Source organism: Euphorbia lathyris, chromosome 2 (assembly GCF_963576675.1).
Source record: "Euphorbia lathyris chromosome 2, ddEupLath1.1, whole genome shotgun sequence".
Classification (NCBI taxonomy): Eukaryota; Viridiplantae; Streptophyta; class Magnoliopsida; order Malpighiales; family Euphorbiaceae; genus Euphorbia; species Euphorbia lathyris.
In genome coordinates this window covers 8,573,629-8,645,717 of record NC_088911.1, presented here as the reverse complement: position 1 = coordinate 8,645,717, position 72,089 = coordinate 8,573,629, and the positions used below count along the sequence as shown (strand labels likewise).

Sequence of the window (72,089 nt, the reverse complement as noted above, 5' to 3'; positions counted from 1 at the left end):
AACAAACAAGATCTTAGTTAAATATTTCACATTGTCTAGCTATAAACATGATGAGCTATTTATAAATATGAAAGAATTCTTCTCTTTTCAAAGCTTTTTGAATAAGTTAAATTCAAGTTTAAGGGTCCGTTTGTTTTACCTACTGTTTGCTAATACTGTTTACTGTTCGTTGTTTGTTGTTTGCTGTTAGAAAATGCTGCTTTTTCACAAAGCAAGATTTCTTGCTTTTGTAAAATGCTATTTTTTAGATATAAAATGTAAACATGAACTCCTTAACCAAACACATAAAACTCTTCCTTTTAAAGTGAAAAGAAACATGAAAAGTGGTGATCAAACATCCCCTAAGTTTAAGTTGATATTAGATCTTCGTAATTCAGTAAAATTATATTATTTTTATATGTTAGAGATAAAAAAAAAAGTTACTTCTAAAAAAATGAAAACCTTATTTTATTTTATTTTTTTGATAAATGAAAACCTTATTTCAAAAATAAAAGAATTGTGATGGGGGTGTAAAAATTAAGTTGACCTACCGTTGTGGACATTGCAGAAGAAATGATTGGACATGATTAGGGGCCCAACTAGCCAATGGGTTAAATTAAAGAATATGGCCCACTACACTCTAAAAGTTATGTTTTTAGGCTAATGACTATGATGTTATGTTGGGGCTTTTAACTAATCAACCTTTTCAATAATCTCTAAACATGTTTGCTCATTAACAAAACCCTTTTTTTTAAGAATTAACAAAAAGTTTGATAGCTAGATCTCAAGTAACGCAGAGAGTTTTAATTGGGAGATGATTCATTTTAAGAGTGCCCGTCAAACTTCCAAATTGAGAAATTCGATATATTATAAGAAAAAAAAACTTAATACATCTTTAGTCCTTTGTATTTATATATATAAAAAGTTAATTATGTCCTTGTACTTTGGAAAAAATTTATTTATCCTCTGAATTATTTTAAATCAATTGTCTGTGAAAAAGTATATATTAGTTTTCTAAACTTTCTTAAAGTGGTTTATTAGCTCCTTAAACTTGCTTAAAGTGTTCATATTTCAACTTTTTCAAAAAAAATTTGTTACTTCACCACATGGATTTTAGGGAGTTAATAGGTTATTTTAAATATATTAAGAGATAAATTGAATATGTTAAAAGTATAATAAGATAATTGACGTTTTTTAGACAAATACAGAAAGCTAGGATAGAGATGTATTACGTCTTAACAAATAAAGAAAATAACACTAGTTTGTCTCTCCCTCCATCCAACTTGAACTTTTTCCACAACTATTAGAACTTTTCAAATGGTTAAAATATAAAAATATTGATAAATAATATAATTAAAATTTTAATATAAATAAATTGAATTAATTTTAAACATCATTAATGGAGCTCTTTTTTTAATTATGAATTCCATTATTTTCACTTTCTATGTGTTTTATGTTACTTTTTTCTAACTAATTCATTGGTATCTACATCTTCGAGACTTCTAAAATATTCATTTTATTCATTCTTATCATAAGGGCAGTAAAGTTGGTGATAAATTGGTGAATTTACGAAATCTTATTTGGGTTACCATGAGTTCGGTATGCTTCTTACAGGTCTTTAAGATATTTTTTTAGAAAACTGTTGTCAATTTGTTCACAATATGTTAATTTGTGTGTAATTATTTCTTCCTATTACGTCAATAACATGTCTATTTCACTGAGCTTCTCTCCGATATAGAGTCCAGATCATTACGTCTTTCATACGGGTCGGAACTTATCCCTCTATGTAAATAACCTAATATCGATTCATAATTAGTAACATTCTCACCATCTACAGTAATAACGTGTCGAAAAACACCACATTCTTTGAGCACTTAGCCTTCCTTTTGAAAAAAAAAAACATATGCACGTACTTTACATTGTGTGAAGTCTCATGTTATCTAAAGTCTTACCATGTTTTTTTTACGTATTTTGGACAAACAAACTAATAAGAATAAACAAAATATTTTATCGAACTTAATTTTAAAGAGATTTTGTTTTTAAATGTATTTTAAAATTACAGAACACAAACTTACTTTCTAAACCAGCTAATATATAAATGATGAGAACACGTTAATAAAATATATGTATTATTTTTAATGATGTATAAAATTAATCAAGTTTACCAATATTAAATCATCAATTATATCATTCCTACAATATTAAGGGCATCCTTATTCTAAATTTTTATTTGTGACATATTTTTTTTTTTTTTTTTTGATAAAATAGTATGTATCATTTCATTAGATAAGGAAGTTCAGAGATACAGATACATAAAAAAAAAGGAGGAATAAAACCTCATACCCATACAGGCTAGTGCCAGTACAAGATCCATTACAGGAAGAAAAAAGACTACAATGAGCAATAAAAACCATTAAATGTAGAAACAATACAAAGAAACTAGAAACCATATACTCCTTGAAAGTCAAATCTCGTTGAAATACTACTGCAATCCGTTCTTCATCCTTCAAACTCCTCCGGACATTCGGATCCGAGTCCGTTTCTATTGTGCAACCACGCAGATCTATAGATCTACGGATAAGATAAATCTTTTCCGCTTGTGCTAAAACCGAAACAAGGATAAAAGATAGAAGTATGGCTAGCAGATGTAGATCTGACGAAAAGAACTTCAAAAAAGTAATAGATTTCAAACCAACTAAAATTACGAAACTAAGAAAATGCAAATTTGTGCACCTATATGTGGTATATAAACATGTTTAAAGAGAGACATCAATTTTTTAATACAATATTATTTATCACATATAATTTTTTTATTAATTATATGAAATACGAAGATATATAACATAATAATGTAAATATATTAAAATTATATAACATAATAATCCGAATTGACACTTTTTTAATGGTACACTTATAGATAATAGTCTAAAATAAAAATATTTTGGAAGCATTTTTTTTTATGAAAATTAGAAAAAAGTATTGCAACTTTTTTGTCTGAATTCTATTTTTTAAAACCGAATTGAATATTTTAGTTTGTTTTGTGTTTTTAAAATAATAATTTTTTTAATAGTTAAAATAAAATAATAATTTTTAGGTGTAGCAATATATTTCAAGTATTAAAATGTAAATATATTAAAATTTAAATATAAAAATTACAAAAGCAAATAAGTAATTTAAATTATTTAAGAGATTAGAATAAAAGTTAAAAAATTACAATAAATTTAAATTACAATATATTCTAATCTCTTAAATAAATTTTTTTTTTTTACCAAAAAAAAAATTATTTAAGAGATTAGAATAAAAGTTAAAAAATTATAATGTATTTTTTTTATAGTTTTGTGATTTTTCAGATTTTTTAGATGGATTCTCTTCCAATTAAAGTTTTTTTTACGTATGTTAAGATTCTAACTTGAAATCTAAATTAAACGACTTGAAGATCTTAACTACTCAAACTAATTTTAATTGATTATATATTAATGAAAATATAAAAAGGGTTAAGGTGCAAAAATACCCCTAACATTTTGGGTCATGAGCAATTTTACCCCTACGTTTAAAATGGTGCAATTTTGCCCCTAACATTGGAAGCTAAGAGCAATTTTACCCCTAACGCTGATAAATTGGATCAATTGGAGAAATAATTTATCAGACTGTCTTTTCAGTCATGAATCTTGTCATTTACACTTCACACGTACATCATTTTATCAGTAACAAATCACAAACATATGTTAGGATGTGAAAAAAATAAAAAAAAATAAAAATACTGTCTTTTGTACGAATTGGACAAAAAAATTCACCGAATTTATAAATATTAATCTACATTTCTATTATTAAATTATAAAAAACATGAAATCCTTTTTTAGAACGAATTGATATGCAATTGGTGTATAATACGGAACACAAAATATTTGTGTTTTATAATAGGGGTAAAATTGATCCAAATTATCAACGTTAGGGATAAAATTGCTCTTGACTACCAACGTTAAGAATAAAATTGCACCATTTTAGACGTTATGGGTAAAATTGCTCCTGACCCAAAACATTAGGGGTATTTTTGCACCTTAACCCATATAAAAACTAGACATTAAATAATAGTAATATAATAACTAATAAATTATTTACTCTAAAATTAAAGGGTTAAGGTGCAAAAATACCCCTAACGTTTTGGGTCAGGAGCAATTTTACCCCTAACGTCTAAAATGGTGCAATTTTGCCCCTAACGTTTGTAGCCAAGAGCAATTTTACCCCTAACGTTGGTAATTTGGGTCAGTTTCAGACACTATTATAAAACACAGATATTTTTGTTCATTAGTTTACACCAATTGTATATCAATTCATTCTAAAAAAAAGGATTTCATATCTTTTGTAATTTAATAATAGAATTGGAGATTAATATTTATAAATTCGGTGAATTTTTTGAATTTTTTATCTAATTCGTACAAAAGACAGTATATTTTTTTTATTTTTTTTCACATCTCAACATATGTTTATGATTTGTTACTGATAAAATGACGCACATGTGACGTGTAGATGATAAGATTCATGACCAAGAAGACAGTTTGATGAATTATTTTTGAAATTGATCCAATTTATCAACGTTAGCGGTAAAATTGCTCTTGGCTACAAACGTTAGGGGTAAAATTGCACCATTTTAGACGTTAGAGGTAAAATTGCTCCTTACCCAAAACGTTAGGGGTAAAATTGCACCATTTTAGACGTTAGAGGTAAAATTGCTCCTTACCCAAAACGTTAGGGGTATTTTTGCACCTTAACCCAAAATTAAATATTCAGGTGGCATACATGGAATATAACCAGACATGGGACTTTGATTTTATTATAGTCTACTATTATTTTATTAAGTAGAAATATTATTTAATAAGTGAGAGGCAGACCTAATTTTGACTAAATCTATACTAAATCACGAGCTTGCTTCGAATAATGTTCCAAATGTTGTTGGTTAATACGAACCGTTTTATTTAATTTTATTATAATTTCAGATACCAATATCCCATTATCTTAAAATTAGATATTTACCAAACCCAACAACTTCGGCAGATGCTTTTAGAAGCTTGTATTTTAATCAAAATGATAACGAGAGATCCAATTCTTTGCCCTTTGTAAGGCAACAGCTAGTAGAGTAGAGGCCAACCAAATTTACCAATAATTATTAACCGAAATAAACTCGAATCGATTATTTATTTAGTTTGATTCGATTCGGTTTGAAAATGGAATGATTTGATAATCAATTATTCAAAAAAAAAGTTCGGTATGATAAAAAATCGCACCAAATTATATATATTATATAAAAATAAGGGGAAAGTACAAAAATAAACCTTGTGGTTACACCCATTTTCGAACAACACCTATGTGGTTTAAAAGTTTGCAAATTGGTACCATGTACTTCATTCCGTTAGCAAACCCATACCAAATTGACTAACGGTGTTAAAAGTCAAAGGAAAAAGAGTTAATTTGGTCCTTATATTTATTTATTTTTATAAATTGACTCCCTTATTATCTAATTATCACAAACAACCCCCAAAATAAAAAATAAAAATCAAATATACCATCTTCTCTATCTCTCTTTAATTTCTTATTTTTTTTCTTCTTTCTCTCTCATCTCTTTTAATTTCTCTCTCTAAAATTCAATATATTGATCAATAATTTATGATTTTCTGATTAAAAGAAAAACAAATAGTTTTCAAATCCGATTAGGTTATTTAACACTTCTAATAAAAACAAATAACAAAGCAAAGCAAATTATCTAATAAAAGTGGAGAAAATCGAAGGTGTGAAAATGGATGCAGAGAAAAAGAGATTTTGGGTTGAGATTAAATGGATTTATAATATTTATTTATTTAATTTAACTATGGTGTTTTCTTTGTTATTTGAATGAGGAATTGGAATGAGAAGACATCGTAATGAAAGCGACGAAGATTTCAGAATCCGAACATTCGCGAAAGGATTGGAAGAACTTCCCGATAATTCTGAATACGAACGAGAATTCTTCGAGAATAGAATTTTTCCTTCTCTGATCGACGATTTCAAAGAAACGTCTGCGGATACACAAGAAATCCTTATGAAAAAACTTTCCGAGCTCACTGATGGGCTTTCGATTAAGAGAAAATCTAAAGAAAGTAAGCACGATTTCAACATCCGATTTTATTCCCGGCTTTTGCCTACACTTTCGCCTGATTCCAAGTACAAAATGGTGGAGTTTGCGTGGGAGATCGACGACTCATCAGATTCCGATGGCGAGTCAGACGAATACAACTCGGATGATGAGTCAAACTCAGCTCGTATTAACTGTGGAGCGTTAATTAGAGTATATGATGAAATTGCTGAGAATCCGGGAGGATTATCTTATCCAATGGAATCACTAAAGATTGCTGAAGGAGAAGCTGGGTTTAATCCGGCGCTTATCACAACTCTACGCGGTCGTCCTCCTCCATCTCCGCGGCTGTCTTCATCTAATCCTCCACCACCACCGAAAAGGAAGAACAAAAAATAAAGAATCCTCTATCAGTGTTTTATTGTATTTTTATTTCAATTTCAGACTTAGCTTTGTGTGTCAATTATCTCAAAGAATCATTTTGAAATAATGTACTTGTGTGGATTTTAATTCACTGGATTAAGTTTATCAAATATCTCAAAGAAAACACCATCTTCTTCTTTGTTATTTGTTTCTATTAGAACAGAATGAGATTTGGGAACTATGATATTTTCTTTTAATTAGAAAATCATAGATTATTGATCAATAGAAATTAAAAGAGAGGAGAGAGAAAAAAAAAATAAAAAATTGAAGAGAGATGGAGAAAATGGTATATTTGATTTTTATTGTTTATTTTGAGATTTGTTTGTGATAATTAGATAATAAGGAGGTCAATTTATAAAAATAAATAAATATAAGGACCAAATTAACTCTTTTCCCTTTGACTTTTAACACCGTTAGTCAATTTGGTATGTGTTTGCTAACGGAATGAAGTACATGGTACCACTTTGCAAACTTTTAAACCACATGAGTGTTGTTCGAAAATGGATGTAACCACAAGGTTTATTTTTATACTTTTCCCTAAAAATAATTGAATTAATTATAAATAACCACTTTATGGTTCGGCGATTTGGAGATCGATACTTGTGATATTTTTTTTGTAAACATAATTTTTTGGTTTGTAAAATTTTACAAACGTAATTCTATGGTTTGTAAAATTTTACAATTGAGTTCACTTTATCAGAATTTGGTCGATAACGACCTCGAAATGAAAATTTTCAAGAGTTAAATGATATTTTAAGTAATTTTAATTCTTTAACTTTTTACATTTGATGCCATTTAGTTGTTGTTGTTTTTTATGAGAAAGAAAGATAATGTTTAGAGAGAGACAACTCCAAAAATGATGATTTTAAAAAATAAAAAATACGGTTTCATAGTAAATATGATACTAAACAACTTTAGGTCTTGAAAATTTTCATTTTGAGATCGTTATCGGCTAAATTTGGCAAAGTAAAAAAAAATATGTAAAATTTTGCAATCACATGGTTGTGTTTGCAAAAAAAAAAATATCACAGGTACCGTTCTGCAAATCAGCCAAACCACATGATAGTTATTTGTAATTAACTCAAAATAATTTTGTAAGCATGATTACGGATCAAAACCAGGGATGATAACGGATAGGGTATCCCAAAAAATATTTATTTTGGGATCTACTATGGCGACAATAAAATTTGATATCGAGAAATATGATTGTACTATCAGCTTTGTCTTATGGCAAATCAAGATGAAAGCTTGACACGGAACAAATTGCATAATGTGCTAGTAGACAAGTTACATGCCATGATAACTAAGGAGAAGAAACACGAATTGGAGGAGAAAGTTGTAGCTGCAATTCATTATGCTTGTTGAACGAGATCATACGTGAAATCATCCATGGAAAGACTCTTAAAAACTTATGGGAGAAAGTTGAGTCTATTTACATGTCTAAATACCTCACCAAGAAACATATAACCCTTTTAATATATAAGTACTTTCATTCAAAAAAACACAAAACATTATAATTATTAGCATTATAAAATAAAAAGTGGTTATTTTTTTCATTTTCTAATATTATATGTTAAATTTTGCGTTTTTTCATGAATCTTTCGGTGGAACCATATTTTTTTAAATAGGAAAAAGATAAACTTTTCATTTTTGCCGTTAGATATTTGGATGGAAAAATGGAAAGTTATACTTCTTTTAGAAGAATGAAAAGTAAAACAAATATTCCATTAAAAAAAAAAAAGCTAAACAAATATTAAATGATTGTGATTATGACCTTAATACGAAAAACACGTGTAATAAAAAGGAAAAAATCAATGAAACTTTTATAAACGAATTTTAGGAAATACTGTAATATAATCCGGCAGTAATTTAGATGGATCATATATAGGGTCCGTTTGTTTCACCTATTTATATTTACTAATTGTTTGCTATTACTGATAAATAAGTAGATATTAGTTGATTTTTCTATAAAAAGCAGTTGTTTCGATTTTTTACCAAACACTTTTTATTTCTTATTTAGACTTAAAAGATAAAAAGCAATTCCGAAAATTAAAACATAATCTAAGTAATTAGAGTTTGTCCTAATACAAACTATAAATAAATAGCTATACAATGGTGATTTCAGAAATTTTTGAGAGGGGGCAATATCTTATAAAGCGTTAATCCTTCGATTTGCTTAAACTAATATAATTAATCTGCTAAATCCATATGGAAGAACAAATAAAATTTAGACAAAATTAAAAAAACTATACCATTTTAAGGATAATAGATTACTATAAGTAAGTTTAGAGAGTCAGTATGTCACTTTAAACAAACTCAAGTAACTAATATATATCATTTTAAGTAAGTTTGGAGCCTAACAAAACATCCGGCAAGGAGGAAAAATGATCTTTTAAAAGCGGTCGAACTAGGAGACAGGACGACAAGGGGTAGGTAGCTATCGCTCTTCTGCCTTCCTTCTAGTACTGTAGCTACACCCAGGAGCGGCTCCACAGGAGGTCTCATAGGTGGCCGCCTAGGGCCTCCCGTTTAGGAGGGCTTCCGATCCAAAGGAAGTTTTATTTTATTTTTATACAATTCAAAACTAATTTCAATTATAATACAATAGTTATTGAGATTTCAATTGTTGAAAAATTATCTCCGTAAATAGTTATTATATAATGTCTGAATTTAATAGTAATCATATATTGAAAAACAAGAATACACTTCACTAAATGGAATCGAAAATCGACAATAATAACACAAATTGTCTTATTTTTTTTGTTAGTCATCGTTTTTTAATAACAATAGCACAACAATGGACTTCAAAATTTATTTCACAACTTTTCACTTGACAATATATGGATGAGTTACAAATTTAACCATATGGTTTTTGGAGGGAAAACAAATTTACCATCTACATATAAAATAGTACAATTTTAAACCTAAGATTCACCAGACGATATTATTTCAACGTCATTAACGGATGATGAGTTTTTTTCGGTAACAGAAAAACTTTATTGGATGGTCAGAATGTTAGAGGTTGAAGGATATCCATAACATAAAACTGCATATGAAACAAAAAAACTCATGTTTCATAAAGGTTAAATCAATTTTCACCCAATAACCATAAGAATAAATTTGTACATAATCTAACAATAATAAAACAATTAAATGTTTCGTTCTCGATGAATACCAAAAAATTTCAAATATATTAAATTTAAATTCGTAAAAGATGGAATATGTGAACTGTCTAAGACCTTTAAAATGCTGGAGTAGCCACTGACTACACCACTATAATCCTAACTCTAATAAAATACGGAAAAGTTGTCTTCCTTTCTATCACTCTCTAGCGCTCCCTCTCTCTTAGGGTTTGCATTTAGTTCGTGGAATCACTTTATCTCCTTCCAAATAACTATAGGGTATGAGTTGTGTGAGCAATTAAGAGATAAACATTTGATTCTTCCGCTGCAACATCCAACAATAATCTATGCTATAAAAATTAACTCGATAACCATGATTTACATTCAAATTCAAGAGTTTAAGAATACAATTTTATAGTTTTGGTGAATTATATTACTTATGAACATTAATTTTTACTTATTTCAATGATAATTTTGTTGAAATATTGTTGTTTCCACATTTAAAAAAATATATATTAAAAATATACGTATTTTTTTATATTAAATTATTACATTATTATTTTTAGATATTATAATATATATTTTAATTAATTTTTAATGAATAATAAAATATATAAAAAATGTACATGCAATTAATTTTGATTAATCACCGATTAATCTTGAAGGATCTTATCCATTCAAATAGCGTTTAGTTATTTTATAACTTGCTCGCAACTAAATATGGAGTTTTTGTAAAAGAATTAGCATAACTCATTTGACTTTTCAAATTAAAGCTTCAAAGTCAATAGTTTAATCAGAAACTCTGACTATTTAGTATGAACTGTAATGATCTTTGCGTTGGTTCAAAATGGGTTTGAGAAAGATGGTCTGAAACTGTTCAACTAATAATTTTCAACGAGACCTCAATTGATGATTTTTGCTTAATTTAGGATATGATTAATTGATGCTTTTAATAGTTTAAGGTCCTAATTGATTTTGAATCCTTAGTTTGGGGAGCCAAATGAATATTATGCCAAAGAATTATGATTAGAGGAAGTTAATTTAAAGGCTTAATTTCAAATAAATGTCATATGGTTTTATGTTTTTGCAGATCGGTATCTGTGGTTTTTTTTGTTACAAACCGAACCTTCTGGTTCGCAAAATTTTCATTTTTTTGTTGACTTTGCCAAATTTGATCAATAACAACCTCAAAATGAAAATTTTCAAAAAAAAAAAAAATGATATTTCAAGCAATTTTAATTTTTCAACTTTTTAGATTTGAGGTTATTTAGGTGTTGTTTTTCATGAGAGAAAAAGTTAATCTTTAGCAAAAAAAAAAAGCTCAATAGGCACCCAACCCCTAAACTTGTAACTTTTTTTCACCTGACCCCCTCAACTTAGGGGACAACCTCTCAACACCCTCAACTCTCCAAAAACATCACATACAGCCATTTACACCCATATGTTCGGTCAAAATATTGACCCGTGTAAAAACGCGCTTGATTGTTGACCACCCCAATGCCACGTGTCATTTTTTATTAAATTTTTCCATTGAGACCTCTGCTCGGCGAGCAAGTCCATTTGTGCTCGGCGAGCAACTACCAGATATGGATTTCGATCAGAATTCTTATGTCAGAATGGAAAATTTTAATAAAAAAGTTACACGTGACATTGGTATGGTCAACAGACAAACGTGTTTTCTACACGGGTCAATATTTTGACCGAACATATAGGGGTGTAAGGGGTTGTATGTGATGTTTTTGGAGAGTTGAGGGGGTTGAGAGGTTGTCCCCTAAGTTGACGGGTCAGGTGAAAAAAGTTACAAGTTTAGGGGGCTGGGTGCCTATTAAGCCAAAAAAATGATGATTTTGAAAAATAAGAAACGTGGTTCTATAGTAATTATGATACTAAACAACTTTAACTTTTTGAGATCGTTATCGAGTAAATTTGATAAAATCAATAAAAAAAAGAAAATTGTGCGAATCACGGGATTCGGTTTATAATGAAAAACTATAGATACCGATCTGTAAAAACGTAAACTACAACGTATTTATTTGAAATTAATCATAATATAAATAATTAATAATTAGATAAAAGAATTTACGCCGAATAAAAAGTTGACAAATGGATGAAGCTTGAGTGGAAAGGAAAGGGAAAGAGTGAGAGAGAGACGTTTCATGTGTGGGACCATGATTCTAATATGGAGGTTTTATTCAGGAGTGAGCAAGTACACATGATGTTGCTGTGGGGTGGGATCCCCATCTCACTTCTACTCCATCTATCATGCTTTTGGCTCCACCTCTACTAACATCCCATGTGATCCCTTTTTCAGTTTCTATATGTTTTGTTTTTATGCCTTTTTTTTCTTTCTACTTTCTTTTAGTCAATTTTTATCTAGGAAAAGTTTATAAAAAGCTTACAGCTAGGGATGACAACGAGTACTATAACTGCGGGTACTCGACACTAATCGATTCTAATGGGATTGTATATAGCATGTATAAAATGGTATGTGATGAGTATGGACTCAAAAGAATTACATGTGACAGGTATGAAAATACCATCGGGTAAAGGTGGCAAAATTACACACGATCCGATTAGACGGCACGAAATCGACACGTATTTTTAGTGTTTGGGTTCACTTTAGTAGGTAATGTGTCATTTTATGGTTGGCACGAAACTGACACGTAATTTTTTGGATTGGGTTAGAGTTTATATGTTAACCCGAAAACGACATGAATACTTAAAATCATTGTTATATTGTTTTGTGTTTTTATATGTGAATTTATTAATAAGGATAATAAAATTATAATTATTACTTGCAAATATGATTCAGACCTTCTAAATTGATATTAACAGACTTTGTTAACATACTAATCTAAAAATAACATAAATTATTTAAAAATAGTATCATATTTTCTTATATTTTTAAAAGTTATCATTAATATATGCATAACAAAATTACATGTAATCCGAAAACACGATACGCAATCGACACTGACATGAATAGGTTAAGACCATTGTGACACAGAAGTTTTTGGGTTGAGTTTGAGTTTACTCTTTTTAACATGAACTCGAAATTGACACAGACACGATAATTGGCAGGTCTACCCTCGGGTACCCGCTGTCTGGTACCGCCATATATTTGATTTTCAACCATTGACTTTAACCAATAAGCCAATTTATTTTTATCGATTATGGTTGATTTAGAATTTCAGAACTTAGAATATTTGTTAAATTTGTAGATGAATTATTTTATGAATGGTTTTTTAAATTTATCGTTTATTAAATTTGTAATATTTTTTGTTTTATGTATTGATTATTTAAATGGAACGAGTATGAAATTCATGAAGTATACTCGTTAGGGTAATGAGACGGGTACGAGTAATGAAAAGATAAACGGATAAAGGTTTGAGATTAGCACTATCTACGGGAACCCTACCCGTTGTCATCCCTAGTTACAATCATTTTGATATTATTGCGGCTAACAGAACTTGTTGTGGAAAAAAAACTGATAAATGTTTAAAAAACAAGGAATAAAAAAAATATTAGATTATATTTAAAGTTATGAATATTTTTATCCGAAAAAAATTAATATTAGCTTTCTTGATAAGTTGTGATGATTACTTTTCAAAAAGCTGCAAACTGTAACTTTTTTAAAGCAGTTTTTTTAACTATTAAGAAAAACAGTTTTGCATTTACTAAATATTGTTTTTAGCTGGAAAAATTGGAAAATGAACTTTTAGAGTGTGGAAAAAGCAATGTCGAATGCACTCTTAAATTAAGAGCCATTATACTTGATTCAAAAAGTTGCTTGGTCTTTTAAACTTATAAAGTATATTGTTAGTGTTCAGAACTTACTTAAACGGATATAATTAACTTTCTATGTTTAGGAAATAAAACAAAATTGGATATGAAAAAATTAAAATATATATCATTTTAAACAAATTCAATGGATAAAAAAATCATTGTAAGAAAGTTCATGTGACAATAGATCACTTTAAATAAATTAAAGTAATAAATTGTTTATTTTAAGTAAGTTCATTCGGAAAGTCAATCAAGAAAAAAAATATTCTAAACAAAAGAGGAACTATTAAACCTACTGCAATAGTTGATTGATCTTAAGTTAAAATCTATTTCTAATAAAGAAAAAACCAAAACAAAGTAAAGTTAAAAAAAAAAAGAAGCTTATATTCCACTTTAAAACTCCAAACTTTTCTTGACGGTTAGGGTTTTGATCTTAAGTTGAAATCTATTTCTATTAAACTTTCCATTCGAAATAATGCAATTTCAAAATTAACATTTATCGGTTGTTGCAGTTTCAAAACTAATCGATGAAAAATGAGTTTTTATTAGCAAAGAATGTACAGTAATGGTTTGAATGCTGAAAGTCCGAGAGTAGCCAAAATGAGTTAATACATATATATGCTCTTCTATTTATTTGTATGGTCACATATGTTCCTATATCGAATAAAAAGTCAAATATATCCTCATATTGTTCAAATGACACTAAAAATACATACATGTCACCTCCACATCACCTACCACTCCATCTATATCAAATAAACAGTTAAATATATCATTGTAATTATTAACGATAAATAACTATACCCTTAATGGGTGATAACTTGACTAGTAAAAGTATGCCAAATAAGATTACCGTTCAAATATGGATATATTTATCTGTTGTTAATAATTACGGTAACATATTTGTTGGCCCAAAATAAAATAAATTTTATTTTTATGTATATAGAAAGCTTATGTTTAATTTAGGGTATAGTTTCTATTTTTGTCTAGAAAATAATGAAAAATACACTTGTAAACTAACCGCCAACCGATGAGAAAGTCCGGCACTACGCAGGGCGTGTCTTCCAATACACGGGGCGTAGATCAAGCAACCAGAGAAGGTCTGCTTCATAAGCTCCAATACGCAGGACGTAACCTCAGGGACGCCACGCGTAAAACTTGGCAACAAGGCGTTTCGAGATCAGAAGCTCCAACACGCGGGGCGTCCATTCCCATACGCAGGACATACTTCCTTACGCGAGACGTAATGCCAAGTACGCCACGCGTATGCACCATCAACAAAACGCGCCAACTCTAGAAGCAACATTACGCGAGGCGTAACCAAGAATACGCGGGGCGTATCGTCTTTTCCGGCAGCAGTTGGAAGGAGTCAACAGCAGTTTGTGGAAGTTGAGGTAGTGGGATGATGTGGCATGGAGGTGGTTGAGTTAGTTGGTGAATAATTACCAAAATACCACTCAACAATTACCAAAATGCCACTCCAAAATACTATAAATAGACCCCCTCCCCTTAATTAAAAATCACACTCAACACACAACAAAACCCCTCTCTCAAGCTCCAATGCTTAATCCTTAGTTTTGCTCTTTAGTTCTTAAGTTCTTTCGTTCTTAGTTCTTCAAGTTCTTCCTTTCGTTCTTCATTTTTCGTAGCTTCAGTCCCTCCTTTAGCTTCCTTTAGCTTCAATTCAAGTTTCAAAAGCCTCTTTTCAACTTTCTCGACTCAAATTAGTGTTTCTAAGTCGTTACTCTGCTCAAGTTTTCAATTAGATTTTCCTTTCTAAAGTAATTTTCCAGATTCGTCCATCCTTTTTCAAAGCCCAATTCTGTCCATTTAACGTTATTTTTTGCTTTCGATCCCTTCGACAAAGTTGTTCCTAACGTCCTGAATTTCGATTTAGCCTTTTGATTCACTCAATTCCGTATCCAGAAACTCCGTTTACAAGCTGATCTTTGTACCCCAAATTCTTTTAGCTATTCTGCCCAGAATTTCCCAGATTCGACTAGTTGTTTTCAAAGCCAGATTCCATCCATTTAGAATCCGTTTTAGCCTTCGATCCCTTATAGAAAGTTGTCCCTAACTTCCCGAAGTTAAATTTAGCCTATTTACTCGTCCAATTCCGTATTCTTAAGCATCCAAACGAGCCTCCTGAAGTTGAGGGTTAAATCTGCCCCATTTGCCTACCAACGTTTAGTCATTGCACAAAGCACATACCGTACGGGCCCGACCGGTTGCAGCTCTCCGAGGACCTCGCACCTACACCAAAATTCAACTTCAATCCGAGATAGCTATTGTGGCTCCGAGTTTGTTGTTGAATTTCAATTTATTTTATCGCATTTCAATTCTTTGTATTGATTTGTTTGTTCCAATTCAATTGATTACCTATATGTTTAATATAGAAATTTCTCAATTGTAATTCATTTCCAATTTCATGTTTCAAACACTTATTCATCAATAAAATACCAATTTTCACTAAATCTTGTGTCAATTTCGCATCTTTCAATTTCTTTATTTTTCACGTCTTCAATTTATTCGCATTAGCTTAAATAAAACAATTTATCTAGCAAAGTTTCTATAACGGCGCTAGAGACCCAAGAGGGACTTTTTCAATCCTTGCGTCCCTCGCCAATCGCTTCGTTTAGAATTCAAGTTTTGGCACGCAAATCCATAAACTTAACCCACTTTAATAATTGAGAAATAATTTCTCTGGCACGCCCGCACCCTAACCACACGTGACAAGGTTGAAATTAGCATATTTCGAAAATATCGCTAACAATTTTTGGAACGCCCAGTGGGACTTTTTTGTTTTTTTTAGGCTACCAAAAATTGCATATAGGATCTAAAACTTTTTGTTTACACAATTTATTATTTTTCGGACCTCGTATTGCACTTTTCTCGCCCCACTTTACCATACCAAAATTTATTAGCTAACGCTAACAATTTTTGGCACGCCCAGTGGGACCTTTTGTTTTTTTAGCTTAGCCAAAAATTCTAAAACTCGTTTCTTTTTCAGTCAGTTTTTAAACCACTTGTTTTTCATGCTATGTTATTATTCCATTAATAAGTATTCATTTATTTTCTTATCCTTTCTTGTTTAAACTCGATCATTAACTTTTTTTTGTCATTTTCACCCATAAATACTCACGGAGAATGCCTCCAAGGAAGAACACCGGGAAGGATCCAATTCCATCCGATCCAGAAGAAAGTCAGAATCAGACCCGAGATCAGAACAATGAGCCCGGCATGCCTGAAGGCTTTGTAGCCGAGACCGTGAGCAATAGCGGAAGTGCAAACCAACAACCACCTCAAGGCCCACCCATATTCGACATGACACCACTATTAGCGAGTATGGAGAAGCAAATCAGCCAATTCCTACATGGATTTTCACAAACCATGAAAGAGAATCATGAGGTTATATGCAACGCAATGCAAGCTATCAATGAGACCCTGTTCAAAACTAGCAATGAGGCGGTAAACAATTCCAATAAGGTTCCGGCTCTCGAGGAGAGGATTGTCGATTTAACCGGAGAAATCGACAAAATCCCAAAAAAATGTGCCGATCTGTTCCCACAAAAGTCAACATCTCAAGGACCAGCGGACAATGGAAAGGGAACACCGATCTCAGGTGCCGGCGAAAGGTACATCCCGCCACCAGTCCGAGAAGAGAGTCTCAGGTTCAATGAGCGCGGCGATAGGATCAGCCCAGAACCCGTTCAGGTCCCACCACCTCAACAGCATTTTAGGTCTCATATCGGGCCTAGTAACCATGCCGAATACTATGAGGAAAACCATACTCATAATATGGGGGGCAATGGGAGAGGAACCAGCTTTCACCCACAACGGACGATGCACACACGCATGGAGCCCGCCAACAACTTAGGAGAGGCCCAACGCATAAGAAACATCGTCCAAGAGATTTATGGGCCAGCCGTAAGGGAGGTGTACCGACCCGAGTTCCAGAAACCATATCCATGGCAGTACGATCAACTATATCCCTTACCTCACAACTTTAGAGTCCCTGATTTCACCTTGTTTTCAGGAGAGGAAGGGCAATCCACCATAGAGCATGTGGCACGCTTCACCTTTCAATGCAGTGGTTTGAGCATGGCTATGAACTTCGACATGTTGCGCTTACGCTTATTCCCAGGATCATTAACATGACCAGCATTCTCTTGGTACACCACTTTGCCATCCGGGTCCATTCATGGATGGGAACAAATGGAAAGGCTTTTCCATAACCAATTCTATCGAACGGAGCCCGAGGTCTGTGTGGCAGAACTTTCCCATGTAGTGCAGCGACATGGGGAACCGGTCGAAAATTTCATTAATAGATTTAAGAAGATGCGACATCGATGTCGAATCAACATTCCCGAAGTCGAATTTGTAAAAATTGCTCAACGAGGCTTAGAATTCAAAAACCGAAAGAAATTCCAAGGGATCGACTTCCATGATTATTATGAGTTGGTAGCTAAAGTATCTGAGTACGAAGAGTTGATGAAGGAGGATCATTGGCGGAAAAAGAGCACTATGGGGAGCTATCAAGAAAATATGCAAACACATGAGGTAGCTATTGCCGATTTAGCAAACACCGGATCTCGGATATGCCCCAGTTTGTTAAAGAACCCTAAGACACCAGACGTAGTCAAAAGGAGTCCAACCGCTCAGTACACTTTTGACGTCTCAAGGACGGAAGAAATCTTCGATTATTTGTTGAAGGAAAAGTTCATCACACTACCACCTAGACATGTGATTCCAGCTAAAGAAGAAATACGTGGACGAGACTATTGCAAGTATCACGACAACTGGAGCCATAATACTCAAACTTGTTTTAGTTTTAGAAATGCCGTGCATGATAGGATAAACCGCGGGATACTCCAATTCCCGGAAAAGAAGGAAAGCATGTTGATCGATGATGATCCATTCCCGGTGGCCAACATGATCAATGCCACTTCACTAGTGTGGGGGCAAGGGAAAAGAGTGTTCCAATCCAAGGACCCGGCGAGTTTGGGTACCAAAGGCGATATCATCAACATCTAAGTCGAAGGAGAGTTCGAAGGGCTCAAAGAAGAACGATACGCAACAACAACGACCACGTTTTGTGAAGCCTCCAAAGACATCACCCATCGACCAATGGCAGGTAATCAACCATAAAAAGTTCCCAAGACATCTCTCAAAAAATGCGAAAAGAAAATTAAGAAAAAGAGAGGCAGACAAAAGAAATAGTCAAAGGGAATCATCCAGCATTAGCCCTAGTGACGCAAAAGAAAAAAGCAAAAACCAAGAAAAGAGCATCCAAATCCGTGTGGGGGATTTCATCATCCAGACAAATTGTGCAACCACCTCTTTGACCTTACCTTCAAATTTTAGAGGTGAAGGCACTAAGAAGGAAGCCCCTAAGCTCGAGCACAAAGAGCGAGAAGATCCAACACCGAAGGCGTCCATCGAAGACGCCATGAGGAGGGTTTACTTTGACAAGCCCACTCCAAGGATGACTCGCCACAATAAACCTTTATACGTTAAGGCTCATATAGATGCCAAGACAATATCCAGAGTGCTCATCGACAATGGATCAGCTGTTAACATCATGCCAATGAAGACGGTCTTGGCCCTAGGCAAATCGGAGGAAGACATAATCTCATCAGAGGCATCAGTTTCAGCCTTCACGGGAGAAATCACGAAGACATACGGTGTCCTACCTTTGGAGCTCACCATTAGCTCTCACACCACCACGGTTGCTTTCTTCGTAGTAAATTCAACTCCAAGCTATCAAGCGCTTTTAGGAAGGGATTGGATTCACTCCAACTCATGCATCCCATCATCTTTGCACCAACTCCTTCTATTTTGGAAAGGAGAGGACGTGGAAGTTGTCCGGGCAAACGAGAAACCATTCAAAACCTACTCGAACGGAGTCGAAGCCTCCAGGAGATTGATGCAATTGGTATAACAAAAATAAAACAGATTTTTCACCAAAAAAAAAATGGTTCGAAAAATCCTAAATACGTTCTTTAGTGTACAAATTTTCAATTCTAGTCAATTTATACACAAAAGAGGGGGGCAATTGTTGGCCCAAAATAAAATAAATTTTATTTTTATGTATATAGAAAGCTTATGTTTAATTTAGGGTATAGTTTCTATTTTTGTCTAGAAAATAATGAAAAATACACTTGTAAACTAACCGCCAACCGATGAGAAATTCCGGCACTACGCAGGGCGTGTCTTCCAATACGCGGGGCGTAGATCAAGCAACCAGAGAAGGTCTGCTTCAGAAGCTCCAATACACAGGACGTAACCTCAGGGACGCCACGCGTAAAACTTGGCAACAAGGCGTTTCGAGATCAGAAGCTCCAACACGCGGGGCATCCATTCCCATACGCAGGACATACTTCCTTACGCGAGACGTAATGCCAAGTACGCCACGCGTATGCACCATCAACAAAACGCGCCAACTCTAGAAACAACATTACGCGAGGCGTAACCAAGAATACGCGGGGCGTATCGTCTCTTCCGGCAGCAGTTGGAAGGAGTCAACAGCAGTTTGTGGAAGTTGAGGTAGTGGGATGATGTGGCATGGAGGTGGTTGAGTTAGTTGGTGAATAATTACCAAAATACCACTCAACAATTACCAAAATTCCACTCCAAAATACTATAAATAGACCCCCTCCCCTTCATTAAAAATCACACTCAACACACAACAAAACCCCTCTCTCAAGCTCCAATGCTTAATCCTTAGTTTTGCTCTTTAGTTCTTAAGTTCTTTCGTTCTTAGTTCTTCAAGTTCTTCCTTTCGTTCTTCATTTTTCGTAGCTTCAGTCCCTCCTTTAGCTTCCTTTAGCTTCAATTCAAGTTCCAAAAGCCTCTTTTCAACTTTCTCGACTCAAATTAGTGTTTCTAAGTCGTTACTCTGCTCAAGTTTTCAATTAGATTTTCCTTTCTAAAGTAATTTTTCAGATTCGTCCATCCTTTTTCAAAGCCCAATTCTGTCCATTTAACGTTATTTTTTGCCTTCGATCCCTTCGACAAAGTTGTTCCTAACGTCCTGAATTTCGATTTAGCCTTTTGATTCACTCAATTCCGTATCCAGAAACTCCGTTTACAAGCTGATCTTCGTACCCCCAAATTCTTTTAGCTATTCTGCCCAGAATTTCCCAGATTCGACTAGTTGTTTTCAAAGCCAGATTCCATCCATTTAGAATCCGTTTTGGCCTTCGATCCCTTATAGAAAGTTGTCCCTAACTTCCCGAAGTTAAATTTAGCCTATTTACTCGTCCAATTCCGTGTTCTTAAGCATCCAAACGAGCCTCCTAAAGTTGAGGGTTAAATCTGCCCCATTTGCCTACCAACGTTTAGTCATTGCACAAAGCACATACCGTACGGGCCCGACCGGTTGCAGCTCTCCGAGGACCTCGCACCTACACCAAAATTCAACTTCAATCCGAGATAGCTATTGTGGCTCCGAGTTTGTTGTTGAATTTCAATTTATTTTATCGCATTTCAATTCTTTGTATTGATTTGTTTGTTCCAATTCAATTGATTACCTATATGTTTAATATAGAAATTTCTCAATTGTAATTCATTTCCAATTTCATGTTTCAAACACTTATTCATCAATAAAATACCAATTTTCACTAAATCTTGTGTCAATTTCGCATCTTTCAATTTCTTTATTTTTCACGTCTTCAATTTATTCGCATTAACTTAAATAAAATAATTTATCTAGCAAAGTTTCTATAACGGCGCTAGAGACCCAAGAGGGACTTTTTCAATCCTTGCGTCCCTCGCCAATCGTTTCGTTTAGAATTCAAGTTTTGGTGCGCAAATCCATAAACTTAACCCACTTTAATAATTGAGAAATAATTTCTCTGGCACGCCCGCACCCTAACCACACGTGACAAGGTTGAAATTAGCATATTTCGAAAATATCGCTAACAATATTTAACTGTTTTTTCATATACAAATATATGTAAATAAAACAAACAAATACAAGAGCATATAAGTATTGATCTGCCAAAATATATGAAAGGCTTAATATCTCATTTGCCTCCTGAATTTATCCAAAAAACTTGATTGGCCCCTGAACTTTCAAAGTGTTCCGATAGCCATCTCAACTTGCATAAAATGTTTAGTTAGCCCACTGAACTTGTGTAAAATGTAATCAATTGATCACTCGATCGTGAAAAAGTAAGTTAAATACGGAAGATGTATTCCACGCATCTTAAAATGTTATTACATAATTCAAAAATAGATTAAAAAAAAGTTATTGCTTGCTCAACTATACAACTTGTCGTTTCTAATATTAGAACTATATACCCCGATTTTGGCCGTTTTACTTTTTATAATACTCGTGCAATACATCTTTCGCCTTTAACTTACTTTTCCATGACCGAGTGATCAATTGATTACATTTTACGCAAGTTCATGAGATAACTAAACATTTTATGCATGTTGAGGGGGCTATTGAGACACTTTGAAAGTTTAAGGGGTGAATCAAGTTTTTTGGACAAAACAAATGATGTATTAAGAGCATCTCCAACAGCCTCTTAAGTTGGCTCTTAAGTTAAAATTTGAGGAGGGAGAATGAAAATTCATCTCCAACAGCCTCTTAGTGGCTCCTCAAATCACTAAGAGCCTCTATATCCTCTCTATTAATAGAGAGCCTCTCACCACCTCTTAGTGCCTCCTAACTTCATTTTTTATTAATAATTTATTATTGATGTGTCTCTCTCCTCACACTGTTGGTAATGTAACTGTTAGCGATATTTTACGAATATGCTAATTTTCAACCTTATCACGTGTGGTTAGGGTGCGGGAGTGCCAAAGAAGATTACCTCTCAATTAAAATGGTTAAGTTTATGGAATTTGCGCGCCGAAACTTGAATTCTAAACGAAACGATTAGCGATGGATGCAAGGATTGAAAAAGTCCCTCTTGGGTCTCTCGCGCCGTTATAGAAACTTTGCGAGATAAATTGTTTTTATTTAAGCTAAGTGTATAGATTGAAGACGGGAAAAGTAAAGAAATTGAAGGTGCGAAATTAACACGAGATTTGGTGAAAAATCGGTATTTTATTGATGTAAATCAAGGTTTGAATACATGTGTTTGAGGTAAGCATGAAATTGAAAATGAATTACAATTGAAGAACTTCTATACTAAACATATAGCTAATTCAATTGAACTGGAAGAACAAATCAAATACAAGGAATTGAAATGCAATTAAAATAAATTGGAATTCAACAAAAAACTCGGAGCCACAATAGCTATCTCGGATTGATGTTGAATTTTGGTGTCGGTACGAGGTCCTTGGAGAGCTGCAACCGGTCGGGCCCGTACGGTATATGATCTTGGCAATGGCAAAACGTTGGTAGGCAAATGGGGCAGATTTAACCCTCAACTTCGGGAGGCTCGTTTGGATGCTTAAGAACATGGAATTGGATGAGTAAATAGGCTAAATTTAACTTCAGGAGGTCAGGAACAAACTTCTATAAGGGATCAAAGGCTAAAACGGATGCTAAGTAGACGAAATTGGGAGTTGAAAATAACTGGATGAATCTGGAAAATTCTGGAAACAGGATGTCTAAAAGGATTTGGGCTGGACAGATCGGCTTGTAAATAGAGTTTCGGGGCACGGAATTGGGCAAATAAATATACTAGATTGAACTTCAAGACGTCAGGAACAACTTTGTCGAAGGGATTGAAAGCAAAAAATGAATTTAAATAGACGCAATCGGGCTTTGAAAGTAATTGGACGAATCTGGAAAATCGATTTGAAAACAGAGCTCTAGCTAGGAATTGAGCAAATTAAAGACTTGGAATCTAAATTGAATTAGAAAAACTTGGAAAGAGGCTATTGGAACTTTAATTGGAGCTAAAGAAGAGCTAAAAGAGGAATCGAAGCTAAGAAAAATGAAGAACACAAAGAAGAACTTGAAGAACTAAAAACTAAGAACTTAAAGGGACTAGAGACTAAGCATTGGAGCTTTGAGAGGGGGTTTTATGTGTTGAATTGAGTGATTTTTTATGAAGGGGAAGGGGTCTATTTATAGTTTTTTGGAGTGACGTTTTGGTAATTATCTAGTGGTATTTTGGTAATTATCTATCAACTAACTCCCCACTAACTTGCCACATCACCAACTAACTTAACTTCTTCAACTTCCACTAACTGTTGTTGACTGCTTCCAACTGCTGCCGAGAGAGATAGCACGCCCCGCGTATGTCTAGGCACGCCCTGCGTGTTGGATGTCTTGAACCTTGTGCGTTTCGTTGATGGTATCTACGCGTGGCGCCTTTGGTGTCACGTCCCGCGTAGGAAGGTACGTCCTGCATAAGAGAAGGCCGCCCTGCGTGTTTGTGCTTCTGATCTTGGAACACCTTGTTGATGCGCTTTACGCGTGGCGTATAGGAATACACGCCCCGCGTAAAGGAGTCTCTGAAGCGATACGCCTTCGGATGTGTGGTATACACCCCGTGTATGGAAATACACGCCCCGCGTGTTTGAGGTGAGCTTACGAATGTATTTTTATTATTTTTCATCATTTTTATTTCTTTTATTTAGACAAATAGAAACTATACCCTAAAATTAAATATAAGCTTTCTATGTACATGAAAATAAAATTTATTTATTTTGGGCCAACAATTGCCCCCCTCTTTTGTGTATAAATTGACTAGGATTGAAAATTTGTACACAAAAGAAAGTATTTAGGATTTCTGAATCCCTTTATATATATATATATATATATATATATATATATATATATATTTTGGGAAAATTGATCTTAATCATGGAATCTCTTCGATTATTGGTTCATTGTAGAACGGACTTCGACGAGGCATGATTGTCGTTGACTTTAAGATATTCTTAGTCACTTCGCCACATGATTGCTCTTTGTAGTTAGATCCAATTCGGATTGGGCCAATAGATTCTTCATAAAGCCTGGCTTCGACTACGTCTGAGTAGGTTTTGAATGGTTTCTCGTTCGCCCGGATAACTTCCACGTCGTCTCCTTTCCAAAATAGAAGGAGTTGGTGCAAAGATGATGGGATGCATGAGTTGGAGTGAATCCAATCTCTTCCTAAAAGCGCTTGATAGCCCGCAGTTGAATTTACTACGAAGAAAGCAGCCATGGCGGTGTGAGAACCAATGGTGAGCTCCAAAGGTAGGACACCGTACGTCCTCGTGATTTCTCCCGTGAAGGCTGAAACCGACACCTCTGATGAGATTATGTCTTCCTCCGATTTGCCTAGGGCTAAGACCATCTTCATTGGTATGATGTTAACGGCTGATCCATTGTCGATGAGCACTCTGGAGATCGGTTTGCCATCTACATGAGCTTTAACGTATAAAGGTTTAATATGGCGAGTCATCCTTGGAGTGGGCTTGTCAAAGTAAACCCTCCTCCTGTCGTCTTCGACGGACGCCTTCGGTGTTGGATCTTCTCGCTCTTTGTGCTCGAGCTTAGGGGCTTCCTTCTTAGTGCCTTCACCTCTAAAATCTGAAGGTAGGGTCAAAGAGGTGGCTGCACAATCTGCCTGTATGATGAAATCCCCCACACGGATTTGGATGCTCTTTTCTTGGTTTTTGCTTTTTCCCTTTGCGTCACTAGAGTTAATGCTGGATGATTCCTTTTGACTATTTCTTTTATCTGCCTCTCTTTTTCTTAATTTTCTTTTTGCATTTTTTGAGAGATGTATTGGGAACTTCTTATGGTTGATTACCTGCCATTGGTCGATGGGTGATGTCTTTGGAGGCTTCAGAAAACGTGGTCGTCGTTGTTGCATATCCTTCTCCTTTGAGCCCTTCGAACTCTCCTTCGACTTAGATGTTGATGATATCGCCTTTGGTACCCAAACTCGCCGAGTCCTTGGGTTGGAACACTCTCTTCCCTTGCCCCCCCCCCCCACACACTAGTGAGGTGGTGTTGACCATGTTGGCTACTGGGAATAGATCATCATCGATCAACATGCTTTCCTTATTTTTCGGGAATTGGAGTATCCCACGGTTTATCCTATCCTGTACGACATTTCTAAAACTAAAACAAGTTTGAGTATTATGGCTCCAGTTGTCGTGATACTTGTAATAGTCTCGTCCACGTATTTCTTCTTTAGATGGAATCACATGTCTCGGTGGTAGCGTGATGAACTTTTCCTTCAACAAATAATCGAAGATTTCTTCCGTCTTTGAGACGTCGAATGTGTACTGAGTGGCCGGACTCCTTTTGACTACGTCTGGTGTCTTAGGGTTCTTTAACAAAATGGGGCACATCCGAGATCCGGTGCTTGCTAAATCGGCAATAGCTACCTCATGTGTTTGCATATTTCCTTGATAGCTCCCCATAGTGCTCTTCTTTCACCAATGATCCTCCTTCATCAACTCTTCATACTCAGATACTTTGGCTACCAACTCATAATAATCATGGAAGTCGATCCCTTGGAATTTCTTTCGGTTTTCGAACTCCAAGCCTCGTTGAGCAATTTTTACAAATTCGACTTCGAGAATGTTGATTCGACATCGATGTCGCATCTTCTTGAATCTACTAATGAAATTTTCGACCGGCTCCCCATGTCGTTGCACTATATGGGAAAGTTCTGTCACACAGACCTCGGGCTCTGTACGATAAAATTGATTATGGAAAAGCCTCTTCATTTGTTCCCATCCATGGATTGACCCTGGAGGCAATGTGTTGTACCAAGAGAACGCCGATCCTGTTAGTGATCCTGGGAATAAGCGTAAGCGCAACATGTCGAAATTCATGTCCATGGTCAAACCACTGCACTGAAAGGTGAAGCGTGCCACATGCTCTACGGTGGATTGCCCTTCCTCTCCTGAAAACAAAGTGAAATCAGGGACTCTAAAATTGTGAGGTAAGGGGTACAGTTGGTCATACTGTCGTGGATACGGTTTTTGGAATTCGGGTCGGTACACCTCCCTCTCGGCTAGCCCATAAATTTCTTGGACGATGTTCTTTATGCGTTGGGCCTCTCCTACGTTGTTGGTGGGTTCCATGCGTGTGTGTGTCGTCCGTTGTGGGTGAACGTTGCTTCCTCTCCCATTGCCCCCTGCATTACGAGCATAGCTCTCCTCGTAATGTTCGGCATGGTTACTAGGCCCAGTATGAGACCTAAACTGTTGTTGAGGTGGTGGGACTTGAACGGGTTCTGGGCTGATCCTATCGCCGCGCTCATTGAACCTGAGGTTTTCTTCCCGGATTGGTGGAGGGGTATACCTTACACTGGCACCTGAGATCGGCGTTCCTTTTCCATTGCTTGCCGGTCCTTGGGATCTTGACTTTTGTGAGAAAAGCTCGGCACATTTTTCTGGGATTTTGCCGATTTCTCCGGTTAAATCGACAATTCTCTCTTCGAGGGCTGGAACCTTGTTGGAATCGTTTATCGCCTCGCTGTTAGCTTTGAACATGGCCTCGTTGCTAGCTTGCATTGCGTTGTATATAGCCTCATTATTCTCTCTCATGGTTTGTGAAAACCCCTGTAGAAATTGGTTGATTTGCTTCTTCATATTTGCTATAAATGGTGTCAAGTCGAATATGGGCGGGCCTTGAGGTGGTTGTTGGTTTGCACCTCCACTATGGCTCACAGTCTCGGCCACAAAGCCTTCGGGCATTCCGGGCTCATTGTTACGGTCTTGGTTCTGATTTTGACTCTCTTCGGAGTCCGATGGAATTGGATCTTTCCCGATGTTCTTCCTAGACGACATCCTTCGTGAGTACTTATAGGTAAAAATGATGAAATCAAGTTAGTAATCTAGTATTGAAAAAGAAAGAACAAGAAAATAAATAAATACTTATTAATGGAATAAAAACAAAGCATGAAAAACAAGTGGTTTAAAACTGAATGAAAAATAAATATGATATGAAAAAGGGTTATGGAAGAAAATAGGCACAAAAACGAGTTCTAAAATTTTTGGCGAAGCCTAAAGAAAATGTCCCACTGGGCGTGCCAAAAATTGTTAGCGTTATCTAATAAATTTTGGTAAGGTAAAGTGGGATAATGGATGTGGAAAAAATTATGAACGTAAAAAACGAGTATAGACACAATTTAAATTTTTGGCAAAGCTTAAAAAAGAGGTCACACTGGGCGTGCCAAAAATTGTTAGCGATATTTTGCGAATATGCTAATTTTCAACATTGTCACGTGTGGTTAGGGTGCGGGCGTGCCAGAGAAGATTACCTCTCAATTAAAATGGTTAAGTTTATGGAATTTGCGCGCCGAAACTTGAATTCTAAACGAAACGATTGGCGAGGGACGCAAGGATTGAAAAAGTCCCTCTTGGGTCTCTCGCGCCGTTATAGAAACTTTGCGAGATAAATTGTTTTTATTTAAGCTAAGTGTATAGATTGAAGACGGGAAAAGTAAAGAAATTGAAGGTGCGAAATTAACACGAGATTTGGTGAAAAATCGGTATTTTATTGATGTAAATCAAGGTTTGAATACATGTGTTTGAGGTAAGCATGAAATTGAAAATGAATTACAATTGAAGAACTTCTATACTAAACATATAGCTAATTCAATTGAACTGGAAGAACAAATCAAATACAAGGAATTGAAATGCAATTAAAATAAATTGAAATTCAACAACAAACTCGGAGCCACAATAGCTATCTCGGATTGATGTTGAATTTTGGTGTCGGTGCGAGGTCCTTGGAGAGCTGCAACCGGTCGGGCCCGTACGGTATATGATCTTGGCAATGGCAAAACGTTGGTAGGCAAATGGGGCAGATTCAACCCTCAACTTCGGGAGGCTCGTTTGGATACTTAAGAACATGGAATTGGACGAGTAAATAGGCTAAATTTAACTTCAGGAGGTCAGGAACAAACTTCTATAAGGGATCGAAGGCTAAAACGGATGCTAAGTAGACGAAATTGGGAGTTGAAAATAACTGGACGAATCTGGAAAATTCTAGAAACAGGATGTCTAAAAGGATTTGGGCTGGATAGATCGGCTTGTAAATAGAGTTTCTGGGCACGGAATTGGGCAAATAAATATACTAGATTGAACTTCAAGACGTCAGGAACAACTTTGTCGAAGGGATTGAAAGCAAAAGATGACTTTAAATAGACGCAATCGGGCTTTGAAAGTAATTGGACGAATCTGGAAAATCGATTTGAAAACAGAGCTCTAGCTAGGAATTGAGCAAATTAAAGACTTGGAATACTAAATTGAATTAGAAAAACTTGGAAAGAGGCTATTGGAACTTTAATTGGAGCTAAAGAAGAGCTAAAAGAGGAATCGAAGCTAAGAAAAATGAAGAACACAAAGAAGAACTTGAAGAACTAAAAACTAAGAACTTAAAGGGACTAGAGACTAAGCATTGGAGCTTTGAGAGGGGGTTTTGTGTGTTGAATTGAGTGATTTTTTATGAAGGGGAAAGGGTCTATTTATAGTTTTTTGGAGTGGCGTTTTGGTAATTATCTAGTGATATTTTGGTAATTATCTATCAACTAACTCCCCACTAACTTGCCACATCACCAACTAACTTAACTTCTTCAACTTCCACTAACTGCTGTTGACTGCTTCCAACTGCTGCCGAGAGAGATAGCACGCCCCGCGTATGTCCGGGCACGCCCTGCGTGTTGGATGTCTTGAACCTTGTGCGTTTCGTTGATGGTATCTACGCGTGGCGCCTTTGGTGTCACGTCCCGCGTAGGAAGGTACGTCCTGCGTAAGAGAAGGCCGCCCTGCGTGTTTGTGCTTCTGATCTTGGAACACCTTGTTGATGCGCTTTACGCGTGGCGTATAGGAATACACGCCCCGCGTAAAGGAGTCTCTGAAGCGATACGCCTTCGGATGTGTGGTATACGCCCCGCGTATGGAAATACACGCCCCGCGTGTTTGAGGTGAGCTTACGAATGTATTTTTATTATTTTTCATCATTTTTATTTCTTTTATTTAGACAAATAGAAACTATACCCTAAAATTAAATATAAGCTTTCTATGTACATGAAAATAAAATTTATTTATTTTGGGCCAACAGTAACAATAAAGAATAATCTTAATAATAAAATAATAAATAATGAATGAATATAAGGAGCATTGTTGGAGATGATATATCTTAGACACTCTTAAATCACTAAGAGATAATTATTTATATTATTTTTAGAGAGCTCACTAAGAGTCTCTTGGAGATGCTCTAAGCCTATATGAAATTGTAAAATAGGATATCTAAACTTATAAAAGTGAATTAACAAAAAAAAGGCTTCCAACTTTATATTTTTTTTAACTAGAATCGACAATATATTTCGAAGTGCTCATAGAATCAAATTTTTTTTTTTTTTTTTTTTTACTTTTTCCTTTTTATCCCCCAAAGTTTAAATGCATATCATGATTGTCATGAATTTACTTTTTAACTAGCTGGTCCCTAAGACGTCCAACAATTGTCAACTTCTTTGACCAGAACCAATTAAGTGAAAACCCACGTCTAAATCCACTTTAAATTCAAATATGCCATCCATGTCTATAAATTAAAAAATATCAGTACTTGGAATTCTTATGTTAAGCACTCGGTCTTTCATGTCACTCGGAAGATACTCAATTCATATTTGGACATATGTATAATGACCACACATAATAATTAAAAAAGTGTGGCCTTTTATAATAATTATGGGTCCATATTATACGTGTCAAAATATGTATGGGAGGTCTTCTATTTGACACGGAGAACCGAGTGCTTCTAATAATTTGCCCTATTGTTGATAGTTAAGAATTATTTTTTATTTTCTTTTAAACGGAAAGCTTTATTAATAAAATGTGTAATCCTTACAATAAGCGCTTTCAAGTAGGGGTGAGCAGAACCGAACCGAAAACCCAAAGACCACAAAAACCAGACCGAAAAAACCGAACCAAACCGGACCGAATTATATTTTGGTTTGGTTCGGTCCTAATTTTTAAACTAGTTTGGTTTTCGATTCGGGTTGGTTTGGTTCGGTCTAAAACCGAACAAAACCAAACCGAAATACAACATGTACTACTCTTAATTTTAAGGTTTTAAATTAATTAACTAATTATATATAGAAAATAAATAACAATTAAACATATTATATATATAAAAGAAAAACTAATTATATGATTATTTTCTTTATATAATTGTTTAGTTAATGAAAGTACAAGTAGTTGTAGTCTCTAGTGCTTTGTTTGGTCCAAACATGAACCAAATCGGATCGGACCGAAATAATTTGGTTCAATCCAAACCAAACCAAGTTATAATTTGGTTTGGTTTGGTCCTAAAAAATAGAGGTAATTTGGTTCGGTCCAATTCGGTTTGGTTCGGTTTTTGAACCGAACCGGACCATTTCAAGCCAATTTGGGAAACTGAAAGAAACATAAGCATTAGTATGGGAAAGAGCCTTGCGTGCAATAGCAGGAGCAACCACGTTCGCGTTCGCGTGTATTGGTACGAAAATAAACTCCAGTCTAGATAGTAATGTTTCTCTGCAATCATTTATAATCAAGCCAAAATCGGAGAAGTCGGGAGCATTAGATGCGAGGCTGCTTACAATGATTTGTGCATCAGTTTCGAATACAACTCGGTGATAGGACGTCGATCTTACCCAAGCAATACTCTGTCGTAAGGCAGTGGCTTTAGCGATGCGGACATCCACGATCCCATCACAAAAGTTGTTGTGTAATGCGAGAAACTTCCCTCTATGATTTCGCAGAACTACCCAAATCCATACTTCTCAATATCTCTAAAAATCGAAGGGTTTAAATTGCATTTCAACTAATCAATATCCGACGGTCTCCAACGGACCGAAGCTCTATCAATCCTTGCTGGCACGACTTGCTATTACTGATATAAAATTAGATGTTATTTATTTTTCTATTAAAAGCAGTTGTTTCAAAATTTTAATAAATATTTTTTTTTATCTCATGCAAAAAGTAGTTTTGAAAAATGAAACAGGTACTAATTTTATACATTAACCCAATTTCAGACATTGTTAAAACACAAAAAGATTTCATTCTTGTATTCTGCATCATAGTTGGTTCTATTTTTTTATAACAAAATTGGAGATTTTTCTTAAAAAATTCGATAAAATATTTGAATTTTTTATCCAACTCGTATAGAACATAATATAATTTCTAAATTCTTTTCAAAAAAAATTCACGGGTATACATATGTTTATGATCTATTATTGACAAGTGATTAAATGACACACGTATACAGTGGAGATGACAAGACTCGTAACTAAAAAGACATAGTTTGATGAATTATTTCTCAAGTTGACCTAATTTGTTAACGTTATGTGTAAAATTGTTCTTGGTAGTCAATATTAAGAGTAAAATTGCATCATTTTAAATGTTAGAGGTAAAATTACTATTGACCGTCAGCATTAAAAATATTTTTGCTCTTTATCCCTATTATTAATATCTAATGGTTAAATGCATGATTGGTCACTGAACATTTATGGTTGTTTTAAGATGTCCATTTCAATTTTAATTTCTCTCAATAAATGATACAATTTTGAATGTTGTCTCAATTAAGTCGCTTGGCGACTTCAAAAGTAAAAGGACACCGGAAAAGTGTTATGGCTGCCACATCAACAATAGTCAACTTTCATCAAAATTTCTAATAAATCGGAATGATTTTATTGAAATAAAATTCAAATTCGAATGATTTTATTGAGATAAGTTGATTAACTATCTTAATTTAAGACAATCATTAAAGTTCAGGGACTAGTAATGCATTTGACCCGAATATCTAATAAATCAGAATCAGAAGAACACTTTCATCAAAATTTCTTAAAATCTAGGCTTAATATATCATCAGCTCCCTGAACTTGTTCATAATAGTAGATTCATTCCCTAAACTTTGCAAGTGTCTCACCAGCTCCCTAAACTTGTCCATAAAAAATTATTAGCTCCCTGAACTATGCAAGTGTTTCACCAGCTCCCTAAACTTGCTTATTCCGTAACAATTAAATACAAAAACCATAATACTAACTCTCGATCTTCATCATTTCGATCTCTCAATCGTGCAACACTAACTCTTATAATAGGTCAAAATGTAGGAGAAGAGAAAAAATTACATCACAAATAGATGAAAATGTAGTTTTAGAATTTAGGTTTAATAGGTTTTTGTATTTAGTTGTTACGAAATAAATAAGTTTAGGGAGCTGGTGAGATACTTGTAAAAGTTCAAAGAGCTAATGTATTTTTATGAACAAATTTAGAAAGCTGGTGATACGAAATAAGCAAGTTTAGAAATTGATGAGATACTAACAAAATTCAGGAAGTCAATCTACTTTTATGAACAAGTTCAGGGAGTTATTGATGTATTAGGCGTAAAATCTATATTATTATATGAGGTTAGATTTGGTGTTGAATCTAATAAATTGAATTTAATAATACGAAATGTAAACTAATTGATTTAATAATTTGTATCCAAATAAAGTAAATGATTATGTTTAAGATTCCCGAATAAGATTTGCAGTTGTAGTCCTATTATATAAAGAGGAATAATCTTGATCTACAAGCAACAAAGATTGGTGGAGAAAAATAAAATAAATATTAAATAATTTATTTAAACTTACAAGATATATCAAGTGATGTAGATGAATTTTGAAAGTACATGTATCACCAATAACTGTATAGAAACAAAGTTAAAAGGGACTGTTTGTACGGCGGATCCATTTCAATATCTAAATCAGTTCGTGAAGAAGACTGAAAGATGATCACAATCAATAAGGTAAAGTTGTAATGTAAGCTTAATGTAAAAATGAATAAATTCGTTTATCTTGAGCTGATCTTACTCTGTTTATACTGATGTTCAGATATAAAAGACGGTTACAGATTGTGGAACGGGGTGGACCATGTGTCTCCTGTCGATAGGAGAGAGTGAGCTCAAATATTAGGGTCTAATATCCTTTAAGGCCACTTGGCCTGTGATTCTTGGGATCGGGAGATTATGGCAACGACTGGATTCTTGAATGGATCTAACGAGGCTTTCTCAGTCAAGTTTATGGTGTGCAGTCGCTTTGCTATTCTTAAGACGAGAAGACGCTACATATTCTATCTTGAGAGAGTAGGTTCGGCGAGAGATTATAGCAACGACTCGATTCTTGACTGGGCCTAACGAGGCTTTCTGAGTCAAACTTCTGATAGCAGTCGTTTTGCTATTCTTAAGACGAGAAGACGCTACATATTCTATCTTGAGAGAGTAGGTTCGTGCTTCTACGATTCCATGTGATAAATTTATATTTGTGTGATATCACCAATGTTGGTTGCATTTTAATTACTAGAGAGAGAAAATTGTTGGACATTCGAACTAGGTTGGTACCCTAATAAACAAACTGAACTTCCAACTCGATGAAAGTTCTCTCTCTGTAAAAGAATATTCACTTGTCGGTCGATCAATAAATCAAAATAGAAAACCATCTCAAGGTGAAGATCCAGTTCCAAGAACATATAGCCGATGCGAGAATACTTGACACACTAGATTGAATTGTCATTGTTCGCCACCAAATACAACTCAATCTCCGAGTACAGTAGTAAGTTCTCTAAGTTCTAAGATGTGATTATGTAATATTTCATTGCGTGATACTTTTATTGAACTTATATATTAAATTTAATTGTGTACTTACTTGTATTGCATTGTGTAAACTTTTATTGAACTCATGTATACCGTAAAATTGTATAAATATGTATGCTTACTTGTATATTTCACATGCGTGCCTCCTGACAATAGGTATGCTTCACAGTTTATATAACCACTTCACATTTATATGGACCGCATACTATTGAAAATGGATTCACAGTTAATGAACCCACAAAACAAACATTTGAACTATGAAATCAACTATTTCACAGTTCAAATAATTCCTTCACAGTTAATAACATTACGAGGTATGATATGCTACAAGTTCAAACAATACACAAAGATACATCACAAATAACATCCCAGCAAGAAATGACACTAAAAACGCAACAAAACCCTGAACCAAAATCGTAAATAAATGCGCTAAATGAAAACATACATTAGAAATAACATTATATACACATAAACCCTAAACTCTAATAGCAACATATATTTACAAAGAGAAATCGTAACTAAATCCTAAACCCAAAACCAAAATCGTCACAAAACAAAAAAAATATAAAAATGCATCAGAAATAACGTTATGACTTACTTTATTTCTGACCTTGCCATTAAAATCGTACAAAGAAATCGCAATTAGAAATCGCACATAGAAAACGCGGTGAGAAATCGTATAGAGAATTCGCACAAGCAATGGAAACCGTCTTCGCAAAACGGTGAAGTGAAAGAATTGATTAAGTTGTTGGGGTTAGACTATACTTATTTTATTTTTGAAAAAATCTAATTTAAAAGTGTTTATAAGAAGTAGTGTTGTGAATCTAAATATGTAAGTCAATTTTGTAATAACCTTTTTAAAAACCTTAAAGCTATTTTATATAACTATTATAAAAAAAAAAAGAACCACACACGTGCACCAAGTTTATTTTACCAAGTATGAAAATCTTAAATTACAAATAAATCCCTCAAAAATTTAAGAATTTCATTCGTTGCAAATTGTTATTTAAAATTTTTATTTTCCTTCTCACAAAAAGCCTAACTGTTAAGTCTGTTAATATTCTCTTGACGGTTACGAACCCCATCCAATTGCCGCCGCAACATTTTGCTTTTTTTAAAAATAAAAGTTATATACTCCAATTATCATTTTTTTTCTTTATAATTAATTTTTCTTTCTTCATTAAAAAAAAATCTTTTATTTGGTCAAAAAAAAAAAAAAATCTTTTATATACACTACAATTAGAATTTGAAACTTATGTTTTTCTAGCAAATTTTGAAATTTCTATTTTTAAGGGGTGTTTATTTATTTATTTTATTAAACGTTTGGTTAGTAACATATTGTTTAACTGTTATATATGAAAATTAGCTTTTTTTTTTTATAAAAACAGAGGATCCATGCTTTTTGAAAAAAAAAAAAATTTCAAACAGAAAACATCAACCGCAAACACCATATCAACCAAACGAGCATTAAGAAATTATTTGTTTACTCCATTTTATTCTCATATTTGTCTTTTTACTTTTAAAATGTAGAGTTTTTAGGTGTTTGGTTAGAGATCTCATGTTTGTCTTTTATACATGAAAAGTAGATTTTTACAAAAATAGAGATTTTTTTTTTTGGAAAAACAGTTTTTTTCAACAGAAAACAGCGGTCCTGTTTGGTAAAGAGCTTTTTGGATAAAATTAAAGGTTCAAGCCACTTTAGAGGTAGTCAAACCTCTAATAATGGTGTTTGGTGAAAAGATGTTTGAAATAGCTTATTAAGTCCAAAATGTTAATTTTAAAAAAATTGGTGCCTTTTTAATTAGCTATAGCTTTTTTAAAAGATATTTTTTACCTCTAATTACTACCATTTAACCCCAAATAAAGATTTTACCATTTTCTTATTTATTATTTTACAAAAATAAATAACTATTAGTAATGAGTTAAATTTTACGAAATAAATTTACACAATCACCTAGTCAAATCAGCTAATAAAAAAAAAGTAATTAATTAACAGCTAATATAATGAGATAACAGCTAGCTATTTGTCAAACAGGCCAACAGCCCGCAACAACAATAACAAACAATATTTAAACCAAACGAACTCAAATAAACACACTAATTATTAATTTTAAAATAATTGCAAGGTACTTAATTACATTTAATAATCCATTTTAAAAAATTTAAACCTGATTTTTATTTTTATTTTATTTTTGTCTGAAAGAAAAGAAGGATGCAAACATAAGTTTTACCTAATTAAAAGCACTAAAAACCCGATTCTCTCTCGTAATTTGTCTAGATTCTCTCATTCTTTTTTTCTCTCTAAAATATCATCTCCGTTCACCAGACTAACCTCCAAACAGAACGACTCCAAAAATCCAGAGAGGAAGAAGGGAGAGAGATAGAGAGTCTCTCTGTAATCTCCGATGGATTTTTCGTTTTAGATCTCGATATCTGTCTTCTCCTCCGATGATTATCTGTTTTTTCTTTTTATTTCAAGATTCTCTTTCATTTTCGCCATAACGAATTCCGTTGTATATAGAGAGCGCCATTTTGATTTTCTTTCCGGCATTCGGTTCAGTTCTGTGTTATAAGTCGAGTTTTTCGGTTTTCTTTTTTCTCTAAATTGCGCGAAGAACTAGAATCGCTCGTTCTCTGTTCTTCGTGCTGGTTTTTGTTTTAGTTTTTCAATCAGTTCTTCCTGGTTCCGATCCCGTTTAGCATTAATTCGGTCTGCATTTCGGATTTGGAGTTTGGAATAACGATTTCCTGCTGGTTTTGGTGCTGTACAAGTTAGGTGATTATGATTTCGATGAATTTTGACTGCGTGTGGTTTTGTGGTTTTCATTTGATTCGATTCTCATTAGGTTTATTCTCATGTGCGTTTTCAGTCGCGGATTGTGGAGTATTTGATTAGGGATTGCGAAATGGTGAACTGTCTATAGGGATTGCAGAGATAGAGAGAGAAGAGGCGATGGATGACAGAGGTGGGTCATTTGTCGCTGTCAGGAGGATATCTCAAGGTCTTGAACGAGGCAGCAACACCTACCATTCAACGTCAGGTAATATTGTAACTGCTTCCGTATTTACCTCTATAGCCCTTCGGAAACTTGTTATTTTATTTTTACTTTTTAGAATCTCTCAGATCAATTATCCTCTTCTTTCCTTTCCAGCGTGTTGCTTATATGTTTCTCTGTTTGAACTTGAACTGCCAATATGTGAATCGAGATCAGGTTATGCATGATTAGGTTCCAGTAATAGCAAAATTTCAGGCTAGCTTCATGTGTGCTGATATAGAAAATTGTTTTGGTAGGTGAGCTATTGTAAATTTTGATTTCTGGCACTCATTTTCGTTGTTTAGATTAGTGAGCTTTTTGTGAATCTGTATTTTGTACCTTCCAGTAATTATTAGAAAAACGTTGGTGCGTGTAATTTATGTTATTTTCAATCTCTTTCAACTTACAAAATGGACATCTTTCGGGCCTTGATTTTCTGCCTACTAAGGTTTTATGCTAATCCTTTTTCTTTCCAGATTTGAAGGCTGGCTTAGTGTGTCAAACTTTTGATTTAGAAAAACCTTATGGAAGTGATACTGTTCTTCATCAATTTAATTACATATTTGCAACAGTTAATATTCATGTTCTTTTTTCTGCCTATATCCGGTATCTGTATCAAGTATGGTGTTCAAGTTTCAACTTGCTTCAGTTTGTTACTATGCTTGTGAATCTGAATAGGGCCTAATGGCAGGCTTCAGAATTTGTATTGAGATTGTTGTCACACATTTTTATTTTTGAGAGATGAGCCTACATCTTATGTTTAAATAAGACTTTAAGATTTTTTTCCAACTTTTCGTGTTCTGCTCAAGTAAAAAAAACTGTTTTATATTTTTGTTGGTTTTAGTCTAATGTTGTAGGAGGTGTGTATTACTTGAGAATTTTGTTTAAAGCCTGTGCTTACAGAGATCTATTAAAATGAAGTCAATAATTAAAAATATAAATTCTTCTCATGATGTTTTGAGTCAGAGTCAGTTAATGAACTTTGACTTCATTACCAGAAGTTTTTATTTTGCTACAGCTGAGGTTGTGGCAGGATCAGCAGCGTGGCTTGGCCGTGGTCTATCTTGTGTTTGTGCGCAGAGAAGAGAGAATGATGCTCGCCCTTCATTTGATTTAACCACTGCCCAGGTGCTTATTTTAGTTATTTTTCTTATGATTTTTCTTTCAGTTGTATGTATTTGCAGAACTTTTTCTGTATGAAGTCCTAAGGATGTAGCCAGAACCTCATCGAGTAGATTTTCACCCCTGATTATTAATTTCTATAAATTTTGAATCAGCAGCATATATTGAAAACTGCACCATTTATATTTTCAAGTTTCCTATTGTTTTGCACCCTGTTTTCTTATACCATTAGTCACTCTTCTCAACAATCTTAAATCTTCAGAACTACTCAATGGTTCTGTCTTCTTTCTTTTGAAACAGTAATTCATAAATCATGATGACTAAATCATTATTTCTTTGTTGGATGGATGCCAGGAGGAATGCTTGCAGCATTTACAAAGTCGTATCGATGTTGCCTATGATAGTTCAAATCCTGAGCATCAGGTACCTTTTGAACTGGAGTTATGATTTACGTCTAGAAAGTTTTTCCTAACAGCGTGTATACAATTTTTGTTTTGTATGTTTATAATCTTTTTCAAAGTGCATTGCTTAAATATATTATTAGATTATCATTTTTTTTTTAAAATGTAGTATTGTTTTTACTATCATATATTATTGTGACATTTCTTCTAGGAAGCTTTGGTGGCTTTATGGAATGTTGCCTTTCCTGAAGAAGAACTTTGTGGTCTAATATCAGAACAGTGGAAGGAAATGGGTTGGCAAGGAAAGGATCCATCAACAGATTTTAGGTGAACAAGTGGAATGCATGTGACTTCTGTTGTTTAATGCCTTTTTTTTTTCCTTACATTTATAATGTTTGGATGTTTCTTGCAGAGGTGGTGGTTTTATATCGTTGGAGAACTTATTGTACTTTGCTAAACATTTTCCGGTATGTACTTCTGTTACACTTCATATTAACTTATAATTCCTGTCCTACCCACACTATTTTAAATTATTGTCCCTCTTTACTCCCATGTTTGACATCCTTTTTGTAGACTTTAGTTAATCTAACGCTGTTAATTATTTCAATAAGCATGATTTCACGGATTGAGGGTGCCATATAAACCATGAGATGTTCCTGCCAAACTTTTGGTTTTCTTGTAGCATTGCCTACTTTGGTGATTGTATTGACACTGACATAATGGTTTGATTATGTTAAGATGCAGCACACTGTATTACCTCATATATAACAGGGAATGTGCATATACTGCACCACTTCTGTGTTTTATTTCTCATGCATGATCATTATTTTGAAGTGAATAAGTTCATTTTACACTTTAATGTAGACATCCTTCCAAGATCTTCTTCAAAAGAGACAAGGCGATCGGTCAGTGTGGGAATATCCATTTGCTGTAGCTGGTGTCAATATCACATTTATGCTCATTCAGATGCTTGATCTTGAAGCAGGTTGTTCTTGAACTGAGTTGCATTGAAATTAATTACGCTTCTTTCGATTCAATATTTGACTTTGGGCAATATCATGATCAGACTTTCTTGAAAATAAATTTACTTCTGGAATGTTTGTGCTGCATAATCTTTTAGTGCAACTTGTTTTCTCTGGATTATAACTTGTATTCTTTAATCTCACAGTCAAGCCACGGACGATGGTGGGGGCAACATTCTTGAAGTTCCTAACAGGTATTACTGAACTCTTTATGTCAATAGAAAATTATTGAAAGTAACATGAAAAAACAACTTTCTTGTTCTTTCCAATTTTTTATTTTATTTCCTGTTGATGGAGCAAGTAGATTTCTCTTGCAGTTTTAGAAAATGCACTTTGATGTTCCGATCCAGTTGATCTTGTTTTATTTATAATAATACTAATGATCTGTTAAAGTGATTTTAATTTTAAGCTGCTTTGATTTTGCTGTGGCAGAGAATGAATCAGCATTTGACCTTCTATATTGTATAACATTCAAGCTAATGGATCACCAGTGGCTTACAATGCACGCATCATATATGGACTTCAATGTATGTATGGTCTCCTTTCTTAGAAGTTTCTAGCAGAAATAGATTAAGAGTGACTGGCATGGCCCATTACTTTTCCTTTTAATAAGCATGCATGCATCCTATGGATATGGAAATGTGAAATGCTGTGTGCAAGTTCCAAGAGTTTCAGTTTCTGAAATGGATATGGAAATGTGAATCGCTTTAAAATTAAAGTTTACGTGCAACAAAGTCTTGGAAGCGATATTTTGAATCACCTAGGATAATTGTAGCTATAGAATGTGAGAATATTCTTTGCTTCTGGATTGCAGATGTCCCAAAAGCGGTTGCCAATTGCAGATATTCATATAAATTAATGTTGTCTACAATCATAAATGGTTGTTTTTTCTATTCATGTGTTTTGTTGTTTTCTCAACAGTCAGTTATGAAATCAACACGTCGCCAACTCGAAAGGGAGCTTCTCATCGAGGACATAACACGGCTAGAAGAATTGCCATCCTACGGCCTTCTTACACGATAGCAAGCTATTAACTCTTGTAACAGTCAAGATTTGTGGCAGCAGCAGGCACATTCTCCTTTTTTATTCTGTTTGTTTGTTTAGGTTGCTGCCATTTTCTTTTCCTTAACCCGGTGTAGCTTAGATGGGTTTTTCCATGATATGATATGAAGCAACTGTTACTTAAATCTCCCATTGAAATGGTTTGTCGAGTTTCTTGTACCGAAAAACGGAAGAAGAACTTGTCCTGACTGAGTGAAGTATGTATGGATATTGCATTAGGTTTCAAATACAGCCAGCCAGCCAGTACATTTGTTCCTTGGCGTGGAAGATGGAAGGCAGAGAAAGTGAGAGAGAGAGAGAGAGCCACATGATCTGGTATGTGTTTATTACGGAATTCTAAGAAAGTGAAGATGAATTTAGATTCACATCTTTGTGTTCTTTTCGTTTAGTGTTTTCTGGAACTTCAGAGTTTGCCCAGTGGGCAGAGTGATATTTGTAATTACCATGTTATATGGTGTTCTGAACCGCTCACTTTCAGCTGATATTGTTTCTCCAACAAACTCCTCGAGTTAATAGGCAAAACTAACATGTTGAAATTGTTATCACGAAAACGATATGTATGTCTAGTTGTGAAATCCTTTTTCCGGTATCGTAAAGCTATTTGCCCTATTGTGAGGCAAGAATAATATATATCAGTATACATACATACATACACCCACATACAATTTTACCTTTAAAGGTATTAGGAAAGTTCAATTTTACTCTCATTGCATAAAACAGTTTACTTTTGCCCCAAGGTAGGAATTTTAGCTCGGGTTTACCAACAACAACAAAGCCTTAGTCCCGAAATGATTCGGGGTCGGCTAACATGAACCATCATATAAAACCGTGAAAATCAAGTCGTGTCAGCGACACAGATTCGCTCCCTCCACTCCGTCCTATCCACTACCATATTTTCCTCAATTCCCAATAAACTCATATCACTCTCGATCACCCTCCTCCAAGTTTGCTTAGGTCTTCCCCTACCCCTCATCACTACATCCCTTTGCCACTCTTCGGTTCTCCTAACCGGCGCATCAAGCGCTCTACGTCTCACATGGCCAAACCACCTTAGTCGGTTTTCTCTCATTTTATTCTCAATAGCTGTGACCCCTACTTTTGTCCTAATTATTTCATTACGCACCCGGTCCCTTCTCGTGTGACCACACATCCATCTCAACATACGCATCTCCGCCACCGACATCTTATGGATGTGGCAGTGTTTCACTGCCCAACACTCCGTACCATATAACAATGCTGGTCTAATTGCCGTCCGGTAGAATTTTCCCTTCAATCTATTAGGCATGCCGGGATCACAAAGGAAACCCGTAGCACTCTTCCACTTCGACCAACCAGCTTTAATCCTATGAGCAACATCTCCATCTACTTCTCCATCCGTTTGGATAATAGATCCTAAATACCGGAAACAATCCGAGGCCTGAACAACTCTCCCATCTAGGATGATTGTCCCTGCCTCCCTACTCCTACGGCCGCTAAACTTACACTCCAAATATTCTGTCTTACTTCGACTCAACTTAAAGCCTCTAGATTCTAGAGTTTGCCTCCATAGTTCCAACTTCATCTCCACTCCTTCTTTCGTCTCCTCAACCAACACAATATCATCTGCAAACAGCATGCACCATGGTATACCATCTTGAAGTGAACTTGTTAGTTCATCCATAACGATGGCAAAAAGAAATGAGCTTAGTGCGGAACCTTGATGCACTCCAATCGTAATAAGGAACTCTTCAGTCTTCCCAACACTAGTACGTACACTCGTGCATACTCCCTCATACATGTCCTTTATGATGTCAATATATTTCCGCGAAATGCCTTTCCTTATCAAGGCCCACCAAAGTACTTCCCTTGGTACCTTATCATATGCTTTCTCCAAGTCAATGAAAACCATATGCAAGTCTTTCTTCTTATTTCGATAGTGCTCCATTAATTGTCTCATTAGATGGATGGCTTCCATAGTTGATCTTCCCGGCATAAAGCCAAACTGGTTTTCCGAGATCTTCACCGTCCTCCTTAGCCTTTGTTCAATCACTCGCTCCCAAAGTTTCATAGTGTGACTCATTAATTTGATTCCCCGATAGTTGGCACAATCTTGGACATCGCCTTTGTTCTTATACAAAGGGATTAAGGTACTTTTCCTCCATTCTGATGGCATCTTATTGTTTCTCCAAATTTTGTTGAAGAACGTCGTCAACCATTCGATTCCTCTTTCTCCCAAACATCTCCAAATCTCAATAGGGATGCCATCAGGTCCTACTGCTTTCTTCAAATTCATCTTACTTAATGCCATTTTGACTTCACCCTTTTGAATTCTCCGCAGGCATTCATGATTTATCATATCGTGATGGATACTTATATCTCCAACATCTTGTTGGCGATCTCCATTAAATAAGTCATCAAAATAGGACCTCCATCGTTCCTTGATATCCTTATCTCCAACTAGGACTTTCTGGTCCACATCCTTCACACATTTAACTTTTCCGAGATCTCGCGTCTTCCTATCTCTCATCCGTAGCTCGGGTTTACCCTGTGGCTATTTTTCAGGTTAAGGATTAACCTGATCATAAGGCTAAAATTGATCTCTATTATTGCCTTCTTTTGAGAGTTTAACAGTCAGAAGACAAAAAGTCAAAACTGACATGTCCAAATTGTTGTAAGGAATAATAACCTACCTCCATCTAGGGATGTAAAGCAGACGGAAATTGCTTCCCCATTTTTGTTCCTCAATCTAATGGAGATTTCCGCCCCAACTCTTCGAGAAATGATTGTAACCATATCATCTCATTGCTAGCTTCCTTATAAGCAACATACTTTGCTTCTGAGTAAATAGTACCACCAGCTTCTCCAATTTGAAAAACTTACAATTGTTCCACCAAGTATGAAAAAACCATTAGAAGTACTCTTTTTGCTATCTAGATCGCCATACCTGCATATGTGTATCCATGCAAGCCAACATTTTGTTTTCTGAAATGTAGACAATAATCAGAAGTACCTTTTAAATACCTAAAAATCCACTTCATTGCTTCCTAGTGTTGTTTCCCGAGATTATTCATGTACCTACTCATAACTCTCAATGTATGGGATATATATAGTCTTATTCCTACCATGATATACATGAGACTTTGAATAACTAAGGCATAGGAAACCTTTTCCATATGAGCCCTCTCGTCTTATGTCGAGGGTGACTACTCCTCGCATAACTTGAAGTGACTAGCCATTTGAGTACTAATAGGTTTTGCACCATCCATGTTGAACCTGTGCCAAAACTTTCTTTACATACTTCTATTGAGATAACTTCAAAGTACCTCATATTACCTCTTGAGAATTTCATCGCAATGATTTGCTTTGCAGCTCTTAAATCCTTCGTGACAAACTTTTCTAACATCTTCCTTTTTAACTTGTCAATTTCTCTCTTGTTTTCCCCTCCAATTAACATGTCATCTACATACAATAATAAGATTATGTAATGGCTTCCAAAACTTTTAAAATAGGAACAGTGATTCGCTTGACATCTTAAAAAACCATTATCAACCATAAAACTGTCAAATTTCGTGTGCCAATGTCTCAAATATTGTTTAAGCCTATAAAGGCTTTTCTATAGTTTTCAGACCATCGTCTCATGGCCATGCACTTTGAAGCTTAAGGATTTCTTCATGTAAATCTCTTCTTCCAATGCACAAGTCTGATTGTATTTGGCTTTGCCACTGGAGTGAAGATTTGCGTTTAATCAACCCCTTCCCTTAGACGACCTTTACAACAAGTATTGTCTTGTACCTTGGAGATTTATCATGTTCTTCTTTTACACGGTACAACCAACTATTTTGAAAATAGTTCTTTCCTCTAGTAGTTTTGTCAATTCCCACTTATGATTGGATAATAGAGAGTCCATTGCTTCCTTCATGGCTAACTCCCACTTGCTAGAACCATTCAATTGTAATGTCTTATCGAAGGTTTCTCACGGACGTTTATCAGTCAACAAAATATAATTAAGTGCAGGGGAATACCTCTGAGGTGGTCTGATGGTTTTATAGGACCTTCATCCTAAACATGGCTCTTCCTTTAAAGCCACCACTTCATTTTCCTGTATTTGTGCATCCACATGAATTTCAGGGAAAACCATTTCTGTCTTTTTAACTTCAGAATCAGTATGTATAGCTTATACTAAGCTACCATTGTACAACACTTGCTCAGTGAAGATCACATCTTTAATTTTTATGATCTTTCGATTTTGGTCATCCCAGGAATGTTAGCCAAAGTCGATCTTATTATAGTCAATGAAATAAAACTTTTTGCATTTGGGGCCAATCTTAGACCTATCTTCAGAATCCACATGAACATAAGATACACAACCAAACACTTTCAAAAATGAAAGGTTTACATCTTTCCCACTTCACACTCCCTTCGGTATTCTATACTCAAGCGGGGCCTCTATTTATCAAATAAGTTGGAGCGTTAACTGTATTTGCCCGAAATTATTTCGGCAAACCTGCATGCAGTCTCATACTTCTCACACGTTCATTCAGTGTTCTATTCACTCGTTCAACTATCCCATTTTTTAGGTGTGGCAGGGATAGTTTTTTCCATCTTAATGCCAACATGTGCATAATACCTTTTGGATTCATTGTCCTCATAATCCCCACCATTATCAGACCCCAAACACTTCACCTTTAAATTTGTCTCATTCTCTATTAGAGCTTTCCATTTTCTAAAGGTATCAAACACATCATATTTATTTTTAAGGAAATAAACTCATACCTTTCTACTTGAGCCCTCTTTGAATGTCATATAATATCTTGAGTCTCCAAGAGATGGCCCCGAAACATACATGTCAACCAGCTCTAACTTTGTTTCTTTAGGATTTCTACTATCTTTTAAAAAAACATACCTTCTTTAGTTTGTCAAAGATGCAACTCTCACATATACAATGTTCTAAACCTTTTAAGCCATGGAGTTTTTTTGTTTAATATCATCATCAACTTTATCCCATTCTCACTCAAATGCCCAACTCTACAATCCCATAGAGTTAAGTTTACATCCGCATCAATAGCTGCTAGAGTATTCCTATAACTGGTAGTCATATATAAATAAAGTACTTGTTTTGTTACCTCGAGCAACAACAATTGCTATTGTTGATCGAATTTCTAAGAACCACTAGTAAATGCACATTGTAACTTTCCTCATCAAGTTGTTCCCACTCAAATAAGATTCTTTGTTAATCTAGGCACATGTCTTACCTCGTTGATTTTCCACACCATTCCAGATTTTAACTTCAAACAAACATCACCTATGTCGGTTATCTCCAATGGCTTGCCATATGTAAGATACGTCTTCCTACAGTTTCCAACTGTATAGTTCTTCATGAATTCATGGTACGACGTCGTATGAAAAGAAGCACTTGAATTTGGCACCCAATATTCAATAAAATAATAAACAAGGAATAAAGGAAATAAACAAGAAAACAATTTTTTTTAACGAGGTTTATGAATCAATCCATTTCACTATAGGAGAATGGGAGAACAAATATTACAATACTCACACACTTGCACATTCAATATATATGGCAAGATTTTCCTCACTATTTATGAGAAAAAATGCAGGTTTCAACGAATTCCTAACAAAAGTACATATATCAAGAAGTTGTTTCAAATTCCTCAACTTCAATTAATATGTTGAAATGATTGAAAACACCTTCATACTTCGCAAATAGGTGCAATGCATGTTCCCAAAACTAATAGCCTCACACTTCACAACTAGGTTCAACGCATGTTCCTAAAACTAATAGCCACTAATAATATATTTATATATTATATAAGTTGATTTCTCAGATCCTTAGAGTGTGTCGAAAGAGCATATTTTTGTAGAAGATAGATGATACTTGTTTAACCTTTAACCGCCACATACGTATGCACGAACCATTCGTATGGTCGCACTAGTGTCGTGTAGACACATGTTTTTGATGAAAATTTATCTAATTAAATAATTATTTTATTATTATTATATTTTAAGTATTTAATTAAGCCTTTTAAACTTTTTGAACGAGCCTTTTGAACGAATTTTGAATTAGTCTTTTAAACCATAACAAACCGAACTTTTCTCAAGGCACATCTTTCACGAACAAATCTTTACACATTCTCTTTCTATCCTACTCTTACTTACAGAAACTGGTTCCACATAGAAATTAGTTAGGAAAAATGTTTAAATTTCAAAATCCCAAGTAGTTTTCTTTTGCTCGTAGTTATCATAACGACTTTGAACATTCTCTCTCAATCCTACTCTTATTTAAAGAAATTAATTCCGATTTATGAAAGAAAAAAAAATGTTCCGCAGTGAAAACAGTTAGAAAAATTTCAAAGAACCTAACATTTTCATTGCCAACAATTTTGAATGGCAAAGGCGACTGAAAGATTATCTGTTGACAAAATTTTGAGGCAATACCGAAACATCTTAAAAGTAAAAGAACAATCTAATCCGCAACTCGAGTTTTTATATTAAGCATCTGGTCTTCTATGTCACTTAGAGGACCATCAATTCATATTTGAACACGTGTATTATGACCTTACTTAATAACTAAAATAGTAGGACCTTTTATAATATGTATATGTCCATATTACACATGACAAAATATATATGTAAGATCATTCGTTTGACATGAAGAACTGGATGTTTCTAATAATTTTCCCCGCAACTCAAAAATTCTCAAACAATATTATTCCTTCTCTTCTTTTGCTTACTATGCTATAACAAAATATATTTTTAGGCTTCCTATGCTATAACAAAATATAGTTAATTCTTTTAATCTAAAATATAGGCTTAATACATCATTTACCCTCGTAAACTTGTGTAAAATTTAATTAATTAATCACTCGGTTGTAAAAAAAAATATGTAATTTAAATGTAGATGATGTAGTGCACAGGTCTTAAAAAAATGTAAAACGAACAAAGATTGGGATGTACAATTCTAATATTAGAGAAAATAAGTTTTATAGTTAAGCAAGTAACTCGTGCAATACATCTACAATTTTTTTTTCAACCGAGTGATAAATTGATTACATTTTATTAAGTTTAAGAGATTAATTAAACATTTTATGCAAATTGAAAAGACTATCAAGACATTTTGAAAGTTCAAAGTGTCAATCAAACTTTTTAGACAAGTTCAAAAACTAATAATTAAGCCTAAAAATATAATAAATGATATCTTTACATGAATAGATATGGATATGCCAAGAGGCTAAATGCATACACAAATTTAAACTCAACTTGGAACTAAAATGATTCTACAACCAGAATAATCGAGGAACCAAAATGTCGATAGCACCGAAATGTCGATTTATCCTTTTTTTTTCAGTTTTAGATTTATCCTTTTTTTTCAGTTTTAAATTTACATTTATGTATTTGGAACCGGTAAATATTAGCTGATTTTCCTCCAAAAAAATAACATTCAACTATATGATCCCAATCTTAACCAAACCATCATATATCCATCCACTGTTTGGATTAAATCAACAAAAAGAACGGACACTCAAAAACCCAAAAAACCGGTAACCGCAACTCACTCTTGGATCGAAATAAATAACAAAACACACCGACATACAATACAAGTGATAACAAAATTAGTCCAAGGACACACATAATAACTTATCTAATAAACATTTCTCTGTGATTCATGTTCCTTGGCAAAAAGACAGGCTATTATCTGAACATTCATAACTCAATAACTTAGACAAGCTTAGAAAAAGACTAGGAAATGATAATGAGACAGTCAAAGTACACAGCAACAAAGATCTCAGCCATTAAATCTATTCATAGATCCAAGGGTTAAGGCTGCTTTCCCAGCTAACAGGGCCATCAGGGAACCAAAGTGCAATCTCCTTCCTACCACTCTCAACTGAGTCACTTCCATGAATCACATTCCTTCAACCAAAAAAAAAACATATTTCTACGGTCAGCAACTCTGGTATAGACGAACACGATTTACAGAGACAACCCAATTGATTATATATAACATAAGTAGCGTTCACATGGATCTGAATGACCAAATCGTTAGATCTAAGCCTTAGGATGATATTAATCTCCAGTATTGGATTTTAATAAGCATATCATACCATAATTTTGACACGGTAACCCAAAATTGCCACCACTTCTAAGGAATGCTTCAGAATAAATTTCAATAATTTAAGAAAATTGGTAACTAGTCTCTTAGAATTTGAAAACTCGAATCCTAAGATGTGATGTGTTTTGAGAAGTAGTTGAATGCTAGTCACATGTTCAGGGCCTAAGTCAAGTCGAGCCAAGCTCTGACATACTCATGCACAGCTCATTAGAAAATTGACGAGCTCGAGCTCAACATTTTGTTCATGGTGCTCACGAGCTTCTCGCTAATTCAGTTCATGAATTTCATTCATGAACAGCTCATTGATTAATGCTATTTGAAATTTCTTTAGCACAAAACTACATAGTTTGAAATTTACAAAATTAAAGTTTACACAAAACTGCGTTTTTTTTTACAGATCCAGCTTTGCTTCAATTTGCATTTCATTTTCGATATAGCATTGTGCAACATGCAACTGCCTATAGATTGTAGAATAACAAGTTTAGCATGTTCAACAATGAAATCCCTTAAAGAATCCCTTAGTTCAGTTAACAAAGGAGAATCTTACCTTCCAATGTCAATTGCAAAGTCACCACGAATGGTTCCTGGTGCAGAATCAGCAGGGTTGGTGGCTCCAATGATCTTGCGGCCAGTAGTCACAACATTCTTACCCTCCCAAACCATAGCAACAACAGGGCCGGAAATTATGTACTCAACAAGTCCATTGAAGAAGGGCTTTGCAGAAAGGTCTGCATAGTGCCTCTCAGCGAATGAACGCTCAACGGTGATGAGCTTCAAACCTAAATTCCAGGAAAATAAAAACAAACTTGAGCAATCCCAATTGTAGAGATAGCAACAACAACAACAACAAAAACAACACTCAGTACACGATCTACTTATTTCATTGCTTTTTAACATCTTCAATGGAATATACTCGAATCGGAATCAAGCACAATACATATGGTTTCACAAAAAGCATCAACACAACCAATAACAGATAAATGCTAACACAATCCAAAACTTCATAGACAAACATAGGATAAATTGCATGAAAAAAACAAAGGTCAATCAACTTCATTAAAATGAGTGAACTTTTCCATTTCATTTATGAAGCTATGTTGCACCAAACACTCCTCTTTAGTATTGTTTCTGCGTTTCTCCTGTCCGTGCTTGTGCAACAGACATTAAGTCATTCCAGACAATTCATGCACAAAAACTCAATGAATTGTTAACATAGCACAAAATGGCAGCCACATGTATACCATGTGTGGCATCTTAAATAACAATTTTTTGGCTTAATACATTATCCAAAAAAAAATGATTGGCTTGCTCGCCGCCTGAAATTGAAGTGACATGATTAACTCCTAAGTTCAAGTTACAAAGCAAGAGAGCATTTGAACAAATTGAAGAAAGCTCAGGGGCCAATAGACCACAGTAAGCAAGTTAATAGGTCACTTTGAACAAATTACGGTAGCTGATAGGTCACTTTAAGAAGTTAAGGGGCGCTAAGGAGACAATTTGTAACTTCACCAGTCCAATCGGGGTTTTCAGACAAAGTTCAAGGTGCTACTTGTACATTAAGCCAGATTTTTTTTTGTCCAAAATCACATCCTATACACCACAAATCGAGAGGAACGAAGTTCACTAATTTTATATAAGAAAAATGAACTTCAGTACCCAAAAACGTCTGTGAATTCAATATACAACCATAACTCCGAAGAAAAGAAATAGAATTCATTAGTTACCTTTGAGGGAGAAACCTTTCTTCTCAAATCTTCCAATGATTTCACCAACCTAAAAAGACCACATCAATCATCAGTCTACTTCCGATCAAAACATAGCAATATAAGACAAAGTTCTTTCTCACAAAAAAAGAATTGAAGCAATCGAAGAACTTCTTGTTCTCATCATCAACAAATAAATCAATAAAACCAAAAGAAAACAACTCCGATTAAAGAAGTATTCAAATGAATCATTAGAAGATAAACAAATCTCTTCATGATTACACTAAATCTATAATAGATTTCGAGAGTGAAGAAGAAGAATTGACTTACAAGGCCCCTCTGGACCCCATCAGGCTTGATCATGATGAAAGTTTGCTCCATTTTCGGCTTTTTGGTGCTAATAGTTTGAGTTGAGAGTAATGAACAAGCAGAGAGAGCTACGGACCTACGGTGGAGGAAGAGGAGGAGCAAGGAGAGGGATTTTATATGTATATATACTGTATTTCTTAGGAACCCTAATTCCCAAAGAATATTCGAAAGGTCCGCCATTTTTGTTTTCAGATTAAATTCTTAGTGGGCTGTTAATATCAGGAAAAGCCCATTTCACTTTATCCATGAAAAGCCCGGGTTAAATGCACCACTGGTCACTGAACTTATACGGTTGTTTCAAAATGGTCACTCAACTTCAATTTGTTTCAATAAAATCACTTAATTTAATTTTTAGTTTTTTCTCAATTAGGTAACTTCATCGGTTGGTTAAAAGACATCAAAATAATAACATGAGTGACACATCAACATGAGCCAACTTAGATTTCTAACTTAAACGAAACGTGACAGCCACGTGTCGGCTATTTTTTTTTATGAAGAAAAACCTAATTTTTTTTATAAAAATAACCGACTCTTGATAGCCAGATGATGCATACGTGGATGGTATGTGTCGCTTCGGTCTGAGATCTAAGTTGACTTATATTGATGTGTCACATATGTCATTATTCAGATGTTTTTTAATCACTGAAATAGTCAGAGTAGTGTAAATAAGATAAAATTTAAAGTTTAATAATTTTATTGAATTTTAAAACAATTATGCATGAATGATTCATTTAACCCCATAGACCATACACCATAAGAAAAGGGAATTTCAACCAATTAATTAACATTTAATTCTTCTAACAAATTAAATAGATATAAATTAATAACGGGTTAAGAGCCAAATTTAACTTTAATGTTTCACGTATTGATATCAGATTTAGTAATAACATATAAAATGGTTGAAATAAAACCATAATATTTTAAATAAGATCAACTTTAGTTTAAGTTGCCGAAATTTTGAAAAAAATCATTTTACTGTTATTTAATTGTTACATGGGACTTCTATTAAAAAAAAAATTGTTACATGAAATATTCCAAATATCAGCTATATTTAGGATATTTAATATATGACTAATACAGTTACAGAAAATTTATTAAAATACTAACAACAATTCGTTAAGCATAATTTTTTTTTTATCAAAGTGTTTAAAATGTTTACCATATTACTAATATAGTTCAAATAATCAATTAAAAATATATAAAACTGTTCCAGTTTATCATAAATTTGTTTGAAAAATCTAATGTGATAGTTAAATAATAATTAGACTATTTTTTCAAAACTTCTATAACATTGATATTTTTCAAAACTTTAAGGCTAAATTTGCGCAACTTATACGTTTAGGTTTAAATTTGCATTTTTTTTCAAAAGTATAAAGTATCTAACGTGTCTGATCTTTCATTTTTTGATGAGAAAGTAAATTTGCATTGTTTGATGAGAAAGTAAATTCAGATGAAATGAATAAATATGTGGCAAAAAAGTATCTAACGTGTCTGATCTTTCATTTTTTTTTTTATGCATTAAGCCATTTATCTTTTATGTAGATACATTAAGCTTATAATCTTTTATTTTCGGTCTCATTAAGCCCATAATGGCCATAAAAGTTAGATTCGAATATAAAATTTGGTTAATAGAGTGTCATTTATTTTATCTGCTTTCGAAAATTTTATTTTTGTTGGCCCAAAATAAAATAAATTTTATTTTCATATGTATAGAAAGCTTGTGTTTAATTTTAGGGTATAGTTTCCATTTTGTGTATAAATTATCAATTCTAATCAATTTATAGAAGGGGATACTTGTTGGCCCAATAAATAAATATGTAAAAATATGTAAATAGAGTATGTAGTTAATTTTAATGAAAGTTTATTGAAATAAAATATATAAGAAAAATAAAAGGAAACAAAAAATAATAAAAAAAAATAAAAAAAAATATTTTTGGTAGGTCTCGGCGAGACCTACCTCTGGAATTAATTTTCAGGGCTTCGTTCGTCTCATCCGGTTTTCCCGACGCGCACCGAACCGCATCCAAAGCTGACCCACGAAACCTAACCCTTCCTCACACCTATGACCACCCTTTAATCTCTCCCTAACCTTAATTTAGCTAAGTGATGTGGCATGTCAGTTGGTGGAAGTTGGAAGAGATTGAGGGAAGTTAGGAATTGGTTGATGGAAGTTTAATTGGTTGATGAGGTGTCATTTTGTGGTAAAATTATGAGAGAAATATAAGGGAAGTGGGGTAAAAAAAATGACACTAATTGCCCTTCTAAAAAACTATAAATAGACCCTCTCACTCTCATAAAAATCACACTCATTCAATACACAAACCCCATTTCAAAGCTTCAATGCTTAATTCTTAGTTTTTTTGTTTTTTGTTCTTCAAGTTCTTAGTTTTCATTTCCTTTTCCTAGCTTTGTAGCTTGCCTTTAGCTTTAATCCAAGTTCCAATAGCCTCTTTCCAAGTTTTTTCAATTCAATTTAGCATTCCCAAGCCTTTAATTTGCTTAATTCTTAGCTAGAATTCTGTTTTCAAATTAATTTTCCAGATTCGTCCAAGTATTATCAAAGCCCGACTTCGTCCATTTAAATTCATTTTTTGCTTTCGATCCCTTCAACAAAGTTGGTCCTGACGTCTTGAATTTCAATCTAGTATATGTATTTTCCCAATTTCGTGCTCAGAAACTATAGTTACAAGCCAATCTTTACAGCCCAAATTCTTTTAGCTAGTCTGTTCCCAGAATTTTCCAGATTCGTCCGGTTGTTTTCAAAACTCAATTTCGTCCATTTAGAGTCTGTTTTAGCCTTCGATTCCTTATAGAAGTTTGTTCCTGACCTTCCGAAGTTAAATTTAGCCTATCTACTCGTCCAATTCCGCGTTCTTAAGCACTCAATCGAGCCCACCGAAGTCAAAGGTTAAATCTGCCCCATTTGCCTAACACATGTTTTGACATTTCCAAGATCGTACACCATACGGGCCCAACCAACCGCGGTACTCCGAGAACTTCAAGCCGACATCAAAGTTCAACGTCCAACCGAGATAGCTATTGTGGCTCCGAGTTTGTCGTTGAATTTCAATTTTATTTTAATTGCATTTCAATTCCTTGTATTGATTTGTTTTTTCCCAATTCAATTGATTGTCTATATGTTTAGTATAGAAATGTTTCAACTGTAATTCATTTTCAATTTCATGCTTTTCGAACATATGTATTCAAACCTTGATCAAATCAATAAAATACCAATTTTTCACCAAATCTCGTGTCAATTTCGCACTTTTAATTTCTTTATTTTACCCGTCTTCAATTTATACGCTTAGCTTAAATAAAAATAATTAATCTAGCAAAGTTTTTATAAACGGCGCTAGAGACCCAAGATGGACTTTTTCAATCCTTGCATCCCTCGCCAATCGCTTCTATTAGAATTCATGTTTTCGACGTATAATTTCACAAACTTAACCGTCTTTCATAATTGAGAAATAATTTCTCTGGCACGTCCGCACCCTAACCACACGTGACAAGGTTGAAATTAGCATATTTCGAAAATATCGCTAACCATTTTTGACACGCCCAGTGGGACATTGATTTTTAAGCTTTGCCAAAAAATTTAGAACCCGTTTTTAAGTCCAAATTTTTCACACTCAGTTTTTTAAACCACTTGTTGTTCATGCTTTGCTTTTTATCCCATTAATAAGTATTCATTTATTTTCTTGTTCTTTCTTGTTCAAACTCGATTACTAACTCAATTTCATCATTTTCACCTATCAATACTCACGGAGGATACGTCCTAGGAAGAACACCGGGAAAGATCCAACTCCATCGGACTCCGAAGAGAGTCAAAATCAGAACCGAGATCATAACAATGAATCCGGAGTACTCGAAGGCTTCGTAGCCGAGACGGTGAGCAATTTCGAAGGTGCGAACCAGCAATCACCTCAAGCATCACCGTTGCCCGACATGACCACGATCATTGCGAGCATGGAGAAATAGATGAACCAATTCCTAAATGGGTTCCTACAAACCATGAAGAATAGTCATGAGGCTATGTGCAATTCGATCAAAGCTAGCAACGAAGCCATGCTTAAAGCTAACAATTAGGTGGTAGCCAATTCCATCAAAGTTCCAGCCCTTGAGGAGAGAATTGTCGATTTAACCGGAGAGATCGGTAAAATCCCAGAAAAATGTGTCGAGCTTTTCTCACAAAAGTCAACATCCCAAGGACCGGCAGACAATGGAAAGGGAACACCGATCTCAGGTGCCGGTGAAAGGTACATCCCGCCACCAGCTCGAGAAGAGAATCTCAGGTTCAATGAGCACGGCGATAGGATCAGCCTAGAACCGGTTCAAGTCCCACCACCTCAACAACATTTTAGCTCTCATATCGGGCCTAGTAACCATGCCGAATATTACGAGGAAAGCTATACTCGTAATATGGGGACAATGGGAGAGGAACCAGCTTTCACCCACAACGGATGATGCACATGCATGTGGAGCCCACCAACAACTTAGGAGAAGCCCAACGCATAAAAAACATCGTCCAAGAAATTTATGGGCTAGCCGTGAGGGAGGTGTACCGACCCGAGTTCCAAAAATCGTATCCACAGTAGTATGATCAACTATATCTTTTACCTCATAATTTTAGAGTCCCTGATTTCACTTTGTTTTCAGGAGAAGAAGGGCAATCCACTGTAGAGCATGTGGCACGCTTCACCTTTCAATGCAGTGGTTTGAGCATGGATATGAACTTCGACATGTTACGCTTACGCTTATTCCCAGGATCACTAACAGGACCAACGTTCTCTTGGTACACCACTTTGCCATCAGGGTCCATTCATGGATGGGAACAAATGGAAAGGCTTTTCCACAACCAATTCTATCGAATGGAGCCCGAGGTTTGTGTTACAGAGCTGTCCCAAATGATGTAGCGACATGGGGAACCAGTTGAAAATTTTATCAACCGATTCAAAAAGATGCGACATCGATGTCGAATCAATATCCCCGAGGTCGAATTCGTAAAGATTGCCCAACGTGGACTAGAATTCAAAAACTAGAAGAAATTTCAGGGAATCGATTTTCATGACTACTATGAATTGGTGGCCAAGGTTTCAGAGTACGAGGAATTGATGAGGGAAGATCATCGACACAAGAAGAACTCTATGGGAAGCTATCAAGGGGATGTACAAACACATGAGGTAGCCATCGCCGACTTAACAAACACCGGATCTCGAACATGTCCCGTGTTGTTAAAAAATCCCAAAACACCAAAGGTAGTCAAAAGGATTCCAACCACCCAATATACTTTTGACGTCTCAAAGACGGAAGAGATTTTTGATTACTTGTTAAAAGAGCAGTTCATCACATTACCGCCTAGACATGTGATCCCATCCAAAGAGGAAATGCGTGGATGAGATTACTGTAAGTATCACGACAACTAGAGCCATAATACTCAAACTTGTTTTGGTTTTAGAAATGCTGTGCAGGATAGGATTAACCGCATGATACTCCAATTCTTGGAAAATAAGGAAAGCATACTGATCGATGATGACCCATTCACGGTAGCCAACATGATCAATGCCACTTCACTAGTGTGGGGGGCAAAGGAAAGCAACATTGCAACCTGAGGACTCGGCAGATATGGGTACCAAAGGTGATGCCAGCTAAGTTGGAGGAGAGTTCAAGGCAATCACAAAATTGAAAGAAAAGAGAGGTGCAACAACAACGATCGCGTTTCGTGACACCTTCGAGCACGTCACCCATCGATTAATGGCAATTAAATAGCCACAAGAAGTTCCCAATGCCTCTCTCAAAAAATGCGAAAAGAAGATTAAGGAAAAGAGAGGCATAAAAAAGAAATAGTCAAAAGGAATCACCCAGCGTTAACTCTAATGATGCGGGAGGAGGAGGGAAAAACCAAGAGAAAAACCTCTAGATTCGGGTTGGAGATTTCATCATACGGATAGATTGTGCAGCTACCTCTTTAATCTTACCTTCGGATTTTAGAGGTGAAGACACCAAGAAGAAAGTCCCCGAACTTGAGCATAAGGAGCAAGAAGACACAATATCGAAGGCATCGAGTGAAGAGGGTATGAAGAGGGTTTACTTTGACAAGCCCACTCCAAGGATGACCCGCCATATTAAACATTTATACGTCAAGGCTCATGTAGATGGCAAACCTATCTCTAAAGTGCTCATCGACAATGGATCAACCGTTAACATCATGCCGATGAAGATGGTCCTAGCCCTAGGAAAATCGGAGGAAGATATAATCTCATCAGAGGTATCGGTTTCAGCCTTCACGGGAGAAATTGCGAAGACATACGGTTTCCTACCTTTGGAGCTCACCGTTGGCTCTCACACCGCCATGGCTGCTTTCTTCGAGGTAAATTCAACTACGAGCTATCAGGCGCTTTTGGGGAGAGATTGGATTCACTCCAACTCATGCATCCCCTCGTCATTGCACCAACTTCTTCTATTTTGGAAGGGAGACGATGTGGAAGTTATTCGGGCGAACGAGAAGTCGTCCGAAACCTACTCAGATGTAGTCGAAGCCAGACTTTATGAGGAATCTATTGGCCCAATCCGAGTTGGGTCCCATTACAAAGAGCAATCATGTGGCGAAGAGATTAAAAATATCTTAAAGCCAACGGCAATCGTGCCTCGCCGAAGGCCATTCCGTAATGAACCGATAATTGAAGAAATTCCATGATTAAGACAATATCGAGAAAAGAAGCGGTAGCTTCAGCCGCTATATCAAAACTGAATGCACAATAACTAACGGAGAAACTGTACCAAGAAAATGACATGAGGGTCTCAAAAGTCAAAACCCCCAAAGGAACAACAGAACTAAATCCTCAATGAGAAGAAATCCGATTACAAGATCTGAAAAGGGCAAACCCAAAGTTAGAAGATGAATGTTCCATGGCAGTCGATCCTCTAGATGAAGTAAATCTAGGAAGGGAAGAGGAACCTCGGGTTATATTTGTCAGTAGCTTACTACGCCCAGCATTAAAAGAAGCCATTATCAGTTTGCTTCATGAGTTCAAAGACTGTGGGTTGAAATGCCCCCGGGTTGAGCAAAGACGTGGTGGAGCATAGATTGCCGATCAAGCCAGAATTCAAACCCTTCAAGCAACCAACAAGGAGGATGAGCAAAAAGGTCGAAGGCAAGGTGAAGGAAGAGATAGAAAAACTTTTCAAGGATAAATTCATCAGACCAGCAAAGTACGCGGTATGGCTATCTAACGTCGTGCCTGTAGTGAAAAAGAACGGTAAATTATGCGTATGCGTAGATTTCCGTGATTTAAATCTAGCTACGCCAAAAGACATCTATGTGATGCCTATAGCCGATATGTTAGTAGATGCTATGTCTAAAAATGAATTGATATCTCTTTGTGATTGTTATGCGGGATATAACCAAATCCCCATTGCTGAATAAGACATTGCAAAAACGGCATTTCGATGCCTAGGATCAATTGGCACGTTTGAGTGGGTTGTCATGCCATTCGGTTTAAAAAATGCCGGCGCCATATACCAAAGAGCGATGAATGCCATTTTCACGATTTACTCGGCACCTCCATGGAAGTATATGTAGACGACATCGTTATTAAGTCCAAGCGAGAAACAGAACATGTCGACCATTTGAGGAAAAGCTTCGAACGAATGCGAAAGTATAACCTAAAGCTCAACCCTCTGAAGTGCGCCTTCGGAGTCAAAGTAGGGAACTTCCTCGGATTCTTGGTCCATCAAAGAGGAATCGAGATCGACTATAATAAGGCAAAGGCAATCAAAGAAGCGCAACCTCTAAAGAATAAAAAAGAGTTGCAATGATTCTTGGGCCAAGTAAACTATTTGAGATGATTCATATCCAACTTGGCTGGAAAGTCCAGAGCATTCTCAGATCTGCTGAGGCTCAAAGACGAAGAAAGCTTCAAATGGGACAACAAGCATCAAACAGCATTCGAGGAAATCAAAACTTACTTGAGTAATCCAGCTGTTTTGATGCCACCAAGAGAGGGCACTCCACTCAAGCTCTATATATCAGCAACCGACGAGTCAATTGAGTGCCTACTTGCCCAAGACAATGCAAACCGCCATGAACAATCCATCTACTACCTAAGCCGAACGTTGCTATCAACAGAGATGAGATACGACCCAGATGAGAAGACGTGCTTAGCCCTCTACTTCGCTTGCACGAAGTTAAGACATTACTTGCTCAAAGCGAGAGTTTATGTCATCGCTAGCACATATTTGATAAAGTACATGCTAAACCATCCCATCCTCTCAGGAAGAATAGGGAAATGGTCACTAGCATTGGCCGAGTTCACCTTGACGTATCTCCCACAATCCTTAGTAAAAGGGAAAGCAATTGCAGATTTTGTAACTGATCACCCAACCAGCTTCCAATATCCCGAAGAGGCAGAACTTCCAATCTATCTGACACACAAAGAACCTTGGCAGTTAAAGTTCGATGGTTCAAGCACAAACAGTTCCAATGGAGCAGGAGTGATCATCACAGCCCCATCCGGGACTAAAACGATATTAGCTGTAAACTTGGATTTCGAATGCACGAACAACCAAGCTGAGTATGAAGCTCTGATCATTGGTTTGGAAATCTTAATCGACCTAGGAGCAAAAGAGGTCAAGATTTTCGATGATTCACAATTGGTCATCCGGCACCTAACAGGAGAATACAAATGCTCAAGTTTATCTTTGTTACCTTACTTCGCATTTGCAATCCAACTTCTAGAAATGTTTGATGATGTCAGTTTGGAGCATATTCCAAGAAATGACAATTGGGAAGCTGACGAGTTAGCCCAAATTTCTTCTGGAATGAAAATCTCCAAAGAGACAGCATACAAAGTCGTCGTCATCAGAAGGCAGGGTCATCCTTCCGTGGCGGATAGAGGCGTCCAGTTTGAGTCATTAGACATCGACATTAACTTAGCTCAGGATTGGAGGAAACCATTCATCGATTACCTCAATGACCCATCCTAAAAAGTAAAATATTCACTAAGCATTCAATCTCGAAATTACATGTTGATGGCAGGTGATTTGTACCGTAAGAGCTACGACGGGATGCTGCTTAAATGCCTTGGCTTTCCAAAAGCAATGGAGGTCATGAAGCAAGTCCATAAAGGCACATGCGGAGCTCACCAGTCCGGAAGGAGAATGCGGTGGCTCATAAATCGTCATGGGTACTTCTAGCCAACGATCCTACGAGATTGCATCACATATGCGAAGGGTTGCAAGAAGTGTCAATTGTATGGCCAAATCCAATGAGTGCCCTCAGAAGAATTACACTTAGTTGTGAAACCATGGCCTTTTAGAGGATGGGATATTGATATAATTGGGAAAATATTTCCAGCTTCGTCAAAAGGCCATTATTTCATCATAGTTGCCACAGATTACTTTTCCAAGTGGGTAGAAGCAGCACCAATGAAGCAAGTCGGCCAATCACAAGTAATCCAGTTCATCAAGGAGAACTTAATTCATAGATTCGGAATTCCAGAATCCATTACCACGGATCAAGGAACCATGTTCACAGGCGAAGATATGAATGAGTTCGTGGAAGAGTACAGGATTAAATTGATTCATTCCATTCCATTTTACGCACAAGCAAATGGTCAAGCTGAGGCGTCCAACAAGATTCTAATCCAAATCTTGGAGAAAATGCTAGAAGACAATCCTAGAGAATGGCACAAAGTTCTCTCGGAAACACTTTGGACTATGCGAACGTCTAAGACACGGGTGACTGGAGTAAGTCCATTTTTCCTAACCTTTGGCCATGATGCAGTAATAGGCTTAATACATACGGAGCCCCCTGTACTTGACCTTTTTTTTCATTTTACCCCCTAAACTCAAGGGACAACCTATTGACCACCTAAACTCTCCAAAATCCACCCAATTTACCCCCTCATCGCAGACGTGGCGCTGACATGGCAAATGTTTGGTTCTCAAACGCCAGACGCGCATGAGGGCTGAGATCGTATGCATTTCAACGGTAACATCTCCTTATTATCTTCTTCTTCTTCGCCATTTTCGTTTCTTATTCTTCTCCATCTTATGCTCATCGATTTCTCTTCTTCTTCTTCGCCATTTTCAGTTCTTCTTCTTCTTCTCCATCTTCTGCTAATCGATTTAGATTTCTTCTGGTTCGTTCTTCTCTCCATCTGTGATTTCTTCTCGCTAAACGGTTTCATTTCTTCTGGGTTATTCATCTGAAGTTCTGTTCCTTTGAAGTTGTGTGACGAAATTGATTTTTCCTGAAAAGGGAAGGAAATTGAGTTGATGATGGGTCACGAGATCTATTTCTGTGGTGAACGTGTTGTACTGAAAGTGTCATGGAGACCTCATAATCCAGGAAGACGTTTTTATGGATGTCGAAATTATGGGGTATGTGTTTTAGCTTTTTGATTACCTACAATTCATTGATAATTGGCTTGAGTTAATTGTAAATGTGGAATTGCAGGGACCCAAATATTGTGGATTTTTCAATTGGTTTGATAGAGAAGAAGTTCATTGCCAAAGTAGAAAAGTAATCACATGTCTGCTGAATAGGGTTAAACAAGAGGAAGATGGGAATGGCAGCATACAAATGAACAAGATATCAGGCAGTAGAAGTCAATGGAAGAGAATGGTAGTCATTTACATTGTAGGGTTTTTAACAGGGGTGTGGTTTATGAGTAGTTGAGTTGTTATGAATGCAACACTGAAGGGAAGTGTAATTGAGACCATTGCTAAGCTTGTCAAATGATTGAATTGCTTGAAATGTTCCTGTAATTGTGAAGTTTGTAATTCTCATTTAACACTGTAATTGTTATGCTTGAAATGTTAAGCCTTTAATTGTGAAGTTTGTACTTGTTATTTCATGTTTCAGACTTGTAATTGTTCTCTTTAGACAATTGAAATATAACCTGAAAGCTTCTATCAGTAGACAATTGAAATATAACCTGAAAGCTTCTAACAGTAGACAATTGAAATATAACCTGAAATTTGACATATATCTTGAAATTTGTTCATTACAGGAAACTTGACAAACAAAATGCCAAATGAAAATGGCCAAAAAGGGCAGAGTACAAAGCTGCTGCCAATCCTAACTGTCTGACTAGATGTTTACAAGCCAAAATGGCCAAAATATCAACATGTCCAAAATAACAAAATGCCTATAATATCAAACATGTCCAAGATATCAATTTGGCCACAAAATAAAGCCAAAAAGGCCAAAAACACAAAGCTAAAATAATTAAGGCATCCATCTAACAGTTGTAGGTGCATTTGGTTGTGAATTTGCTTGATGAGCGGCTGATCTTGTAAGACGAGGTCCTCTTGCATTTGGTTGTGAAGCTGCTATTTGTTGTGAAACTGATCTTGTAAATCTAACTGGAGCTGCATTTTTGGGTGCTTTTGGTACAGGCTGAGCTGCATTTATGGGTGCTTTAGGTACAGGCTGAGCTGCACTTGTGGGTGCTTTTGGTACAGGCTGAGCTGCACTTGTTTGTGTTGAGTTTCTAGCCCTTGATGCTCTTGCCTTTAAATGTGTTCTTTTATCCAGTTTTGCTTGCTGTAATTGTGTGGCAGTCATGGCTTGTTTGCCTTTCCATTTCAGTTTATCAGGTTGGAATCCAAGGTTGCCTGTAACTTCAGATAAGTTCTTCAATATGCTTGGCCCAGTTGAAAGAACGGTCCTTTCACCAGCTAAACTCTACATACACCATACAAACATGTCAAGCAAACATCACAAACTAAATTCCACACACACAGTACACATCATTTATTATAAAAACCGAATAAAAACAAGGAATACCTGAGCACAAGTCCACCTAGTTCGTTCAGATATGAACACACCTACCCCTGAAAATCTAGGCCTCTTGTAATGAGTCTGGGTAACAGGAGTAACAGGACTACTAGGCCTCTTTCTTCCATACACTACCAAGCTTTCTGAATCAAATAGTGTAGATCATATCACTGACGAGGTTGAGCCCTGCATTCCACTTCCACAAGCAGATTGTGTTCCAGTAGGGGCAGCACTCTGCATTCCACTTCCACAAGCAGATTGCGTTCCACTAGCACCAACCTCTTTTGCTCTACTACAACCAGCTCCGATATCTTTTGTTCCACTACACCCAACTCCGGCATCCTTTGTTCCACTACAACCAACACCAGCAGATTGCGTTCCACTCGGGCCAGCACCCTGCATTCCACCAAAATATTATTAGAGCTGTACAAAAAAGACCAAAAAACAGGACACTTTCTTCAACATATTATTCGAGCTGTAAAAAATGTACCTCTCTACCAGCTTTCTTTAATGCTGGACAACCCTTTCTGTTGTGCCCCTAGTTCTTGCAGTTTGTACAAGTCATTGTTGCTCCCCTCCTGCTTAGTTTGCCAAATTTCTTGATTTCATCTCTATCCTTTGTTGGTCCCTTATAACGTTACAAGTATAGTTCCAAGGGGGGGTTAGGAACTATTTAAAAATTTTAAGTTAGGGCAGACTTCTTTTTCGTGAGAAAAAGGTTTGGACAGCGGCGCTGAGTGAATAGCAAGATACTGGCTTAGTCAACTAGTGACTAGGTCAGTTTTCTTTACTTGAGTCAGGAGATAGCACTTAGAGTCTATTCCTGAGCTCAGATATTCAATGCGCACAACTCAGCTTGACCTCTTTACTTGGTCAGTTTTTGTTTAAGCAAGCAATAAATATATGAAGGAGTTAAAGGTTAGAAATATGTTACTCAGCAGATTTATCCAGGTTCGGCTTCCAAGCCTACGTCCTGTCCCCGGAACACGTTCCGAGATTTCGAATTCTCTACTGAGCTCTTTAACGGTAGAGCATCAAACCTTTTACAATCTTAGCAACTGAGTATAACAAGAGTACCTTCCTCTATACCTCTACTCAATCCTAATCTCTCGCTGAGTACTATAACCGAGTACTCAGCCTCTCCTTTCTAATTTTTAGAAATGATAAGTGTTTGTCCTAAACAATGATTGCTAAGACACCTTAGATGATTGAATAATCACTCTAGACTTTTACACAAAAGATATGAAATTTAGTGTAAGATTGCTTTGCTTTTTCTTGCAGAACTTTGCGTAGAAATTTGGTCAGCGTAATGGCTTGATCAAGTTCTGTGTTGAATGAAGCAACTGAAGGGCTCTATTTATAGAGACGTCTGAGGTGTCGGTCATTTCGAATTTCGAAATAACTGTTGGAGGGAAATGACTTCCTGTCGTTGTCGTCCTGACTTGCTCAGAGCTCTCGGCCAATCAGATTTGAGTATCTTCTGTCCTCGGTCAGCTTTTGGTCAGCTCAGCAGAATGTCTCTCCATTTATGGTAATGTCAACTAGACAGTATACTGTGTCTTTTGAACTTTACCCAAAGTGGAAACACTTTGTCTGGAAGTTGTTCTTAGCCAGCTGCTGTCTTGTACTGTTTGTCGAATCAACTCAGCAGCTTCGTCCCGAAGTTGTTCCTCGAAGGTCTTCTAGATCCTTCTTCTGCTGAGCTGCGTTTTGTACATAACGATAGCGTTTTGACATACGCGGGCCGAGTTGCTTTAAACTGTTTGACTTGGGCTTTGAGTTCCGTATTGGGCTTTGGGCCTTTTAGTCTTTGTGTCTTATAAACAATTTAACTCAACATTGAACAAACACATTAGTAGAATAAATTAAAGCATTTAAACTTAGTGTGTTTAGAATATGTTTTTAATTATACTTAAACAATTTTGTCAAATCAAAATTATGTGGAAAGGTGTTTCAACAAACTCTCCCATTTTGATGTTGGCAAAACTATTCAGCGAAGAACTCAGTATTGAGCTCCCCCATAATAGTTGACCTAATATAGCTTAGCAAACTCCCCCGTAAGGGTTGAGCTACTGACTTAGTTTTACTCTAAACATTTGAAGGTTTAATCGAGTAAGTCTAAGGTTAGTTTATAGATATAGGTCAGCTCATGGAACATATTCTATTTTACTCAGTGTTTAAGTGGAAGTTATAGCATTCAGAGGGCGCTGAGTAATTTGTCGTTCAATGAGTTTTATAAGACAATGTTATATAAACATACAAGTCAATGTCAAACAAGTTATCAGCATTGGGTACAATCAACAAGTTTTATAAGCATTAAACATAGTTGATGTAATTGAAGATACATAATAACTTAATACTCAGCATCGTATATAATAATTCATAACTCAGTTTTGGAGAAAAGATGCAAGTATTGATATTACTAGAAGCAGTCAGCGTATATAACAAAAGAAAATCATAAACATAGAGACTACAAACTTAGCATAACTGAGCTAGCCTAAATTCTATTTCTTTTTCTTTTGCTTGGACTGACTATACTCATGATGTGTTCTAGCTTGTTCTTTCTCCCCCGTTTTGTCAGCATCGGGAGGAGGAATCCTAAAAGCGTCGGTTAAGACGGCTCTGGTCAGTTCCGTGGACAGCGCCTTAAGTCTATCGGCGCTTCCATTGACACCATCAAAAATAGCAACTCCATCATCTGATACCTCGGCGGGTATATTGAGTTCAGCAGCGCTGATCATGCTTACTATGAAAGCTTGAGATTTACCTATCCAGGTAAGTGCATCGGTCAGACCAGCAACGACTTGATGAAAAGTCTTCAGTAAGGATGTGTCGTAGTATTGACGCTGTATATTTGTGTGACGTATGTGGTTGAAGGTTTGTCTGGTGATAGACAGCATTTCATTTTGCTTCATAGCGTCAGTATCCATCTCTTGCTTGTTCAAGTTCAGCAATCGAACGGCCTCACCAATTTGCTCCACTGAGCACTGAGAGTAGGAGACCATTTGCTCGTTGGTTTTAATTTGCTCAGTGTGAAGCTGAGCAAAAAGCATTTTGACTTCATCAGAAGTTGCATAGCGTGTGTTCGCAGCTGACAAAGTCTGAACTTGTTCTTGAAGAGCGTTGAGATGTTGAACTATTGTCAGCTGGATCTCAGCCAGCTTTGCGATGGAATCCTGCTTAGCTTGCTGTGCTTGAAAGGTAACGATGACACTCAGCAAGTCCTTGAATCCCTTAACTTCGTTGAGAAGCTGAGTTACATGGGAGAGCTGAGTTGTCTCAACAGTAGAAGACCCAGCAGCAGGTTGAGTGGTTTGATGAAGGTCTTTGATCAGTGTTTGCACCGAGTCGATGATTCTTTTTCCAGACTCGGTGGCATGAAAGTAGTTAAGAGGGCCTTCATTAACTTGCCTTGTTGCCTCAGTATGACCGGTTGGAAGAGGAGTCAGAGGAATAACGTGGTCAATGACTGGAAGTGTGTTTCCAATCTGCACTTAAGTCTCAGGTAACACTGATTGATCGGCAGAAGTGTTGATTGGAGAAGAAGTGATCCGAATGCTGTCTGTGCTGACTGGAGCAGGGATGTTCTGAGTCAGCACAATGCTTGTAGTGACAGCATTGACGGGAATTGGCTCTACTTGGCTTGTAGAGTTAGCAGAAGCATTCAAGTCGGCGTGTTCCTTTGGTGAAGAAACCGAGGCTTGCTTTTCAAGGGAAGCCGCGATGGAGTAGAAGATGGTTGTTTTCTGAAAAATTTCAGCTTGAGTTTAGACGGGTCTTGGGTCGGCTTCTGGATAACAAAGTCAGGGACAGTTGGAGGAGGAGTGTCAATGACAGACTTCTGACTTGCCTTGATTAATCTTCTTCTTGGAGGAGGAGTGTCAGCTTGTATAGATTCTCCTGAGTGAGAGGGAGAAGTTTCCTCTTGATCAGCATTAAGCTGGTCAGCTTGTTCTTGTTCTTGATTAACATTGGATTGGTCAGGTTCTTGTTCATTTCCGGCAGCCAACACAGTATTGGTTGGCTCAGCTCCAATCTCACTATCTGTCTCCTTAAAGTCCTCAGCGTCATCCTGACCGCCTTCTACTTCTTGTTCTTCATCTTCTTCACTATCACCATCTAACTCTTCCTCAACTTGTGCAATGAACTGATCGTCCAGATGCACTTCATCTTCTTGATGCTCATCTACAGTTCCTAGACACTGTGTGTAGTGAGAATCACCAGGAACAACGACATCAGTAGGAATAGCATCAATAGGAGTCAGTGTAGAAGACTTCTGCTTCTTTTGAGGTTGCTCATCAGCATTTGTTCTTTCCTCAATTTCAGGCTCATCTTGCCTGCTCCTTTTCTCAGCTGACTTAGGTCTCTCCTGGCCTGGTTCAGTAGCTGACTTCGGCTTCTTGGCCTGAGGCTCAGCTTTCTTTGAAGGAGTCACAACAGCTTTCCTCTTGCGGGCAGCTGGAGCCTTTGTCCTTTGGCTTTGCTTTGGAGCTGTTTCCTCAGCTTGTTGTTCAGCAGCAGCTTTTCCTTTCTTTAATGGCTGATTGAACTTCAAAGCCCTCAGCGAAGCCGCGGTTATCTCAGATCCTCTAGCCTTAGTTTCCTCAGATCGATCAATTTGATGATCTAAGAGGATTCTGGTGATGAGTGATCCCAGTCTGAGCGTTCCAGTGCTCCTTATGAACTCAGAAATGAAGAATACTAGTATGTTGATCGGCTTGTATGTCAGCATATGCCATATGAAGCATTGCTCAAAATTTGTTGCTGAGGTGGTGCAGTTGATCTTGGGATAAATGAAGTAGGTCAGCAGATAGTGAGCCATCTTTTGGTGCTGACCCATTGAGGTGCTTGAGACTTCTCCTGAGTGGCCAGCGGGCTTACAGAAGGTGGTATCGTACCCAGTACCTTCATGATCTCCAGATCGCCTCAGTTTTGTTCCCTCATTCTTTAACTTCAGCAAGTTAGCGAGGTAAGTAGGGTTTATGAATGGTCTTTTCCTTTACCACAGTTACCAGATAGTCCTGGTTATCATCAGCAACTCGGAGATTGTGGTAGAACTCCCTTACTAGGTCAGAATAGGTGTGATCCCTAATGGAGAACAGCTCGGTCCATCCATTTTGCGATATCCATTCGCAGAAGGGTTGCTCGGATGTCACGAAGGTCTCAGAAACCCATCATGAAAAGTCTACTTTCCATTCGCTAATGTCTTCAAATACTTTGGTATAGGTTCTGGCCTTGGTCGGCTTACCCTTAGTTGAGGTAGCTTGGCCAGCTTTGCCTTTGCTCGGCATAGTGACCTTAGTGGTTTCTGGCACAGAAGTTTGCCTGGAGGGTTCATCGGAGCTGGTCTTAGGGTGACCGACACCGGAGATGTTGACGGAAACTCTAGTCATTATTTCAGAAAAGGATTAGGAAGCTTTGAGAGTCTTAGAGAGAGAGAATGCTTTGCTAGAAAATTCGGTAAGTGTAAAGAAAATAAAAATGGGGATTTCCCATTATTTATAGCGGTAAAGAGTGGATCTTATCGAATCCATGTGTCAGTTTTGCCTTGGGATTGTCAACCGACAAAGATCCTGGCTTTTATGACACATTCGGCGCATACGTCATCCTAGGTGGCTATTCGCGTGCTTTTGCATTTAATGCAACGGATCTAACACTCAGCGTTTAGAATACTAAGCGTTTTATATTCTGAGTGGTCAGTAGTATATGAAAGGATGATTTCTCAGTTTGAGATTACTACTCGGTGTGCATATTTACTCAGTATTGATATGTATTTTGCGTTAAGTACTCAGCATAACAATCACTCAGCATGCATTTGCATAAATCATTCAGCATAGTAATTCACTCAGCATAAATTTACACTTTAGAACATGAATTTACTGAAGAGGATTAAACATACCAATGGCTTCTCTCAGTATGCTGAACTGTTCACGAGCCAGTGGCTTTATGAAGATATCCGCAAGCTGCTCATCCGTTGGGACATAGGTTAGCTTTATCTCACCCTTGAGTATATGGTCTCTAATAAAGTGATGTCTTATGCTGACATGCTTCATCCTGCTGTGTTGAATTGGGTTCTTTGATAGATCAATTGCACTTTTGTTGTCGCATTTGACCTCAATTGTCTTTGTTTGAACACCATAGTCTTCAAGCTGTTGCTTGATCCATAGGACTTGAGCAACACAGTGACCAGCAGCAATGTACTCAGCTTCAGTGGTAGACAAGGCTACTGACGCCTGCTTCTTGCTGAACCAGGATACAAGACAGCTTCCTAAGAAATGACATCCTCCAGAGGTGCTTTTCCGTTCTAGCTTGTCTCGACCGTAGTCAGCGTCAGTGTATCCAACGAGTGTAAAGCCATGAGTGTTGGGATACCATAAACCTGCATTCACTGAGCTTTGCAAATATCTAAGGATTCTTTTTACAGCTATGTAATGAGATTCCTTAGGGTTAGATTGATATCTAGCACAGTAGCATACTGAGAACTGAATGTCCGGTCTACTTGCTATTAAGTAAAGTAGAGAGCCTATCATACCTCGATATAATTTGCTGTCTACCGACTTACCATTCTCGTCAGCGCAGAGGACAGTATCAGTGCCCATAGGAATGGATATTGGCTTGCAATTTTCAAGATCATATTTCTTCAATATCTCATTGGCATATTTAGCTTGACTGATGAAGATGCCATTTTTCCCTTGTTTGATTTGAAGTCCAAGGAAGAAGTTGAGTTCTCCCATCATCGACATTTCAAACTCAGTCTGCATTTGCTTGCTAAATTCCTTGTACATTGACTCATTAGTAGCACCAAAAATAATATCATCAACATATATTTGAGCCAGCAGGGTATCTTTACCCTTTCTCTTAATGAATAAGGTTGTATCAGCTTTGCCCCTGACATAGTTTCTAGTCAGCAGGAAACTGGTCAGCCTCTCATACCAAACACGTGGTGCTTGCTTGAGGCCGTACAGAGCCTTTTTGAGTTTATAAATGTAGTTTGGGAATTTAGGATCCTCAAACCCTAGAGGTTGATTAACATAAACTTCCTCGTTTATAACTCCATTAAGAAATGCACTCTTAACATCCATTTGAAACAGTTTAAAGTTCATGTAAGATGCATATGCACATAAAATCCTAATAGCCTCTAGCATTGCCACTGGGGCAAAGGTCTCACCGTAGTCAATACCTTCTTGCTGACTGTAGCCCTGAGCTACAAGCCTTGCTTTGTTCCTGACTACGTTTCCTTGCTCATCCAGCTTATTGCGGAAGACCCATCTTGTTCCAATGGTCTTCTGACTCCTTGGATGTGGCACTAGCTCCTATACATCGTTTCTTCTGAATTGGTCAAGTTCCTCTTGCATTGCGCTCATCCAGAATTCATCTTCCTCAGCATCAGCGAAGTTCTTAGGTTCCTGAACTGAGACGAAGGCTACATTGCTGAGGTACCTCCTGAGTTGGTTTCTTGTCATCAGGGTATTCTCAGCGGCATCAAGGATTGCACTCTCTGAGTGCCCTCTTGGAATCCTTATCTCTTTGGGTAGATTGATGTCTTGTGCTATCTGTGTTTCAACAATCTCTGCAGGTGAAGACTGGTCAGTGAAAACAATATTTGGTTCACTTTTACCTTTGGTCAGCCCTTGAGGGAATGACTCATCGGCTGTATCTTGATCAGCGGATGCTGAGTGTGGATCATCCTCGGTCAGCGGCTGGTATCTTCCTGCAGGGTTAGTTTCGTCGAACTCAACATGTACTGACTCTTCTAAAACTTGAGTTCGTTTATTGAAAACTCTGTATGCTTTGCTGTTTGTTGAGTAGCCTAAAAAGATAGCTTCATCAGCTTTTGAGTCAAACTTAGCTAGGCTATCCTTAGTGTTTAAAATAAAACATTTACAGCCAAAGGCACGAAAGTATCCAATGTTGGGCTTTCGTCCTTTCCAAAGCTCATAGGGGGTTTTCTTTAGTATAGGTCTAACAAGAGCCCTATTAAGAATGTAGCATGCTGTGTTAACAGCTTCTCCCCAAAAGTACTTTGGAAGCCTATGCTCACTCAGCATTGTCCTGACTATTTCAACCAATGTTCTGTTCTTCCTTTCAACAATCCCATTTTGTTGAGGCGTCCTAGGAGCAGAAAAGTTATGGTCAATGCCGCTGGCTTCACAAAATTCAACAAACTGTTGGTTTTTGAATTCTCCACCATTATCACTTCGGATGTGAGCCAATTTTAGGTCTTTATCATTTTCAAGTTTTCTAACCAAATTTGAAAATGTCTCAAAGGTCTCATCCTTGCTACTCAGCAAGATGACCCAAGTGTACCGAGAGAAGTCATCTACAATGACCAAGGAAAATCTTCTTCCACCCAGACTCAGCGGCTGGATTGGACCAAAGAGATCCAAGTGTAGTAATTCTAACGGACGCTTAGTTGAGACAATGTTTTTGCTATGAAAAGATTATTTGGTTTGTTTTCCAGCTTGGCAAGCATGGCATAATTGATCTTTTTCAAATCTAAGTTCAGGCAGTCCCTCAACCAATTGCTTTCTTGCTAATTTGGCCAGGAGGTCCATGCTTACATGACTAAGTCTCCTGTGCCATAGCCAGGATTTTTCTTCCTTTGAAACTAAGCATACAGTTTTTGAAAACTTTTTCTCTAAGTCTAGCATAAAGACATTATCAATCCGAGGGGCAGTTAAAATTAACTTATTTGTTTTTCCCTCGTATATTTTACATCCAGTAGCATCAAATATAACTTTTCTCCCATTGTCACATAGCTGAGCTACGCTGAGTAAGTTATATTTGAGTCTGCTGACTAGGGAGACTGACTCAATAGTAGGATTACCTCCAATGGTTCCTGACCCTACTATCTTACCCTTTTTGTTGTCTCCAAAACTTACGCTTCCTCCTCGTTTACGCTCAAATGTGATGAACTGAGTTTCATCACCAGTCATGTGCCTTGAGCATGCGCTGTCAATATACCACATCTTTGACTTCTCAGCACATCTCAGGCTTACCTGCATTGTAACTAGTTACTTTTAGGTACCCAATTCTTTTTGGGTCCTTGCTTGTTAGGTTCAACAGGTAAAGCATCATATTTTATTTTATGGCGGCATACTTGGACAGTATGGCCATTCTTTCCACAGAAGTCACAGCTGACCTTCCGTTTAGGATTTCTCACTGACTGGTCAGCACCCCAGTGCTGAGCGTGCCAGCACACCTTTGTGGTGTGTCCTTTCTTCCCACAGAAGTCACACTGGACATTCCGCTGGGGATTCCATCTCTGCTGACCAGTACTTCGGTACTGAGCATTCAGAGGAATATTTCTTTTGTTTTGAACCTTTAGTTGGTTCTGGATATTTGTGACGTCCTTTCTCAGTTTCTTTGAATCTGATTGGACTTCAGAGACAGACTTATGTATGATTTCCATATTATCATGCAAAGTTGAGTTGTCCTGAAGAAGGAATCTGAGGTCACTTAGCTTGACCTCTTCAACCTCGTCACAGCGCCTGCTGAGTGCTCTAATTTTCTTATTACACTTTTTGACAAGTGTATAGAGGT

At 36.1% G+C, this 72,089-nt stretch overlaps 2 protein-coding genes across 4 annotated transcripts; one reads left to right on the top strand and one right to left on the bottom strand.

Moving 5' to 3' along the window:
• Positions 1–36,200: 36,200 nt before the first annotated feature.
• LOC136216515 (uncharacterized) lies at positions 36,201–41,098 on the top strand. 3 transcript variants are annotated; one of them, XM_066003051.1, is made up of 10 exons: positions 36,201–36,714; positions 36,814–36,984; positions 37,997–38,106; positions 38,455–38,523; positions 38,713–38,828; positions 38,914–38,968; positions 39,366–39,486; positions 39,670–39,717; positions 39,956–40,050; positions 40,445–41,098. In XM_066003051.1, exons 2-10 carry the CDS (start codon positions 36,897–36,899, stop codon positions 40,544–40,546), a joined length of 804 nt encoding a protein of 267 aa, XP_065859123.1. In that variant the 5' UTR covers positions 36,201–36,714; positions 36,814–36,896; the 3' UTR covers positions 40,547–41,098. The 3 variants fall into 3 exon arrangements, with proteins under 3 accessions (XP_065859123.1, XP_065859122.1, XP_065859124.1); XM_066003050.1 differs by having other exon boundaries at positions 36,201–36,719; XM_066003052.1 differs by lacking the exons at positions 36,201–36,714; positions 36,814–36,984 and adding an exon at positions 37,075–37,231.
• Positions 41,099–48,121: 7,023 nt separating this feature from the next.
• On the bottom strand, positions 48,122–50,878 carry LOC136216514 (nucleoside diphosphate kinase B). The gene is made up of 4 exons (XM_066003048.1): positions 50,726–50,878; positions 50,417–50,465; positions 49,240–49,471; positions 48,122–48,493 (listed from the first exon to the last, which is right to left on the bottom strand). The coding sequence occupies exons 1-4, from the start codon at positions 50,774–50,776 to the stop codon at positions 48,379–48,381; spliced, it is 447 nt and encodes a 148-aa protein (XP_065859120.1). The 5' UTR covers positions 50,777–50,878; the 3' UTR covers positions 48,122–48,378.
• Positions 50,879–72,089: the final 21,211 nt, after the last annotated feature.

Excerpts from the sequence above, each read along its gene's own strand:
- LOC136216515 (XM_066003051.1), top strand. The coding sequence starts at position 36,897 with ATGGATGACAGAGGTGGGTCATTTGTCGCTGTCAGGAGGATATCTCAA. Across the intron at positions 39,487-39,669 it reads GATGCTTGATCTTGAAGCAG|TCAAGCCACGGACGATGGTG; the intron begins GTTGTTCTTGAA and ends TTAATCTCACAG. Across the intron at positions 39,718-39,955 it reads ATTCTTGAAGTTCCTAACAG|AGAATGAATCAGCATTTGAC; the intron begins GTATTACTGAAC and ends TTGCTGTGGCAG.
- LOC136216514 (XM_066003048.1), bottom strand. The coding sequence starts at position 50,776 with ATGGAGCAAACTTTCATCATGATCAAGCCTGATGGGGTCCAGAGGGGC. Across the intron at positions 49,472-50,416 it reads GAAAGGTTTCTCCCTCAAAG|GTTTGAAGCTCATCACCGTT; the intron begins GTAACTAATGAA and ends CCTGGAATTTAG. Across the intron at positions 48,494-49,239 it reads TTTGCAATTGACATTGGAAG|GAATGTGATTCATGGAAGTG; the intron begins GTAAGATTCTCC and ends TTTTGGTTGAAG.